Consider the following 72,089-nt stretch of genomic DNA (forward strand, 5'->3'; position numbering starts at 1 on the left):
ATATGTGGGTGGACCGGTGCTTGGGTACTGCCCTTCCTTGGACAAGCATCCCACTTATGATTAACCCCCCTCACAAGCATCCACAACTACGAAACAAGAATTAAGGTAAACCTAACCATAGCATGAAACATATGGATCCAAATCAGCCCCTTACGAAGCAACGCATAAACTAGGGTTTAAGCTTCTGTCACTCTAGCAACCCATCATCTACTTATTACTTTGCAATGCCTTCCCCTAGGCCTAAAAAATGGTGAAGTGTCATGTAGTCAACGTTCACATAACACCACTAGAGGAAAGACAACATACATCTCATCAAAATATCGAACGAATACCAAATTCACATGACTACTTATAACAAGACTTCTCCCATGTCCTTAGGAACAAACGTAACTACTCACAAATCATATTCATGTTCATAATCAGAGGGATATTAATGTGCATAAAGGATCTGAACATATAATCTTCCACCGAATAAACCAACTAGCATCAACTACAAGGAGTAATCAACACTACTAGCAACCCATAGGTACCAATCTGAGGTTTTGAGACAAAGATCGAATACAAGAGATCAACTGGGTTTGAGAGGAGATGGTGCTGGTGAAGATGTTGATGGAGATTGACCCCCTCCCGATGAGAGGATCGATGGTGATGACGATGGTGACGATTTCCCCCTCCTGGAGGGATGTTTCCCCGGCAGAACAGCTCCGCCGGAGCCCTAGATTGGTTCCGCCAAGGTTCTGCCTCAAGACAGCGGCGCTTCATCCCGAAAGCTTCCTTGTGATTTTTTCCAGGGCAAAAGACACCTTATACCAGAAGATGGGCATCGGGGGGCTTCCAGGTGGCCCACGAAGCAGGGGGGCGTGCCCAGGGGGTAGGGCGCGCCCTCCACCCTCGTGGACAGTGGGTGGCCCCCCTCTAGTGCTTTCTTTGTCCAATATTTTTAATATATTCCAAAACTGACTTTCGTGGAGTTTCAGGACTTTTGGAATTGTGCAGAATAGGTCTCTAATATTTGCTCCTTTTCCAGCCCAGAATTCCAGCTGTCGGCACTCTCCCTATTCATGTAAACCTTGTAAAATAAGAGAGAAAAGGCATAAGTATTGTGACATAATGTGAAGTAATAGCCCATAATGCAATAAATATCGATATAAAAGCATGATGCAAAATGGACGTATCATTGCTCCTGCAGCGGGTCTTGCACCTAGCGGTGCTTCCAGGACGTAATTCTTCTGTGGAGCAATGAGGATAATCCTCAAGTTACGGACCCAGTCTGTGTAGTTGCACCATCATCTTTCAACTTAGCTTTCTCTAGGAACATATTAAAATTCAAGGGAACGGTAGCACGGGCCATTGATCTACAACAACATAGACATGCAAATACTATCAGGTACTAAGTTCATGATAAAATAAAGTTCAATTAATCATATTACTTAAGAACTCCCACTTAGATAGACATCCCTCTAGTCATCTAAATCATCATGTGATCCATATCAACTAAACCATGTCCGATCATCACGTGAGATGGAGTAGTTTTCAATGGTGAACATCACTATGTTGATCATATCTACTATATGATTCACGCTCGACCTTTCGGTCTCAGTGTTCCGAGGCCATATCTGCATATGCTAGGCTCGTCAAGTTTAACCCGAGTATTCTGCACGTGCAAAACTGGCTTGCACCCATTGTATGTGAACGTAGAGCTTATCACACCCGATCATCACATGGTGTCTCGGCACGACGAACTGTCGCAATGGTGCATACTCAGGGAGAACACTTATACCTTGAAATTTAGTGAGGGTCATCTTATAATGCTACCGCCGTGCTAAGCAAAATAAGATGCATAAAGGATAAACATCACATGCAATCAAAAATATGTGACATGATATGGCCATCATCATCTTGTGCCTTTGATTTTCATCTCCAAAGCACCGTCATGATCTCCATCGTCATCGGCTTGACACCTTGATCTCCATTGTAGCATCGTTGTCGTCTCGCCAACTATTGCTTCTACGACTATCCCTACTGCTTAGTGATAAAGTAAAGCAATTACATGGCGATTGTATTTCATACAATAAAGCGACAACCATATGGCTCCTACCAGTTGCCGAAAACTGTTACAAAACATGATCATCTCATACAACAATTTATATCTCATCACGTCTTGACCATATCACATCACAACATGCCCTACAAAAACAAGTTAGACGTCCTCTACTTTGTTGTTGCAAGTTTTACGTGGCTGCTACGGGCTTCTAGCAAGAACTATTCTTACATACGCATCAAAACCACAACGATTTTTCATCAAGTGTGATGTTTTAACCTTCAACAAGGACCGGCCATAGTCAAACTCGATTCAACTAAAGTTGGACAAACAGACACCCGCCAGCCACCTGTGTGCGAAGCACGTCGGTAGAACCAGTCTCATTAACGTGGTCATGTAATGTCGGTCCGGGCCGCTTCATCATCAAAGTAAGACATTAGTGGTAAGCAGTATGACTATTATCGCCCACAACTCATTGTGTTCTACTCGTGCATATCATCTACGCATAGACCTGGCTCGGATGCCACTGTAGGGGACGTAGCATGCAATTTCAAAAATTTCCTACGCTCACGCAAGATCTATCCAGGAGATGCTTAGCAACGAGAGGGGGAGAGCATCTTCATACCCTTGAAGATCGCAAAGCGGAAGCGTTTATCAACGCGGTTGATGTAGTCGTACACCTTCATGATCCGTACCGATCAAGTGTCGAACGTACGGCACCTCCGCGTTCAGCACACGTTCATCTCGATGACGTCCTCGCCTTCTTGATCCAGCAAGACGGATGAAGTAGTAGATGAGTTCCGGTAGCACGACGGTGTGGTGACGGTGTTGGTGAATAACAATCTCCACAGGGCTTCGCCTAAGTGCTACAGAAACTATGACGAAGGATAAACTACAGGGGACGGGGTTGCCGGCACATGGCTTGGTGATTCTTGATGTGTCTTGGGTGCTAGCCCTGCCCCTCTATTTCTATGTTGAGCCTTGGGGTCGAAACTTGGAGTAAAAGCCTCCACAAAGTCGGTTTCACCCGGAAGGCAAGAGTCCTTCTCGGACTCCAGGGCCAGACGCCAGGGTTCCCGGTGTCTGGCCCCTGGACTCCGCAAAACTTCCTTTTGCGCTTTCTGTCGTGGAATTGTCACGGCAGATGTCCTTAGTGTGAGGACTTAGTCGCGAGGCCAACGCATCTATGTGGTAGCTTGAGAGGGGTTGGGCGGAATCGAGAGACGCAACATAACACAAGGATTTAGACAGCTTCGGGCCCCGGGAAACATCATCCGGTAATAACCCTACATGTTGTTTGTGGCTAGGTCTCATTATGATCATGAGGGAGTCGCCGGTAAGCTGGCTCTTTGTGTCTAGCCCTAGAGATTGTTTCTTCTTGCTTGTCCTTCTTTGGGGAGCCCTGCCCCTCCTTATATAAGTTGAAGGGGCGGGTTACATGACTAGTCCTAGTAGGATTAGGATTACTCTATTACAAGTGGAGTCCTAGTCTTGCTTCCTTTGTAGGAGAATATTCCTTATGTCTTCCTCTTAAGCCGACCCACCATAACATGAGCCGGCCTTCTGGGCCTTGTCATCCATCTGAAACACCCGCCGGGTCACCAATGAGTCTTCAGGCTCGTGAGTCGTCACACTAGTGAACCGCCAGACACATGAATCGCCAATCTTCTGGGGGTTGCCAATGAAACACCAAGTCCGGCTGGGTAATATGTCCGGCCGGGTCATACCGCAGGGTATATCCCCGACACTTTCCAAAAATATTGTGGGCTTTCCCCTTTGGCCCAAATAAAGTGTTCTCGTACCCAAACATTTCGGGAAACATCCGGAACCCCTTCCGGTGAACTCCGGAACCCTTCCGGAGACCAAACACTATTATCCCATATATCAATCTTTACCTCCGGACAATTCCGGAGCTCCTCGTCATGTCCGTGATCACATCCGGGATTCTGAACAACATTCAGTTACCAACATGCATAACTCATATAGTACTATATCGTCAATGAATGTTAAGCGTGCGGACCCTACGGGTTCGAGAACTATGTAGACATGACCGAGACACTTCTCCGGTCAATAACCAATAGTGGAACCTGGATGCCCATATTGGCTCCTACATATTCGACGAAGATCTTTATCGGTCAAACCACATAACAACATACGTCATTCCCTTTGTCATCGGTATGTTACTTGCCCGAGATTCGACCGTCGATATCATCATACCTAGTTCAATCTCGTTACCGGCAAGTCTCTTTACTCGTTCCATAATGCATCATCCCGTAAGTAACTCATTCGTCACATTGCTTGCAAGGCTTATAGTGATGTGCATTACCGAGAGGGCCCAGAGATACCTCTCCGATACTCGGAGTGACAAATCCTAATCTTGATCTATGCCAACTCAACAAACACCATTGGAGACACCTGTAGAGCATCTTTATAATCACCCAGTTACGTTGTGATGTTTGATAGCACACAAAGTGTTCCTCTGGTATTCGAGAGTTGCATAATCTCATAGTCAGAGGAATATGTATAAGTCATAAAGAAAGCAATAGCAATAAAACTTAACGATCATTATGCTAAGCTAACGGAAGGGTCTTGTCCATCACATCATTCTCTAATGATGTGATCCCGTTCATCAAATGACAACACATGTCTATGGTCAGGAAACTTAACCATCTTTGATTAACGAGCTAGTCAAGTAGAGGCACACTAGGGACACTCTGTTTTGTCTATGTATTCACACATGTACTAAGTTTCCAGTTAATACAATTCTAGCATGAATAATAAACATTTATCATGATATAAGGAAATATAAATAACAACTTCATTATTGCCTCTAGGGCATATTTCCTTCAGTTATTTGCTCCAATAATTCTTAAATATTCCATAAAAAATCTTCGTGAAGTTTCAGCTCATTTGGAGATGTGCAGAATAGGTAACTCTGACGTAGCTTTTTCAGGTCCAGAACTCCAGCTGCTGGTATTCTCCTTCTTGTGTGAACCTTGCATATTATGAGAGAAAAGGCATTAGAATTACTCCATAAAGCATTATTATGCATAAAAACATAGTAAATAACAGTAGGAAAACATGATGCAAAATGGGCGTATCACTCGTCCAAACCCACTTTCATGAATATAACCATCATAAATAGGAGGCATGTTATCATCATAATAAATTTGCTCATCAAAACTTGGGGGACTAAAAATATCATCTTCGTCAAACATAGCATCCCCAAGCTTATGGATTTGCATATCATTAGCATCATGGATATTCAAAGAATTCATACCAACAACATTGCAACCATGCTAATCATTAAAACATTTTATGCCAAACATTTTATTAAATTCTTCTTCTATCAATTGAGCAAAAAATTTCCCTTCCATCATTTTCACGAAAGATGAATAATATGAGGCAACCTCAATTCAATTTTTTTGTAGTTTTCTTTTATAAACCAAACTAGTGATAAAACAAGAAACTAAAAGATTCAATTGCAAGATCTAAAGATATACCTTCAAGCACTCACCTCTCCAGCAACGGTGCCCAAAAAGAGCTTGATGTCTACTATACAACTTGTTCTTGTAGACTCGTGTTGGGCCTCCAAGCGTAGAGTTTTGTAGGACAGTGGCAAATTTCCCTCAAGTGGATGACCTAAGGTTTATCAATCCGTGGGAGGCGTAGGATGAAGACGGTCTCTGTCAAACAACCCTGCAACCAAATACAAGAAATCTCTTGTGTCCCCAACACACCCAATACAATGGTAACTTGTATAGGTGCACTAGTTCGGTGAAGAGATGGTGATACAAGTGTAGTATGGATAGTAGATATAGGTTTTTGTAATCTGAAAATATAAAAACAGCAAGGTAACTAGTAACAAAATTGAGCAAAAACGGTATTGCAATGCTTGAAAACAAGTCCTAGGGTTCATACTTTCACTAGTGCAAAATCTCTCAACAATGATAACGTAATTGGATCATATAATAATCCCTCAACGTGCAACAAAGAATCACTCCAAAGTTTCTATCGGAGAACGTAGGACAAAAACGTGCATCAACCCCTATCCATAGATTACCCAATGTCACCTCAGGAATATGCAAGGTGAGCACCAAAACATACATCAAGTGAATCAATATAATACCCCATTGTCACCACGGGTATCCATATGCAAGACATACATCAAGTGTTATCAAATCTAATATTCAATCCAACATAACAAAACCTCAAAGAGCAAGTCAATTCATCACAAGAAGGTAGAGAGGGAAGAACACCATAAGATCCAAATATATTGACAAAGCTCGTGGTACATCAAGATCGTGCCAAATCAAGAACACGAGAGAGGGAGATCAAACACATAGCTACTAGTATATACCCTCAGCTCGATGGTGAACTACTCCCTCCTCATCATGGTGGCTGTCAGGATGATGAAGATGGCCTCCGGTGATGATTTCCCCCTCCGGCAGGGTGCCGGAACGGGGTTCTGATTGGTTTTTCGTGGCTACAGAGGCTTGCGGCGGCGGAACTTCTCATCTAGGGTTCTTTTCAGGGGTTTTGGTATTTGTAGGAATTTTTAGCATTGGTCTCACGACAAGGGGGTGCCCGAGGGCCCCACAATCTCGGAGATAGCGCCCTGGGGGGTAGGGCGCGCCTTGCGAGCTTGTGGCCTCCTCGTCCACTTCCTGGCCTAGCTCCGGTGCTTCGGGGGTCTCTTTTGGTCCATAAAAAATCACCGTAAATTTTAAGCCCTTCTCCACAAGAAACGACACCACGGTAGTTCTGCTGAAAACAGCGTCAGTCCAGGTTAGTTCTAATCAAATCATACCAAAACCATATAAAATCGTTGTAAACATGGCATGAATACTTCATAAATTATAGATACATTGGAAAATTATCAGCCGCAGGCAAGGAAGTGCATCCTTATTACGCGCAAAATAATGATTCCTCCACCTAACAGTAGGGACCCACCGGAAGGGTCTCTGTATTTTGCAAAAAAAACATTCCCCCTAACAGCTGGGACCCACTAGCTACATCTTCACATGGAAGGAAGTGCCTCCTTACCCCCTGGCAGTTGGGACCCACCAGGTCGAAGCGTACGTAGCGTTATGTGTCTGGTCGCGAACCTGTACATACATAGTGGTAGATTGGTCTCTGTGCAGCTATGAACTGTGGACGGGTAAGGAGCGACACATGTCGTAGTAGAACCGCCGACGTAGCATGTCACGCGGCCCCATCTATATCATGTACACGTATGTACAGCCACGCTACAAGAAAGTAAATATGGCCACGTACGTACATACAGGAGGGGTCTCAAACGCGTACACCAATGGCGTCCTGTTCGTCTGCAGCCACAAAATTGGGTCGGAACGGAGGAAACAATGTCGTGTTCATCAATATGCAACTAACTGGGTCGGAATGCATCCTGTTCATAGGGAGTGAACCGGATTGGACGGAACAGCCGAAACGGGGTGTGTTCATCGACTCGGGGTCTGGCGTACTACAAAACGGAGGAAACAGACTTCTCTTCAACCGCCTATGGTCGAAATGGGGTCCTGTTCATCTGGAGGGATGTAGCGTACCGCAAAATGGAGGAAACAGACTTCTCTCCAACCACCTACAGTCGAAACGGGGTCCTGTTGATCGGGAGGGGTGTGGCGTATCGCAAAATGGAGGAAATAGACTTCTCTTCGAGCGTCTATGGTCGAAGCGGGGTCTTGTTCACCGGGAGGGGTGTGGCGTACCGCAAAACGGGACTCCGCGGGCTACTGTTCATCCACTGTCTACTGCCTCGCTCTAGCCTCCATGGGCTACTATTCATCCACCGTCGACTTCCTTCAACCTCCACCTGCTATTATTCATCCACCGTCAACTTCCTCCAACCTCCACCAGCCACTGTTCATCCACGGGCTACTGTTCATCTAGCCTCCACCGGCTACTATTGAACCAGCCTCCACGGGGGTCCTGTTCATCCACCTACAACCGGCTGGGGTGTGTGGCGGCCTCCTCAGGGTCTTGTTTGTCCAGCGGCAACCGCCTACTACCACGGGGTTCTGTTCATCCAGCGGCAACCGCCTACACACGGCCGGGGTCCTGTTCATCCAACCCCCACCGGGAACTATTCATTCACAACCAACCAATCGGCTGGACTCACCACGTCTTGACTTGTTCTACGTATTGCGCGCACCAACAACGGGCACTGTTCATCCCGAAGCAACCCAACCGGCTAGCTACATCTCGCACGGGGGTTCGATCGGCTTCAGTAAGCAGCAGCAGTGATCGATCGGGTTCAGTTTGTAGCGAAGGACTCGGTCGGGTTTAGTTAGCAGCGAAGGGATTGATTGATCGGCTTCAGTACGTAGCAATGCGATCGCTCGGGTTCAGTAAGTGAATGCCTCTCGCTCGGGTTCAGTTATAGCGACACGGCTCGCACCACGCGCGCGTACGAGACAGAAAAACGCAAACCACACTGCATCGCTCGGCCTCGACCACCCGCCGTAACCGGGAACTCCACGAAAATTTCCTCGCCCTTACTTCTACCATGATTTTTTATGTCACGGACGACCCAAAGAATGTCATGCAGGTGCTTCCTCGGCCCGCCCAGGATGAAAAGCCCATTTTATGTCATGATTTTTTGTCATAGAAGTAGGAGCCCACCACATCTATGATGATACATGTTTTTGTCACAATTATCGTCATAGAAGTGTCATAACCATGACCGAATTTTTTTCATTCGGGCCATAATGTAATGGATGTGTCTTTTTTTGTAGTGAAACAAATTTCGATTTAAATGATTTATGGTGGCACAGTAAATTGGAATTGGTCCAAGAAAGTTATTGTGGTGAATTCTATAACAGAAAGTTAAGTATATTCTAGCGTGAGAAGCAACGATAGAGGGTGATGAATAAAAGGTTCACTTATGAACTTGGTATGGTTTATAAATAATTGTGCAAAAAGAGCATTGTTCTCAGATAGTGGTTCTATAGCTCAATCTAAGGAATCAAAAGTCTTACCGGTGATTCAATATATACTAAGCTTGTTTCACACAAATTATTAATTTGTGTGAAAACATGACAGATGCATTGAAATGCAATTGATACACAACGGATCTGAAGTTGTCAGATTCGATAGGACGAAGTCTATACCACAAGCAAAGCATAGAATGACACTGGATTGCCATTGGTGTAAAAGTTAAAAGTGTTAACTAGATTATTGACTCTAGTCTTGGTGGGAGACTATTGGAAATATGCCCTAGAGGCAATAATATTTGTATTATTATATATATTTCATGTTCATATTTAAGAGTTAATATTTCATGCTATAGCTGCTATGATCCTGGAATATGTGATTCGGTGGAAAACTCATATGCACGTGTGAAATGATAAACGGTTAACAATAGGTTCCCGGTCCAGCCTCTAAGACTGGATCAAGTGTTGTTGGTGATCACGTTTTCCGAATCTTAGGATATTGTTAAGTGTAACGATAGTCCTAGAACAATATTGAGGGTATGACGTTGGAAGAACGATCATATTGAATCGACCCAATACTTGTCTGTTATACTGTGTGATTATATCGTCTGAAATCATCTGTTATAGCATGGAGTGTTATCATGTATTTTAGTTCCTCGGGCCATGAGAGTATCTCATTCATTTCCTACCAGAAGGTGGGCTTCGGGGTTGCTCAAATATCATCTGTAACAAGGTGATCATAACGATAACTTTCAGGCTCACCGGAAAGTTTGACAAGTGACCGAATAGCTCAAGAGTGGGATTTGCTCCTCCGACGAGGGAGAGATATTCTTAGTGCCCTCTCGGTGCGATGGCATCCATCATCGTGTGGCCAGGCATGGGTGACTATGTCACGGGGATGCCGAAACACATCACATTAGACTCCTCCTCCCCTTAGATTGCGCACCAAGGGGGACTCCTTCCCCTTGGTGGCAGCCCTCCCTCTCCCCTCCAGCCTATATATACTAGGGGATTTTGCTCTTTTGGATACACAAGTTTTGCAGCCTCCTCTAGTTGATCTAGTTATAGTTCTAGTTGGTCCTAGTTGACTAATTAGAGCTAGCCCTAGCCACCTAATACTCATAATTAGAAGCCTCGTGTGGTTCTAACCTCCTCCCTCTAATTCTCCGGTGATGATTAGCTCTGGAAGGCGAAGCGCTGCCGGATCGTGAAGACCGTACGCTTGCAACCAAGTAGAGAGGTTGTGCTTTCGGTCTTCCGTTCGAGGGATCATTTGAGGACGGTTTGCGGGATCGGCATCTACGCTCGAGGGACTCCAAGTACGATCTACACCGACTCATCTACTTCCGCTGCACTCCTGGAGTCGGTAAGGATCGTTGATCCAAACCCGTTATGCATCTTCATATTGTTCCTGGGTGCTCGTAGGGCGAAAATTTTATTTTCTACTACGTTTCCCAACACTTGCTACCTCCAACACCATCACGAGGCATACTTTGATGCCCAATTCAGGCGATGAGAGGATGATTTGTGGTCACTCCATCAACATTCTACATCATATTAACCAACATGAGAAATTCAAGGTCGTGGATCTCATAGTGGAAAAACCCTCAAGAGGACAGCTGCTGACCAGAAAAGATCTGGTGGTTTTGCCCCGCACATTCAGATGCTTATCAACTTGAAGGGTGCAAACAAGTCTTTTCTGCTGGATCATGAGCATTTGCCGCTTCGGCCTGAGTTTGAGGATAACACGGTGATGATGGATCCATCCCATCTTACCTTGGCCATAGCATAGGCAAGCGCAGAGGCTGCAAGGACTAAAGTACCTAGTGCTCCCTCGGCTCTAGTGCTCAAAACCAAGACCGACCAGATGAAATATCTCATTCAATCTACTCGGAGGGTCAAGCGAAGTTTGGCCAACCTCGTAGAGAACCAGAAGAGTCTTGAGAGGATAGTTGAGACTAAGATTCATGATCTGGATCTCAAGGTGACAAAAGTTCATACCACTATTGAGAGCCTGAAGCATGAAGTGGATGAAGCTAGAGCACAGCCGTCCAGTGATGATGAGGAACACCCAGGTGATGGCATTCCAATGACTACTCAGTTCCGGACTATTCCCAGATCAGCCGCAGTACCAGTCACTTCCAGAGCTACAATTTTAGCTCTAGCTGCTGCACCCTCGGTTGCCCCCTCAGTGCCTCCTGTTGTCTCCACTCCTCCAGTTCAGCAGACATCGTCCGAAGCTTTTGTAGATGCACTTCTCTCTACTCAGACATCGTCGCACACAGCAGCTGCAAGTCAGAGGACTTCACCACCAGGAGCTGCCGGAGATCAAGCCTAGAGCTCTGTACTTATTTAAACTTTTTGGTACTTGTTGCCAAAGGGGGAGAATTGTTGGGGAACGTAGTATTTAATTTTTTTGCCTACGATCACGCAAGATCTATCTAGGAGAAGCATAGAAATGAGCGGGAAGAGTATGTCCACATACCCTCGTAGACCAAAAGTGGAAGCATTTAGTAACGCGGTTGATGTAGTCGAACGTCTTCGCGACCCAACCGATCCAAGTACCGAACGCACGGCACCTCCGCGATCTGCACACGTTCAGCTCGGTGATGTCCCTCGAACTCTTTATCTAGTTGAGGCCGAGGGAGAGTTTCGTCAGCACGACGGCGTGGTGACGGTGATGATGAAGTTACCGACGCAGGGCTTCGCCTAAGCACTACGCCGATATGACCGAGGTGTGTTTCTGTGGAGGGGGCATCGCACACGGCTAAAAGATCAACTTGTGTGCTCTAGGGTGCCCCCTCCCCCCGTATATAAAGGAGGGAAGGAGGAGGAGGTCAGCCATGGGTGGTGCGCCCAAGGGGGAGTCCTACTCCAAGTAGGATTCGGCCCCCTCTTCCTATTCCTACAAGGAGAAGGGGGAAAGAGGAGAAGGAGAGAAAGGAAAGGGAGGCCCCCCCAACCCCTAGTCCAATTCGATTTGGGCTTGGGGGGCGCGCGCCTCCTCCTGGCTGCTGCCTCCTCTATTCCACTAAGGCCCATGAAGGCCCATTAACCCCCCGGGGGGTTCCGGTAACCCCCGGTACTCCGGAAAATACCCGATACACTTCGGAACCATTCCGGTGTCCGAATATAACCTTCCAATATATCAATCTTTATGTCTCGACCATTTCGAGACTCCTCGTCATGTCCGTGATCTCATCCGGGACTCCGAACAACCTTCGGTACATCAAATCACATAACTCATAATACAAATCATCATCGAACGTTAAGCGTGCGGACCCTACGGGTTCGAGAACTATGTAGAACGTTACGCTCTCCTGGTTGATTTCTTGACGTAGACTCCAAGTCCTTTGGATCACGTTTGTTCCGAAAATCACGTTCCCGAAGGTTTCATTCCGTTTGGACTCCGTTTGATATTCTTTTTCTGTGAAACTCTGAAATAGGCAAAAACAGCAATTTGGGCTGGGCCTCTGGTTAATAGGTTAGTCCCAAAAATAATATAAACGTGTATAACAAAGCCCATTAATCATCCAAAACAGAATATAATATAGCATGAATCAATCAAAACTTATAGATACGATGGAGACGTATCATGCATCATCTCACAACTAACTCATTAGTTACATTGCTTGCAAGGCTTTATAGTGATGAGCATTACCGAGAGGGCCCAGAGATACCTCTCCGACAATCGGAGTGGCAAATCCTAATCTCGATCTATGCCCACCCAACAAACACCATCGGAGACACCTATAGAGCATCTTTATAATCACCCAGTTAGGTTGTGACGTTTGATAGCACACACTAAGTATTCCTCCGGTATTTGGGAGTTGCATAATCTCATAGTCATAGGGACATGTATAAGTCATGAAGAAAGCAATAGCAATAAACTAAGTGATCATAGTGCTAAGCTAACGGATGGGTCTTGTCCATCACATCATTCTCTAATGATGTGATCCCGTTTATCAAATGACAACACATGTCTATGGCTAGGAAACTGAACCATGTTTGATTAACGAGCTAGTCTAGTAGAGGCATACTAGGGACACTTTTTTTGTCTATGTATTCACACGTGTACTAAGTTTCTGGTTGATACAATTCTAGCATGAATAATAAACATTTATCATGATATAAGGAAATATAAATAACAACTTTATTATTGCCTCTAGGGCATATTTCCTTCAGTCTCCCACTTACACTAGAGTCAATAATCTAGATTACATAGTAATGATTCTAACACCCATGGAGTCTTGGTGGTGATCATGTTTTGCTTGTGAGAGAGGCTTAGTCAACGGGTCTACAACATTCAGATCCGTATGTATCTTGCAAATCTCTATGTCTCCCTCCTCGACTTGATCGCGGATGGAATTGAAGTGTCTCTTGATGTGCTTGGTTCTCTTGTGAAATCTGGATTCCTTTGCCAAGCCAATTGCACCAGTATTGTCACAAAAGATTTTCATTGGATCTGATGCACTAGGTATGACACCTAGATCGGATATGAACTCCTTCATCCAGACTCCTTCATTTGCTGCTTCCAAAGCAGCTATGTACTCCGCTTCACACATAGATCCCGCCACGACGCTTTGCTTGGAACTGCACCAATTGACAGCTCCACCATTCAATATAAATACGTATCCGGTTTGAGACTTAGAGTCATCCGGATCAGTGTCAAAGCTTGCATCAACGTAACCATTTACGGCGAGCTCTTTGTCACCTCCATAAACGAGAAACATATCGTTAGCCTTTTCAGGTATTTCAGGATGTCCTTGACCGTTGTCCAATGATCCACTCCTGGATTACTTTGGTACCTCCCTGCTAAACTAATAGCAAGGCACACATCAGGTCTGGTACATAGCATTGCATACATGATAGAACCTATGGCTGAGGCATAGGGAATGACTTTCATTTTCTCTCTATCTTCTGCAGTGGTCGGGCATTGAGTCTGACTCAACTTCACACCTTGTAACACACGCAAGAACCCTTTCTTTGCCTGATCCATTTTGAACTTCTTCAAAACTTTATCAAGGTATGTGCTTTGTGAAAGTCCAATTAAGCGTCTTGATCTATCTCTATAGATCTTGGTGCCAATATATAAGTAGCTTCACTAAGGTCTTTCATTGAAAAATTCTTATTTAAGTATCCTTTTATGCTATTCAGAAATTCAGTATCATGTCCGATCAACAATATGTCATCCACATATAATATCAGAAATGCTACGGAGCTCAACTCACTTTCTTGTAAATACAGGCTTCTCCAAAAGTCTGTATAAAACCATATGCTTTAATCACACTATCAAAGCGTATATTCCAACTCCGAGAGGCTTGCACCAGTCCATAAATGGATCGCTGGAGCTTGCACACTTTGTTAGCACCTTTTGGATCGACAAAACCTTCTGGTTGCATCATATACAACTCTTCTTTAAGATATTCATTAAGGAATGCAGTTTTGACATCCATTTGCCAAATTTCATAATCATAAAATGCGGCAATTGCTAACATGATTCGGACTGACTTAAGCATCGCTACGGGTGAGAAGGTCTCATCGTAGTCAACTCCTTGAACTTGTCGAAAACCTTTCGCAACAAGTCGAGATTTGTAGACAGTAACATTACCGTCAGCGTCAGTCTTCTTCTTGAAGATCCATTTATTCTCTATGGCTTGCCGATCATCGGACAAGTCAACCAAAGTCCATACTTTGTTCTCATATATGGATCCCATCTCAGATTTCATGGCCTCAAGCCATTTCGCGGAATCTGGGCTCATCATCGCTTCCTCATAGTTCGTAGGTTCGTCATGGTCAAGCAACATGACTTCCAGAACAGGATTACCGTACCACTCTGGTGCGGATCTTACTCTGGCTGACCTACGAGGTTTAGTAGTAACTTGATCAGAAGTTTCATGATCATCATCATTAGCTTCCTCACTAATTGGTTTCGGAATCACAGGAACTAATTTATGTGATGAACTACTTTCCAATAAAGGAGCAGGTACAATTACCTCATCAAGTTCTACTTTCCTCCCACTCACTTCTTTCGAGAGAAACTCCTTTTCTAGAAAGGATCCATTCTTAGCAACGAATATCTTGCCTTCGGATTTGTGATAGAAGGTGTACCCAACAGTCTCCTTTGGGTACCCTATGAAGACACATTTCTCCGATCTGGGTTCGAGCTTTGAAGCTTTTTCACATAAGCATCGCAGCCCCAAACTTTAAGAAACGACAATTTGGGTTTCTTGCCAAACCACAGCTCATATGGTGTCATCTCAACGGATTTAGATGGTGCCATATTTAACGTGAATGTAGCCATCTCTAAAGCATAACCCCAAAATGATAGTGGTAAATCAGTAAGAGACATCATAGATCGCGCCATATCTAATAAAGTACGATTACGACGTTCGGACACACCATTACGCTGTGGTGTTCCACGTGGCGTAAGTTGTGAAACTATTCCACATTGTTTCAAATAAAGACCAAACTCGTAACTCAAATATTCACCTCCACGATCAGATCGTAGAAACTTTATTTTCTTGTTACGATGATTTTCCACTTCACTCTGAAATTCTTTGAACTTTTCAAATGTTTCAGATTATGTTTCATCAAGTAGATATGCCCATATCTGTGCAAATCATCTGTGAAGGTCGGAAAATAACGATACCTGCCGCGAGCATCAACACTCATCGGACCGCATACATCAGTATGTATTATTTCCAATAAGTCTGTTGCTCGCTCCATTGTTCCGGAGAACGGAGTCTTAGTCATCTTGCCCATGATGCATGATTCGCAAGCATCAAGTGATTCATAATCAGGTGATTCCAAAAGCCCATCAGCATGGAGTTTCTTCATGTGCTTTACACCAATATGACCTAAACGGCAGTGCCACAAATAATTTGCACTATCATTATTAAAATTGTATCTTTTGGCTTAAATACTATGAATATGTGTATCACTACTATCGAGATTCAATAAAAATAGACCACTCATCAAGGGTGCATGACCATAAAAGATATTACTCATATAAATAGAACAACCATTATTCTCTGATTTAAATGAATAACCATCTCACATCAAACAAGATTCAGATATAATGTTCATGCTTAACGCTGGCACCAAATAACAATTATTCAGGTCTAATACTAATCCCAAAGGTAGATGTAGAGGTAGCGTGCCGACTGCGATCACATCGACTTTGGAACCATTTCCCACGCACATCGTCACCTCGTCCTTAGCCAATCTTCGTTTAATCCGTAGCCCTTGTTTCGAGTTGCAAATATGAGCAACAGAACCAGTACAAATACCCAGGCGCTACTACGAGCATTAGTAAGGTACACATCAATAACATGTATATCAAATATACCTTTCACTTTGCCATCCTTCTTATCCACCAAACACTTGGGGTAGTTCCGCTTCCAGTGACCAGTCCCTTTGTAGTAGAAGCACTCAGTCTCAGGCTTAGGTCCAGACTTGGGCTTCTTCACTTGAGCAGCAACTTGCTTGCTGTTCTTCTTGAAGTTCCCCTTCTTCCCTTTGCCCTTTTTCTTGAAACTATTGGTCTTGTTAACCATCAACACTTGATGCTCCTTCTTGATTTCTACCTCCGCAGCCTTTAGCATCACGAGGAGCTCGGGAATTGTCTTATCCATCCCTTGCATATTATAGTTCATCACGAAGCTTTTGTAGCTTGGTGGCAGTGATTGAAGAACTCTGTCAATGACACTATCAACCGGAAGATTAACTCCCAGCTGAGTCAAGTGATTGTGGTACCCAAACATTCTGAGTATATGCTCACTGACGGAACTATTCTCCTCCATTTTGCAGCTGTAGAACTTATTGGAGACTTCATATCTCTCAATCCGAGCATTTTCTTGCAATATTAACTTCAACTCCTGGAACATCTCATATGCTCCATGACGTTCAAAACGTCGTTGAAGTCCCGGTTCTAAGCCGTAAAGCATGGCACACTAAACTATCGAGTAGTCATCAGCTTATCTCTGCCAGGCGTTCACAACGTCTGGTGTTGCTCCTGCAGCGGGTCTTGCACCTAGCGGTGCTTCCAGGACGTAATTCTTCTGTGCAGCAATGAGGATAATCCTCAAGTTACGGACCCAGTCCGTGTAGTTGCTACCATCATCTTTCAACTTAGCTTTCTCTAGGAACGCATTAAAATTCGAAGGAATAGTAGCGCGGGCCATTTATCTACAACAATATAGACATGCAAAATACTATAAGGTACTAAGTTCATGATAAGTTAAAGTTCAATTAATCATATTACTTAAGAACTCCCACTTAGATAGACATCCCTCTAATCATCTAAGTGATCACGTGATCCATATCAACTAAACCATGTCCGATCATCATCTGAGATGGAGTAGTTTTCAATGGTGAACATCACTATGTTGATCATATCTACTATATGATTCACGCTCGACCTTTCGGTCTCAGTGTTCCGAGGCCATATCTGCATATGCTAGGCTCGTCAAGTTTAACCCGAGTATTCTGCGTGTGCCAAACTGGCTTGCACCCGTTGTATGTGAACGTAGAGCTTATCACACCCGATCATCACGTGGTGTCTCGGCACGACGAACTGTAGCAACGGTGCATACTCAGGGAGAACACTTATACCTTGAAATTTAGTGAGAGATCATCTTATAATGCTACCGCCGAACTAAGAAAAATAAGATGCATAAAAGATAAACATCACATGCAATCAAATAAGTGATATGATATGGCCATCATCATCTTGTGCCTTTGATCTCCATCTCCAAAGCACCGTCATGATCACCATCGTCACCGGCTTGACACCTTGATCTCCATCATAGCATCGTTGTCGTCTTGCCAACTATTGCTTCTATGACTATCGCTACCGCTTGGTGATAAAGTAAAGCAATTACCTGGCGATTGCATTTCATACAATAAAGCGACAACCATAAGGCTCCTGCCAGTTGCCGATAACTTACAAAACATGATCATCTCATACAACAAATTATATATCATCACGTCTTGACCATATCACATCACAGCAAGCCCTGCAAAAACAAGTTAGATGTCCTCTACTTTGTTGTTACAAGTTTTACGTGGCTGCTACAAGCTTAGTAAGAACCGTTCTTACTTACGCATTAAAACCACAACGATTTTTCGTCAAATGTGATGTTTTAACCTTCAACAAGGACCGGGCGTAGTCAAACTCGATTCAACTAAAGTTGGAGAAACAGACACCCACTAGCCACCTGTGTGCGAAGCACGGCGGTAGAACCAGTCTCATGAACGCGGTCATGTAATGTCGGTCTGGGCCGCTTCATCCAACAATACCGCCGAATCAAAGTATGACATGCTGGTAAGCAGTATGACTATTATCGCCCACAACTCTTTGTGTTCTACTCGTGCATATAACATCTACGCATAGACCTGGCTCGGATGCCACTGTTGGGGAACGTAGTATTTCAAAAAAATTGCCTACGATCATGCAAGATCTATCTAGGAGAAGCATAGCAACGAGCGGGAAGAGTATGTCCACGTACCCTCATAGACCGAAAGCGGAAGCGTTTAGTAACGCGGTTGATGTAGTCGAACGTCTTCGCGATCCAACAGATCCAAGTACTAAACGCACGGCACCTCCGCGATCTGCACACGTTCAGCTCGGTGACGTCCCTCGAACTCTTGATCTAGTTGAGGCCGAGGGAGAGTTTCGTCAGCACGACGGCGTGGTGACGGTGATGATGAAGTTACCGGCGCAGGGCTTCGCCTAAGCACTATGACGATATGACCGAGGTGTGTTCCTGTGGAGGGGGGCACCGCACACGGCTAAAAGATCAACTTGTGTGTTCTAGGGTGCCCCCTCCCCACATATATAAAGGAGGGAGGGAGGAGGAGGCCGGCCAAGGGTGGCGTGCCCAAGGGGGGGAGTCCTACTCCAATTAGGATTCGCCCCCCCCCCCTTCCTATTCCTACAAGGAGAAGGGGGGAAAGAGGAGGAGGAGAGAAAGGAAAGGGGGGCCGCCCCACGCCCCCCAACCCCTAGTCCAATTCGATTTGGGCTTGGGGGGCGCGCGCCTCCTCCTGGCTGTTGCCTCCTCTCTTCCACTAAGGCCCATGAAGGCCCATTAACCCCCCGGGGGGTTCCGGTAACCCCCGGTACTCCGGATCCGAATATAACCTTCCAATATATCAATCTTTATGTCTCGACCATTTCGAGACTCCTCATCATGTCCGTGATCTCATCCGGGACTCCGAACAGCCTTCAGTACATCAAATCACATAACTCATAATACAAATCGTCATCGAACGTTAAGCGTGCGGACCCTACGGGTTTGAGGACTATGTAGACATGACAGAGACACATCTCCGGTAAATAACCAATAGCGGAACCTAGGTGCTCATATTGGCTCCTACATATTCTACGAAGATCTTTATCGGTCAAACCGCATAACAACATACGTTGTTCCCTTTGCCATCGGTATGTTACTTGCCCGAGATTCGATCATCGGTATCATCATACCTAGTTCAATCTCGTTACCGGCAAGTCTCTTTACTCGTTCCGTAATGCATCATCCCGCAACTAACTCATTAGTTACATTGCTTGCAAGGCTTTATAGTGATGAGCATTACCGAGAGGGCCCAGAAATACCTCTCCGACAATCGGAGTGACAAATCCTAATCTCGATCTATGCCAACTCAACAAACACCATCGGAGACACCTGTAGAGCATCTTTATAATCACCCAGTTACGTTGTGACGTTTGATAGCACACTAAGTGTTCCTCCGATATTCGGGAGTTGCATAATCTCATAGTCATAGTAACATGTATAAGTCATGAAGAAAGCAATAGCAATAAACTAAACGATCATAGTGCTAAGATAACGGATGGGTCTTGTCCATCACATCATTCTCTAATGATGTGATCCCGTTTATCAAATGACAACACATGTCTATGGCTAGGAAACTTAACCATCTTTGATTAACGAGCTAATCTAGTAGAGGCATACTAGGGACACTCTGTTTGTCTATGTATTCACACATGTACTAAGTTTCCGGTTGATACAATTCTAGCATGAATAATAAACATTTATCATTATATAAGGAAATATAAATAAAAACTTTATTATTGCCTCTAGGGCATATTTCCTTCAAGAATAGTATAGATCATTAGGCTTCGAGAGAGTGCTTTGCCTTTTGTTCGTTTTCATTTGGTTTCTTTGAGAGATTCTTGCTACTTCGAGTTACGTTTGCTTGATGCATGTATGAGGCTATGTTACATTGCATGCTTGATCATACAGTACTTTAATACTATGCTTTTGATTCTTGCTACTTTGAGTTACGTTTTCTTGATGCATGTATGAGACTATGTTACATTACGTGCTTGATCATATTGTACTTTAATACTCTGCTTGCTTGATATTCATTCATATGCACTTTGTATGATCATTCACTTGTTTGTTTGGTGATGAGTGCTAATTACTTTACAATCATATCATTTTAAGCGCTCCACCAAGATGTATATGACATGGAAGAGTAACCCATGAGCCTAATCGATTGTGCATTTTCATTCAAACGCAAATTTTTAATAATGCACAAATTTAGGAGGAGCTCTTGCTTATCACATAGTTCTCAAAGCGATGATGTATTTCATTCACTCTATCATTGGTCGAAGCTTTGATCTATATGTTGTCATCAATTACCAAAAAGGGAGATATTGAAAGTGTAACTAATCCCCGTGTGGTTTTGGTAATTAATAACAACATATATGTCATTGATCTAATACTCATTGCTAATAGGATTTCAGAAAAGACCAATGATTGGCATGGCAAGGACTAATGGATGTGGACCCCTCAAAATGCTAAGGACAGGAATTGGCAACTCCAAGACTCTACATTTTTTGGTTTAATGATCCAAGATCACATTGAGTCCCTTGGGAAAGCCAATACTATTAAAAGGGGATGAGGTATTGATGATGAGGTTGTTGCTCAAGTGCTCAGTGATATTTTTGCAAAAACCCTCAGTCATTCTCTCAAACACATCTATCCAAATCCTAATTCCACATCTCGGTCCCACTGATATCATCTACTCCAGACTCACCGACATGAACCTACACCTTGCCACAGCCAAAACCCTAGCAATTTGGTTTGACCAAAAATGGATCTCGGTCCCAACAAGATGGCATTGCCAAGTTTCTGTATTGACATTGTTTCACTTCGGAACCACCGAGTTGAAACAATCGGAAATTCCAAGTTTTGCCCTAGCCATTGCACTTCGGTCCCACTGAGTTGTTCCACTTTGGTCCCACAAAAAACCCCAACAATTCATATCTTTTACACAGATCGGTCTCACCGAGTTTATGTTCGGTCTCACTGATTTGGGCAAAAGTGTGTAACGATTGGATTTTGGGTGAAGGCTTTTTATACCCCTCCACCCCACTTACTCTATAAGAGAGCCATCAGAACGGAACACTACTTCCACCATTCATTTTCTCAGAGAGAACCACCTACTCATGTGTTGAGATCAAGAGATTCCAACCCTACCATTTGAACCTTTATTTCTAGCCTCTTCAAATTGCTTTCCACTCTAATCCTTCTCCTACCCAAGCCAAATCTGTGAGAGATAGATTGAGTGTTGAGGAGACTATCATTTGAAACACAAGTGCAAGGAGTTCATCACTAACACAACATCTATTACCTTTTGAAGAGTGGTGTCTTCTAGATTGGTTAGGTGTCACTTGAGAGCCTCCAATATCATGTGGAGTTGAACCAAGGAGTTTGTAAGGGCAAGGAGATCGCCTACTTTGTGAAGATCTACGCAACTGAGGCTAGTCCTTCGTGGACGTAAGCCATGGTGGAATAGACAAGGTTGCTTCTTCGTGGACCCTTCATGGGTGGAGCCCTCCGTGGACTCACGCAACTGTTACCCTCCGTGGGTTGAAGTCTCCGTCAACGTCGACGTACGATAGCATCATCTATCGGAACCACGCCAAAAATCATCGTGTCTTCATTGCGTTTGAAATCTCCAATCCCTCCTTTATGTTCATATGCAAAGTCTTTACTTTCACTGCACACCTCTTAGACTTGCATGTGTAGGGTGTATTTGACTTGGTATAGTTGCTAAAACTTGACCACAACTAAAATTGAGAAAATGGAAAGTTTTTATTTGATCAAGTAGTCTAATCACCCCCTCTCGACATACTTTCGATCCTACAACGCAGTCGGCAGCCCGCAAAATTCCCGGAGCGCCAGAGGACGCCGCGTGATATTTGTGGGAGATCGAGATGCCATGCTTTTTTGTTTTAAAGGAGAGACTGTTCGCTCTTATGGTTGAAAACGGAATATATATTAATTAATTGAAAATAAGAGCGAGGCTGCTCGGTTCCTACATTGAAAACTAAACCACTAATGAAAAATAAAGCTGCTAGTACTCCATTGGAAGTAGTATTGCTTGTGCGTTTCATTAGCCAGCTGCAGCTAACTCAAAAATAAGAGATCTATTTAGTGGTTAAACAGAAAAATAAAAACTATGATGTGGCATGCTGCATGTGTTTGTGTGTCATTGTGGGGCATGTGTGATTAGGTGGATAGACTGCATGTTAAGAAAAATAAGATAATGGGGTGAACTATTTAGGTGTTATAGATAGGTTAGTTCTCAAAAATGATATAAAATTGTATATAAAGTATATAAGATTGATAATATAATAGCATGAAATCATAAAAAATTATAGATATTTTGAAGACGTATCATCATCCCAAGCTTAATTTCTGTTCGTCCTCGATTAGATAAATAATAAAAACAGTAATTTTTATGTTGAATGCTACTCCTACTCCCTCCGTTCCTAAATATTTGTCTTTTTAGAGATTTTAAATGGACTGCCACATACGGATGTATATAGACGTATTTTAGAGTGTACATTCACTTATTGCTCTGTATGTAGTCACTTGTTCAAATTTTTAAAAAGACAAATATTTAGGAATGGAGGGAGTACCTAGCATGTTTATCATGTAATCTTTTTACGGTATGAACATTGAGAAACGATGAAGTAATTGGCATCAACATAATAATATCCATGAATACTCGTAGAATGGTTTGACCTGCCACATAGACGCAAAAATCTGAAAATTCAACAACGTTGTTTGTTATTTTTGTAGTGATACAAACGTGTAGAACATGTCAATCAAATATACAATTGCACTAATCACCCCACTAATCATGGTGGACTTGGCTAGCTGTGGCCTAACTCGTTTATCCACAGTGCATTCTCATCCTTCCATCGGCCATGCGCCGATCCCTTCTTCTTCCCTCTGCTTCACATTCTCTTATTGTGTGTTTTAAATAGTCTACGAGTTCTGAACCAACTTTCGCCAAGCCGTGGTCGGAAGTACTATTTTTCGAGCTCGAATCTAGCATAACAAAGCCAGCGCTTGGTCTCAGTCACTCATCCAAGCACCTAATCCAAAGCAGCTAAGTAAAAAAAATAACTTAATCACCCCCCTGTAACAAACCCGGCAGAATCTACCGCACCCATCGGCGAGTAGAAAGCATAGATCCGTCACTCTCATCCACTCGTGGACAAAAAATATCTCGCCAGCGCATCTCCATTCCAGCCATCATCCTCCTCGTCGTCTTGCTCGCTCGCGGTGCCACTGCCACCGGCCAGTCGCCCACCCGCACGCCTCGCCGTTTTTTGTCATCTCGCCGACGCCGCGGATAAGGAATGGCGAGGCAGCAAGCAACCGGCCAAAGACTAAACTAATCTGGCAAGTAAGAGGAAGCAAAGATCGACTGCGGAAGGCAAGGCAGGGACGCAATCCGGAGGGAATTAATTGCTTTCCTTCCTCCCTTTCCGTGGAAAGGGACCGGCGCTCGCGGCGACCAGGAAGGCAAGGAACGCGTCCGGTTCTTGGATAAGCGGAGGCGCGGCACCGCACCGCACGCGGCATTCGCCTATATAACAAGGCCGCCGTGGGTGGGAGGCGGAGGGACAACTCCGTCTACACGCGCGCGCACCCGCCAAAGTCTTCTCCCGCGATTTTCTTCGTCTCCGCTCTCTTCGTGTTCGGGTTGTTGGCCGAGCGACTGTTGGGATTCTCTAGAGGTATGAGATTGACATGCTACTCTCTGGCGCTTGTTTTTCTTTCCATGGTGGTAGGATTGGGTTAGCTTCGTCTGGGGTTTTGTCCCCATTCGAGTTGTCTGATCTGATTGGGATATGCCCTGGAGAAGTTTGTCTTGGATTTGGGCGAAATTCCAAGATTTAGACGTTGCGCTGAATGTTTGTCCATTCTTGTAACCAACATCTTATAATAATTGAATAAGGAATGATACTGCATGTGTTCTACCGGAAATGACGCTTTGCTTTATCTGGTTTCCTTTCTTGGTTGTCATCAAGTTAAGATTCTGTGCATCATGTCCAAGTGTCTGTCAAATATAGTTAGTTGTAACTTGAAAGCTTTGTTCTTTCCTGAATAATCACCATCACCATTTCCCCAAGATAAATGAAACTCGGATTCTGCTTTCTTGATTCATGACAAGGTAGATACCTCTACAGATGATGGATTGGAAAATGTAATCGAAAGACGGGAATTCAGATTTAAGTTCTTTTTTGAAATGGTCACTGGGGAGAAAAGACACCCCCACCTGAAGTATATTTCAAAAGAAATTCAGATTCAAGATGAAATCTGTCTGTTGTCCTAATTGAAATTTGCACATACAGGAGGTTGAAAGTACTTGAAACAAATGGGGATTGGGGATGCATCACCTAGTGAAAACCAGTCTGCACACAAGGAAAAGAGGGATGAGACCACGCCACTTCTCCCGCTCAAGGCGGAAGAGGAAGATGGGATCCATGAGTTCAATGGAGCGTCTTTCTCGGGTGCAGTTTTCAATCTGTCGACAACCATTGTGGGGGCTGGAATTATGGCCCTGCCTGCAAGTATCAAGATGCTAGGCATTATCCCTGGTATTTTGATGATCATCCTTGTGGCATTGCTCACTGAGGCATCAATTGACATGATGGTCAGGTGCAGCCACCAGGCCAAGATTACATCCTATGGCTGGCTGATGGGTGACTCTTTTGGTCAATGGGGGAGGATTGCGCTGCAAGCATCTGTGGTCATAAACAACATTGGCGTCATGATTGTATACATGATTATCATCAGTATGCCTGCGACACGACCCTTTTCTGTTATGCCTACTTATCATCAAGAGTTGTAATGTAATTGGCAGTATACGTTCAGGTGCTATATTTGTAGTTGCTAAATTGCATAATATGGAATCCTTGGAAGCTAAGTAATAACTTATAAATTAATTACTCATAGTGAACACTGATACATGTCTTTGTTACAACACTTATTTGGTTCACTGCGGCTGGATTATTAACATAGGTCTTTTCATTGATGTTGGGTTTCCGTTTCCCATAATACTCAAGTCTGATCGACCTCCCTAAAAAAATCTCCACTAACCTATATGCTCCTATGTCTTTCCAAGTGATGTATTAGATGGCGCATCGAAATAAATGCAAAAAATGCTCTCTCTTGTTTTAGGAAATAGTTGGGTCCTTATTTGGACCATGCAATTCGCCTCAAACTATTGTTCATACTGCCTGTTCATCTTTTTCCAGGTGATGTGCTATCAGGAACATCTACAACTGGTGTTCATCACCGGGGTATCTTTGAGGGGTGGTTTGGTCCTCATTTGTGGAATTCTCGTCCAGTTGTTCTCCTTGCCACAACTATTTTTGTGTTTGCTCCATTGGTGAGCTTTAAGCGATTGGGTAAGTTTGTTTTGCATTGAAGAAAGAGGTCCATTTTGCTATTTCTTTTATGGTATCTGAACTTAAATACTAACGGGGCATCTTTGGCCGCAGATTCATTGAGATACACATCTGCTCTTTCAGTTGCCCTTGCTGTGGTTTTTGTTGTCATCACTGCTGGAATTGCTATTCTCAGACTGATAGAAGGGACCGCGGAGATTCCCAAACTCTTCCCTGAGATACATGAAATCAATTCCATCTGGGAACTCTTTACAGCTGTGCCGGTTCTTGTCACTGCCTACATTTGCCACTACAATGGTGTGTCTCCTACTTCATACTTGGTTTGCTCTTGCTGTTGTTCATTTCAATGAGATCTAAAACATCTGTTTTTCATGATTGGACAGTTCACAGCATTGATAACGAGCTGGAAGATAGAAGTCAGACTAAGCCAATTGTGCGAACTTCACTGGCTCTCTGTTCAAGTGTTTATGTTGCAACAAGCTTCTTTGCATATCTCCTCTTTGGCGAGGGTACCCTCTCCGATGTGCTCGCCAATTTTGACTCCGACCTTCATATTCCATTCAGCTCTGTCTTCAATGATATAGTTAGAGTGAGCTATGTAGTCCATGTCATGCTCGTTTTCCCTATAGTCTTCTTTGCCCTTAGGCTCAACCTGGATGGACTCCTCTTCCCCACCTCAAGGCACATTTCTCATGACAACCGAAGGTTTACCATTATCACCGTCTCACTCCTTGTTGTGATTTATCTTGCTGCCAACTTCATACCAAGCATCTGGGATGCGTTCCAGTTCACTGGTGCTACAGCTGCTGTCCTGATTGGTTTCATCTTTCCTGCCATGATCATACTCAGGTAATCAGCATTCTGTTTGCGTGATGCGTGCCCGATGTTTGTAGGTATCCTTTTGGTTTATGTGTTCGATAACTTTATTCTGCTCGTTGTTTCTTCAGGGATTCTTATGGGATTGCAACCAAGCGCGACAAGGTTTTAGCTGTAACCATGATTGTGCTTGCTGTGCTCTCCAATTCAGTGGCCCTGTACAGCGATGCGATGAGCATCTTCTACAGGAAGGTGGAGGCCTAGTCTGCTCCATGCCTCCATACTCCAAGGGAATAAGTCCAATACACATGCACAATTCGGAGTGATTATTGAGCTTTAGTTAGTATATTGCGCAGTCAAGCAATGTGATTTCATGGTGGCCACTAATTTTTGTTTTGGACACTTGAGAGGATTTTGTTTGCTGCATTTGTCTAGTTTCTTGAACATGTAATCCGGCTCAGCATCTAGATGAGCAATTTGTGATCTGGTCGCAGGTGTTTGTATTTATTGGCAAGAACAAGATTTTTATTTACCTTTTGGGGTTATGTACATGTTAATATTCGATCATCTTGAAATGGATGTTTGAGAAAGCTCTTTATATGCAATGAACTTAACCATATTCTAGGGGGAGACATTGTTGTGGATATATCATGTACAATCATGTACATTTGCACCGATGTTTTTCTCACCCGTGAAAAAGGCGAACATCGAGCTGCAAACCTAGGCACGACTATCGTGGTTGTGTCTTCTCTTGTGGCCACAAGTAGGGGTCAGGATCTTCTACAGTCCCATTAGGTAGAGAAACTTTGACTTACCCTTTTTATTGTTTTTTCTCATGTTTTGAAAATGTGACATGTAGTGTGTTGCGTGCTATCAATGGTGTCCAATCACCACACTTCACACCCTTAATTTTATAGAAAATGAAAAATGATACATAGTCTGAATGTGCAATCCTAGAAGGCACCGTTTACCATAGCGCACAATCAGACAATTCACATTAGTAGAAACATAATGCCAAAAAGTTTACCCCAATAACATATAAAAATAGGTTGTCGTGCTCACCGCACAATTAAAATAGGTTGTGTATTGAAGATACTAAAAATCATAACTGTCAACATTTTTCTTTGAGGAATATTGTGAAACAGTTTGTGATGTGGCCTCTAAACAGCAATTCGGTCAATAAAAACGCTTAGGTCTCCTTTGGTTTGCAGGAATTTTATAGTAATGCTATAGGATAAGATTTTTACAGGAGAATGTATTTTTTTAGGACCCTTTGGTTTCAAGAATGGATTGCTATTCCTATCTAGAATTGGTTTCTACCATTCCAGTTCAAGGAAAGAAATGTTTAGCTCAGACCTAATATAACAAATCTCATGTTATGAATCAAACGACATCTCTATAGCCTATAGGTATTGTCATACATGTCATCTGATTTCCAAATTTTCTTATTCTATCCAAGCAAAGGAGGCCTTCCTTTTGATATTGGGCCCCATCATGACAGCCCAGCAAACTGCAAACAGAGAAGTTCTCAGCAGAGAGCAGACAGGCGAACGAGCCCAAGCCCGATTCCTACTCCGAGACAGGTGTACGGCGGGAGCGGGAGGAAGCGCCGGCGATGGCGACTCCAGCGAAGGAGGAGGCGGCGGCAGGGCAGAGAGACGAGCTCGCCGACTCGCTGTCCGAGCTCTTCACCAACGTCTCCCTCATGGTCCGCGGCGAGCTCCAGGTTCGTGCGCCACACTCGAGCCCCCCCTCACAACCCCCGCGGCATCTCCAAGCTTTAGACGGCAAATCACGGCCTTCTCGAGGTCCCCCGATCTCAGCTGTCGTGTGCAAACGGACGAAAAGAAGAGCGATTTGATTCCGCACCCAACTGTTTGGTGTTGATTTGATGATTAGCTAACGCGATAAAAAAATCGTGCCATAACCCTAGCGCCGCAGAGCCCGTGGTCGTTCGTTCAGATTTCGTAGCTTGGACTGGTGCACGGATTGTCTAGGTATTTTCTGGATCTGGTTTGCTCACGGGGGCTTCGTTAACATTTGCCCCCATTTGGTTTCCGATGCCTCGGTTCGAAGGACTGGTAATAGCAGAGGAAAGCAATCACTGATCATGTAGTGTTAAAGTGGATTTTCTACCATTGAGTTGGTACGCCAAAATGAATACCTGTCCGTTGCATTATCTGGACACCAGTAATTGCTACGCAATGTGCTTTAGTGCATCCATTTCCAGGTTATTTCTCATTTATGCTTGAAGGCGCAAAACTCGGTTGGCTTTATTGTGATCTGAAATGGCTCTGTGTTCAGAATTTGTAGCCTAGGCTATGCGGTCTGTGCTCGGTTCTTTGTTTCTTGAGGGATTGAGTACTTCTTCAGGGGCCAAAAATGCATCACAATTTAGACACTACACTTTTGTAGCTCACAGATGACACATTTGTATAGGCATTGCTTCGTCTAACATGATAAGGCATCGCTGAAGTGCATGAATTCAGATTGGCAGCATAAGTCACAGAACATTGATTTGCTTACTTAATCAAAAGGAGAGAAGTAGATAAATGGTATTGACATTGACAGGCCTTTGCACAAATAGAGGCCATCCACTTGGTTTTGTGTTTGTGCTATGCCGTGTACCAAACAGCTTTCCGGTACTGTACTACTACTCATACAGTGAGATTATTTTCATGTTTGCCAACAAAGCGTTATTTTGATTTGAGCAATAAATGGTGTACTTCTAGTCTAGTTTTGACGGAAAGTGCTTTGGTAGCTAAGGGTAATTAAATGTATTGTAAATAACCTCACCAAACCATGTAGATTCATTGAAGGTTAAGAGATGGTTAATATTTTCTTAATCTGAATCTTCAGTGAAATGTGACAGATTTAATACAACTTTAGATTTGGTTTTCTAGGTTGTATTTCAAAAAACAAAAATGGTTAACTGTCCGTTGCTAATCTTTATCGGCAGGGTTACTGGCATTTGTTGTTATCAACATTTGTGATTCGTCAGCATTTATTTTTCCCTTAAGATGTCACATCCTTTTCAGGGAACCAACAACCAGCTCTCGCTGCTTGAAAAGATGAACCAACGCGTGACAGAGGAGTACAGTAACCACGGAGATGTTGCATCCGGTCTGCGGGTCTTTGTAGAACAGCTGAACGAGAAAAACCAACGGTTTGACGAGTACACAACACAGATTGACGCGATAGACCAGCAGGTGAGTGAGTTTGAGGCAGTGGTGTCCATGCTTGATAAGCATGTCTCCCTCTTGGAGAAGAAAGTGAAGTCCGCATATCACATTGCTCCCACACAATGATTCGTCTCCCAAGCATGTTGTATATCACCCCTATCATCTTCTGTATTCTCTACAATAATTGAGCATATCTCTAGTAGCCAAACACGTTTGGATGGGAAACTTAACACTCTAGTCCTAATGTTTCCACCATTGTTGTACTTGTAGTGTCACTGAATGGCCAAGTCGTGGTGTTACTTCCAGGTACTTGTTGATACAGTACTATCTTTGCTATAATGCACAGCGCTGTAAGATTGTCCCCACTTTCCGTTCATGCCATGAAACGAATGAGATCATAGCCGCGGAGCTTCATCATGCAGCAGTTTTACCTCAAGTATTTGTGCAATGAACCTGCCTCTGCCGTGCAGCTCTGATGGCTGGATTGGCATTCTCCTCTGCACGTTAGTGTTACAAAGATTCCCGCGAATTTTCAATTCATGGAACCGATCTCGTAAGGACTGGTCAATGACAGATGACATGTGGTGACAGAGGAGTTGAAGCCTCTGCCACTGAATTTCTTGGTCTGTAACGTTTTCACATGCGACTTGGCATCATGCATGCCTCTTATCATTGCAGCTGCGATCATGGACTTGACTGACACCAAATTTCTTACACAGGTTCATATGTATAATCTTTTCAAAAAATAAATGAATCATGACAATTTGGTACCCAAACCGTAGTACTCACTCTCCGGTCCTTTTTAGTCTGCACATAAGTTTTCTTCAAAGTTAAAGTATCTCTACTTTAACCAAACTTTCATATAGAAACAAGTATCAACATTCAAAATGCCAAATCAATGTTTTATGAAATATAGTTTCGTAGTATATAATTTTTTAAATATAAATTTAGTCAAACTTTGCAAAAAAATTCTAGAATACGCACGAGCATGCGTATCAACATTTGACTTGACACAAATCTAATACACGGTGTGAAAAGGACCAGAGGGAGTACTATATGTCTGTAGATGCAGCTTTGAATAAAGAGCTTCATTGGATAAAACATTTGGAAGGTGATGCAGAAAATAAAAATGGTTGGAAGTGAAGATATGCTACTATCGTACTATAGCATAGTACTCCCTCCGTTTCTAAATATAAGTCTTTTTAGACATCCCAACAAATGACTGCATACGGAGCAAAATGAGTGAATATATATTCTAAAATATGTCTACATACATCCGTATGTTGTAGTCCATTTGAAATGTTTAAAAAGACTTATATTTAGAAACGGAGGGAGTACTTGGCGTTGGGTAGAGTCAGATTGTGATTTTTCAATGTGTGGTGATGACGTTAAATTGTGCCGGTCAACGCCTTGAGCCATTGAAACGAGGTAACCTGGCCGCCCAGCTAGCTGTCGGGTGGAGTTTCCTACACTCCACTGTCACCGAGTTTATTAATCGCAAAGCTGATGCCAAGGTTTGGATGGAATAGCACAGCATGTTTACGCCATGAACAACACCAAAATCCCCACATCAGCAGCACCTACCCCGAAGGGCAAAAGTCCACCATGAAATATAACTACTACAGTACAAGGTTCCATCTTGGACAAGAAAAAGTTTTCCTCTATCATTCACACCGGTAACCCCTTGATCGTGGGCTCGCGTCACTGCATCTGATCTGCCAGAATGTCAAAGACGAAGTATAGTATAGTAAATAAATAAATTACTCTAAAGCAGGTTTAGTTTCTCCTTCACAAACAGACGAGACCTTTTCTCCTTGTAAAACGACATTTGCCCGCCGGAGAAGTTATTAATAACAAGGTAAAGTTAGGAAAACGATTGACGTGAGTTCCCGTCAAATAAAACCAAAGAAAATCGAGGGTAGCCAAGTCAACACTCGACGAGTTCGTTCATTCAAAAAGAAAAGGTCAGTACTCGAGAGAGCCTTTTACTTACTAACGCTTACGGTGGGCCCATGCGCAGCCGTGGCCCGCTGGTCAGGGGAAGGGTGGGAATCCAGTTAATGGTGGGCTAGGCGGCTAGCCGTGAGCGAAAGATAAGCATATCTCCTCCTCTCGCCGGAAATAATGGCGTCCCCACCACCGGCCACGGGCCATGGCCCGGAGCTGCCTTCCCATCCTATCCAGCGCACTCCTCCGGGTTTGTTGCTGGATTGGCCCCTCGACCTTTGCATAATTGCGTTATTGATCAGAGTGTCAGGCCATGACTAATTTGCTTTTCTTTTCTTTTCCTAGTGGAAGAAAGAGAGATGTCTGGCCTTCTTATGGTCCGTGGGAGCAACGGTGGTTGATACGGACACATGTGAACCTTGATCTTCATCATCATTGTTATAGCTGGTACTAGGAAGAAGAGGCGATCTCACCAACGAACCATAACAAAAAATAGTTCAACACTCCCTCCGTTCCAAAACAACCCAAGTTCTAATTTTGTCCCAAGTCAAACTAGCTCAAGACTAACTATGTGACCAAATACACACAGTATGAAAAATGTGCCAAGATCTACAGAAGGCATTCTTCTGCCTCTGCTTCTGTTACTCAAGATTTAGTTCTTTTTGAAGATTAAGAAAGATCCGAAATAAACCAAATACACATGGTATGAAAAATATATTTTTATAAAGAATCTCATGAGACCAATGTGATGTTTTTTTATGTTAAAATGTTTTTTTAGATTCACTAATTAAAATTATCATCTAGTAGATGAGAACTAACAAAATCTCATCCAACTCCTACACTACTTGATTAACCAAAGGGAAAAAAATTCATATGAATCTTCGTGTAAAATCGAACGGCGTAGGAGTTAGATGAGACATATTTGTTTTTCATCTAGACGAGAGCTAGATACATTTTTTTATACACTTGATCAAAGTTAAACAAGTTTGACACATGGCAAACCAAGAACTTCAATTATCTTGGAACAGAGGCAGTATGATGTGGTCTCCCAGCATAACTGATACAATGAATGTGTTTAAAACTAAACTACAAATATATACACTGTATATGTGATAGAAGGTAGTAAAAATAGTTCAAATATGCTCACAACTTCGCTATATCTAACTGTATATATGTGATAAAAGGAAGTAAAAGTAGTTCAAATATGCTCTCAGTTTTGATCTTACGCTATTTTTCTAGGTTGAGTTTAGTCTCGCATCGATTGCGGAAGAAAAGAGAGCACGAGTCATGAAAGGGGGCAGTGGGCCCTTCCAGTAGGCTCGTCTTTTACGGAGAGGGCGTCTATAGTGTGGTGCCTTATGATTAAGGCTTCAAGAGCTGAGACTGAGACGCTACTGTACCAATCGTTTTTGGTGGACTGTAATGCTAGTGCTGAATTTTCCACCATTTGTGCCAAATAGTTATTTTATAGCTCAGACAAAAATGTCTTGTGAATCTCAATGTATATAAGTGGTATGTGAATATTGTCTGAGGTTGCTCATCGTATTTTCAATCATTTACACCGACAACTTTTCTTTTAGGCTTAGACCTCCCACAGTGGAGTATTATATCTAGTACCATGCATGCAAGCTAAGGCTGATCACGATAGGAAGCATCATATTCTAGTATCATATGATACTAATGTCATGATACTATCTTCACAGTGCATAGTATCATAACCTGATAGTATTACAGTGACTTAATTTATTATGATGCATGACACATACTAGTACATCATCTAATATGACACACTATCATATCATGACACTCAATCCTCTCTTTTCTCATTTTATTGTGTGCCGCCTCAGCAAAATGCCTAGTTGCCATGCATGATACTACATATGACACTTCCATTGTGACCAACCTAAGCATTTCTATAAGATATCACATAACTAAATAAAAAAAGAGTTGGGTATATATTACGATACCGTATCATAATAAATAATATGGTATTACTTGTCATGTATGACAATACTATAATACTATTAACTTATGATACTACCCAGAGCGGGGAAGTCTAATTAGTGTGTGGCTACTAAACCACACTGTGCTGAACTTCTTATTTTAAAGTCAACCGTGAAAGAATAGCCAAAACCGTGGAAAATAATCTTAGCATTTTCAGTTTTGTAACACTCTTTTTTTAGTAAGGATTTGTTGGAAATCTGTTCCAGTAGTAACTTTCAGCAACTACCACAGTCTACTCAACTCAGGCCGGTAATCCCTGTTGTGCAAAACCACAAGAGCTTAACCACCCAGACCACAAATCCCTCCTCACTCTTCCAGCTCCTCCTCCCCCTTTCCCTTCCAGCGCAACGGAAACGCCTGACCCGACGCGCTCCTCTTCCTCCTCCTCTACTCATCGTCGTCCCCCTTCCCCTCTCGCCGTCTCCCCCCTCGCCCTCACCCGAGCCATAGCCCTAGACCTCCCCGCGGGGATGGGCGGCGTCACCTCGACGGTCGCGGCCCGCTTCGCCTTCTTCCCGCCCAGCCCGCCGTCCTACGGCATCGAGCCCCTGCCGCCGCCCGATGCCGCCGGGGCGGCGGCCGGGGAGGCCAAGGGGAAGGAGGGGAGCGTGGTGGTGGAGCTCACGGGGGTGCCGCGGAGGGCCAACGTGGAGGCGCGGCGGCTGCGGACCAAGCGGGGCACGGACGTGGTCGCCATGTACGCGCGCCAGACCGGCGCCAAGCTCACGCTGCTCTACTCCCACGGCAACGCCGCCGACCTGGGCCAGATGTACGAGCTCTTCGTCGAGCTCAGCGCGCACCTCAACGTCAACCTCATGGGGTACGCACGCACGCTGGATCGGGTTGGGTTAGACTTTAGATTGGGGGCGCCGTGGTTCTGGATTCGGGCACTAACCCTGGATCTCCCAGGCCGCGTTTCTCTGGATCAAAGCTACGCTTTTTACCGGGCTTTAAGAACGCAAGTGGTATTCCCCGGTGGAAATATTCGGATTGCGTGTCAGTAGGATGGTCGCTTCTTGGATTGGACGAAAAATGCCAACTTCTCTTCTGGTATTGCGTGATTGGGTTCAGGTTTTGGTACTGGGGCCGTGCTCTCTGGTGTTGGATTTGCTAGCTGTAGTCTAAATTAAACCAATTAGTACTAATCTGTGCGTTCATTCTCATGTATGCTGGTGCTTGGCTTCATCTTGGCTTGTGATGCGGCATTTGTCACTGATACGTCTGCTAATGGGTGTCTAGTTATTTTGTTCTTCCTCATATTCTTATCACAGAATAAACTACTACCAAATTGTGAGTTATTTTGTGGTTTTTGTAGATTGTTGGAATGCTTGCTTTAGGTGGCCGTGAGAAGTATCTGGAGGTTGTTCAGTCTTGGGTAGTAAGGGGGATATTTGGATTAAAAGCGCCTTTCCGTGATTGGATAATCCATGATTCATGTGATTTTATGAGGTGGCCCAAGACCTGATTTTTATTAGTTACTATTTTTGGCCAAAATTTGATGGATTTGTTCAGATTAGGTGTTACATGCTACCACTTTTAGAACATTTCACTAATAGAGTCTAGTAAGGAAAAAGCGGGAAATCAATACTTAATGAAGCTTTCCAGAACATTATTATGCAAGCACACGTGTCCGGTCCACAGCCCTCATAAAAGCGTAAATACCAAAATAAGCGATCAATGTTGTCATCTTCCTAACTGTTGTTTAAATATATCCATTTTTTGGGTTCAATTTCTTCTTTCGTTGGAGTTTTAGCCCGTTGATTCCTATGCATTGGATGGAGAATATTAGCTAGGTAGGTTTAGTATAATGAATCTGTTGATGAAGAGAGGTTTGAGTTTCTGATGAGAGAACCGTTGATTCATTCAGTTGATGTAGAAACTCTAGCAAATTTAAAAATTCTTTGGTGGAGTGATTGTCTTGTCCTTCATTGCTTTTATTAAATCAAGATTTTTGTTCTTTACCTAGCATGGTTATAACATTATCATATTTAGTTAATCTTTGTGTTATATGTCTGTTCTCTGAACGCACTTTTGTCCTTTATGGGGCCACTAGTTTTGGCGCAAGGCATTTTAAAAATGTTGAGCGTTTACATTATTACTAATATAACTTCAACATCACAGATGACTCCAGACATGACCCCTGTGGTTTCAATGCCCAGATTAGATACAGTGAACACTACTGTTCCATTTACTCTATATGCCTAAATACCCTTGCTTTATTACGGTTTAAAAAAAATATACCCCCCCCCTTCCCCAGCACGTGGAACTTGTGTTGTCGTGCTTAGCTTTCTTTGCCCTCTTGGCTATGCTGCTGCGCTCAGCCAAGCTTTGCGCAGGACGGCGCCATGCCTCCATGTTTGTGCTCGGCTGCAGCCCTATACAGTTCCCTTGGTTCCATAGCCTTGCCGGGCCAAGCTTCTTTTGTGACCTCTATTCGAGCTAGAGATTTTGTGATGGAGGTTAGTTTCAAAGGAAGATCTTCATCGTATTGAAGTTGAACTGTCGGGATTGTTCATTGTAATTAAGTTAGTCTAATTGCTGTTTCTGTTAGAGCGTTCCTGGAAATGTGTAAGAGGGAGGTGGAAAGTGTGGATGAACCATGATCGCTACAAACTCAGCGTTCTATAATTGCAAAGGTCATAAATAAGCTATGAGGCTACGCCTCAGCTGCCCTCCATGCTAATTAGTAGTGATACAAGGCCTTCTATAAATGCAACATAGCAAACTGATCCTCCGATTGCTTATTTAGTTATGCTATCTTCTTCCTTTCAAATTTTCCACGAAAGTGAAAATATATATTGAGATGACTAAAAAACGGAAAGTGTCTAGAAGGAAAGGAAACTTTCAACACCAATACAAGCCACTATATTGATTAGTTTCCCAATTAATATGTCACTTTTTTATAGCATTTTCAGTCGCGTTCCTTGCCAGTTTACATGGTTGCATGTTGCCGCCACTCTTTCATCATCCTGTGATATAGTACCTTGGAAGATAGTGGTCGGACCCTTCCCCGGACCCTGCGCAAGCGGGAGCTACGTGCACCGGGCTGCCCCCCAATTAACAGGATGCATCCGATGAAGAAACCTATTTTCACAATGGGAATCGCTGGATGAACCTCTCTTATGTCTCTTGGGATTATTTTGGCGAAACACTAACATATTTTTGTTCTTTCTTTCCTTTGCAGCTATGACTACTCTGGTTATGGACAATCTTCTGGAAAGGTATACATATTTTCTCTTTTTCTTTTTTTGGCTTCTGTTCTCCTCAGTGTGCATAATACTAATCATTTATTCTTATCTATTATGGCAGCCCAGTGAGCAAAACACATATGCTGATATAGAGGCCGTTTACAGATGTCTCATAGAAACCTATGCAGCCTCTGAGGAAAATATCATTCTTTATGGCCAATCAGTGGGGAGTGGTCCTACTTTGGATTTGGCTTCACGTTTGCCTCGTTTGAGAGCAGTTGTTGTACATAGTCCAATTTTGTCTGGCTTAAGAGTGATGTATCCTGTAAAACATACATACTGGTTTGACATATATAAGGTAACTAATTTACATTTCTTCAGTCCTTTTTTGTACTTACCTGCATCTGATTTGTCTTGTATCTGCAGAACATCGACAAAATTCCACAAGTCAGTTGCCCTGTTCTAGTGATTCATGTGAGTGTCCTTTCCTCCTTAATCTTATACACAGTTTTGACTTTATGTTCAGGGCATATGTGTTATCCGCCTAGACATTTTCTTTAGCATTCTCATGCCCCTGTCTGCCCATTCATGCACGGGAACACATTTGCATTCTAGTAATGTTACATAGGTGAACTTGTACATGAGGACATGTTGATTAGTAACTAGTGGAGAAAATATCAAGCAGGTTTAATTATTTAAGATGTCTACAAATGGCTATTTGGTTGTTTATTAATCACATAATAGGATTACGGCAAAGTACAGTATCAATCATCCAACTGTTGCCTTTGGGAATGGCTAGAATTTTGACTTTTGAGAACCTGCTAGCACATGTGAATATGAGCATAGGGCCATCACTGTATTTCTTGCCAAAGTCTCTATAATGGTAATGCAATCAAAAGTCTCCAGGTTCACTGAGAAAGAGAAATGGTAATCGATATAGCATACTATGTAAACACGTGACAATTATTCCATTAGCTGGCATAGCTTTACCATGAGTTGATTTTGTATACTATTGCCGTGGCATTGTTGCTTTAACAAATTATTCATAAATTTTGCTATTAATTCTAGTCAAGATGTAGAACAAGAAAGATGATACAGAAGTATTCTTTTGTAGAAGACCGAAAGCTGACTGAGTAACCGCAACACCTCTTTTCACATTTTTGTGATACTAATACAATCTCTTCTTTCAGGGTACAGCTGATGAAGTCGTCGACTGTTCTCATGGGAGGGCATTGTGGGAACTCGCTAAAGTAAAGTACGAGCCTCTGTGGGTCAAAGGAGGAAACCACTGTAATTTGGAACTCTATCCAGAATACATTAAACATCTAAAGAAGTTTGTTGGAGCCATAGAGAAACTGCCAGCCCCAAGTGATGAATCCCCAGAGAGCTCAGGTGCATCAGATCGTACCCAAACAGAGCCTGAAGGTACAGAGGAGCCAAGGAAAAGCGTAGACCATAGGGAGAAAACAAGGCCAAGCATCGATCATAGAAAGAGCACAGATCGTAGAGATAAACCGAGGGGCAGTACAGATAGGAGGGACAAAAGCAGAAAGAGTGTAGATAATCCTGACAGACCACGAGCCAGTGTTGATCAGCCCGATAGGCCAAGGAAAAGCGTCGACCGGTACGTTTACCCTTCACGATGTACCAGATAGTTCCTTTTCAAGACATGCTGTATATGTGTTGACTAATATGATCAAATGGTTGTTTGTTTACAGCTTTGGAGGGATGATGAAGGCTGTGAGGTTGCGCAACATCGACTGTTTCAAGGTACCGACAACGTCCTCCGGGAGCTGAATATAGATACCAGAAAAGGTCAGTGGTGTTTTGGAGGGCGCCTCGTCTGTATGTATTCCATCTGTGTAAGTTAATTCATTTGGGTGATTGGTTCGGCTGTAGGCGGTATATCTCAACACAGTGGGGGATTTGTAATGTTTCTGGTTTTGTGTTCCTTGTGAGATGAAATAATAACTTAACTTGTTTATAACATGCTCCTCAATTTTCTTCCTACTTAGATGAGGTTCAGATTCTTTTAGATGGATTTAGTTGTGGACTGTGATAGGCCTGGCTCGGTTCAAGCTCGAGCTCGAGCTCGATCTGATGTTATTCCAAGCACGGATTTTGCAATTTGGTCTCTCCGGTTGTAGCTCGGACGCATAGGCGATCGTAGTAGAGCAGAGCTGACGTTTGCGGACCAGCGTGTAAACAACATTGTATCCTTTGGCAGCAGTTGAGGAAGGTGGTGTGGTGGGGAGCCTGTGCGGCTTCTTCAGATAATTTTGGGCAGGTGTTGTATCCATGAATGCTCTTACAGGAGGACTCAAATCGTAGTGAAGCGAAATTGGTCAGCTGGGAGTTCTGTCTAGTTTGTTCAAGGAAAATGCCTTGCATCTGTTTCTTTTTCTTTTGAGTCTTATGCCTTGCATCTGTCGGGGTGATGTTTTCATTGCATTGCATTGCATGGGAAGAAGTTCTCATCGCACAAACTTGCTCACTCAACATCAACGTAGTAAATCAATAAATTCTATCCATGAATGTTTTCAGTCAGTCTACGTTTGGTCAGCTCAGTTTGTTTGGGGTTTTTGGACAAAAAAAATATACTCTGATGTGTTTGACATCAATAAATAAATAAATAAATACGTCGGCTTCGTAAACCATAATACCTCCGATACACTTTTTATTTTATTTTGTGGAGTATTTTGAAAAGGAGGCCCTCGTTTTTCTAAGGAGGCCCTCGTTTTTCAACCCCACGTGCACACTGCTCGTGGCCTCACTGTGAAGTCACGCCGTGTGGATACCCCTAGTGCCAGTGGATATGCCAACGACTCCATCGCGCCATGGGCCGCCAGAGTCGGAGGAGAATCTGCCGGCGGAGGCCAGCAAGGCGGTGAGAAGGGACCAAGCCTGGATCGCGGCCTCGTGTCCCCCCAAACCCAAAGCCGTTTGGCGGTGGCCGAGCGGAGCCGTGTGCTCGGTCGGTGGCGCCACGTTCCTTCACCCAGAGGTTTGGCCTCGGCAAGGCCGTGCAACGTGTTGCGGCGTTCCCATACCAGCATTACCATTACCAACCCCCGGGGTCTGCTGGATCTGCCGGCGTGGGAGTATGGGAACGGCGCCGGACTCCACCCAGTTGGTCGGGCCGGTGCCTCCTCCTCCTCCTCCTCTCCTAGTCGTGCCCGTAGCCGTACGTACGTACGTGGAGTTGTGTCGCGCACGCACGTAGCTGTGTCTCTCGCGGCACGCACGTACGTACGGCGCCACGACGTGGGTCGTGTGCAGGCGGACCCGTCTGCACTAATGCATCTTCCGGTCCACAACACTCAGCGCATGTTGTATCACGCGGTTTATCACATGTTGTAACTACACATTTTCAACGAACTTGAGACATATACCATCATTAGCCAAAAAAATATCAAGTTTAACCGTTTAAAGTTAAGAGCGCCTACAATGAAACCTAACTGTAAGAGGAACACAAAGGAAGATTGGCGTAATGCGATGGATGTTGTATTGAGCCTCTCACACGGTTTGTATAGAGTACAAGGCTTGAAGTGTAAAAAACCTCTTCTAGAGATAAGGCAGGAGATAATGGCTACAAATCATAGTCTACCAAATGATGGCCAATATCCGGCCATCATTTCCTGGAAGCTCATCAATGATGGCCAATATTCGGCGGCGACGCCGTACCGTGCACAATTTCTTGGCCTTATCGACTCAGATATGCCTCTTTTGGTGTGAAAGAATTGGGCTCCTCCCAAATGCATTTTTTTGCTTGGTTGGCCATCAACAATAGAATTTGGACGGCTGACCGGCTTCAGCGCAGGGGTTGGCCAAACTATAACCTTTGCCCGCTATGCAAACAAACGCCAGAATCAGCAGCTCACCTTCTCTTCCAATGTGGTTACACGGTTAGAGTCTGGGGAATGATCAAAAGATGGCTCGATTTACATGATGTCCATCCTACGTATTAGGGAGTGGCACAACATTGCTTCCGGGAGGTCACAATCTCGAAGGGCGCTTCTTCCCCTTATGCTTCTATCTCTTGGGAAATCTGGAAAGAGCGAAATGCGCGTGCGTTCCGCAGCACGGCGATTCCGGTCGGGGTGTTTGTGACTCGCGTCAAAGCGAAAACTTTGTTGTGATGCCTTGCCGGGGCGAAATATTTGTGTAATATAATACCGCAAGAGTGATGCTTGTAACCTAGTCTTTTGGCCAAGACTCTTAAACCTTCTTCTTATTCAATGAAAATGGCAAGTCTTTTGCCTTGTTAAAAAAAATAGTCTACTAAATATAGATATATGTCACCTCGCAAAAAAAAAAAGAGATATGTCTATACTCTTCTAACACTAACAGTGCAGTTCTTCTCCTAATAAAAAAAATGCAAAGATACGTAGTTCCAGTTTCGTGTACTAGTTTTTTCTGACTAAGCGTACTAATTATTATTTTTTTCGGGCAAATCACAGAGCTTTATTCAACAAAAGTGTTCTCCCGGCAATCAGCTAAGAGGCTGGTCACCAAGAAGCTAGGGGTTTCCTCGAGCCAGCAATCGGTCGCATTCAGAGTGCATGCACGTTTTGCACAGAGATGCCGGTAAATTTGCTGCCCTATTTACATGTTGAATCTCAAAAACTGAAACATCAAAAACTAGCTCTCCTATTTCATCTAGGATAGGAGCCATAATCGAGCGTGAATTGTGGCGAGAATTCCAGAGTTGCACTAACTCCTGACAGTCGGTCTCCATTATCACATGCGATATGCCTCGAAGTTTTGCAAAAAGCGCTCCTTCTCGCAATGATAAAGCTTCCATAATCAACGGATCTGAAATGTCACCGAACGGCTTGCACCAAGCTCCCAGTAGCGCTGACGCGGAGTGAGCAACACCACCCGCGCCTCCTCGGCCATCCGCCACATTGAGTGCACCATCTTCATACCTGGTTCGGGTGGCCGCCATCCGAAGCCTGGTAGAAGTGTAGTTTCTTTCCGCGGTAATTCTAGCAGTGCTAGGGCCTCCTTCGTCGATCTGATGGCCGCTGTTGGGTCTCTCCCCTCTTCCCCATGCTTGATCTGATTGCGAGAATGCCAGATCGTCCACATGATGGTAATAATCTTTGCTCGATCTTCATCTTTGATCTGGTCTCCACATAGGATGTCTCTGGCCCACGAGCGTGGGTGTAGCCGAGGAAGCCTCAAATCAAACAAGGCACAAGCTTCATTCCAGAAACGTTGAATGAGTGCATGCATGAGATCCTCCTCCCTTGCCAGACAAACTTTAAAAGTATCTAAGACTGCAATATGGTGATACTTTAGAGTACTTTCGTCCTGTAGGATCCCTCTCAGTACCCTCCACCAGAACACTCGAACTTTTGGGATCACTTTGAGTTTCCACAATGCCGTCCACATCTGTTTATCATCTCGAGAAGCACCGGTAGCCGTCCCTTCCTCTAGAGCAAAGCGCTCGTTCTGAGTCATTAGAGCGCGGTACGCCGATTTAACAGTGTAGTTGCCTGATCGTTCAAAAGCCCAAGCATAGAAATCCTCTCCTCCTCCCCTTCTGATTGGGATGTTAAGAATGGCATCAGCATCCGGGGCGATGAAGGTTGTCCTAATCAGATCCTGCCTCCACGTCCAGTTATCGGTATCAATGAGGTCGGAAACTGTCTGAATCGGCGTGGTTGGAGGTTTTAGCAAAGGTGACATAGATATGGTTCCCGGAATCCATTTGTCCCGCCATACATCAATGGATCTCCCATCTCCAACTCTCTTGATAAGGCCCGCTTGCAATGCTTCCCTGCCAGCAATGATGGCTCGCCAAGTCGCTGACGCTGACTTTGGAACAGAAGCATGCAAGAAATCCGTGTCAGGAAAGTATCGACCTTTCATTACTCTTGCGCAAAGAGAATTAGGGTTAGTCATAAAGCGCCAACCATGCTTCCCGAGCAGCGCAAGATTGAACTGATGGGGGTCACGAAACCCCATACCACCTTGGCACTTTGGTGTAGCTAAATTCTTCCAGGAAACCCAATGCAACACATTTTTGTCAATAGAGCTGCTCCAGAAATATTTGGCCATTGGTGAAGTCAAACTCTTGCACACCTTCTTTGTCAATAAGAATGTACTCATGGAGTACGTGGGAATCGCCTGAACAACTGATTCCAGCAATGTTTCACGACCTGCGCATGCAAGTAGTTTCTCAGACCATCCCTGTATCTTCACGCGAGCTCTCTCCCCGATGTGGTCGAAAGTAACGCTTGTGATGCGGCCAACCTCCGTGGGCAGCCCCAGGTAACGCTCGCTAAAGGCCTCGACGTCGATGTTGAGAACCGATTTTAGCTGCTGCTTGAGCTGGGCCGGCGTGTTGGAGCTGAAATAAATAGCACTCTTAGTACGATTAACACACTGACCCGATGCTTCCCCGTAAATTCCGAGGATGTCATTCAATCTCTCTGCACTTTGGGTGGTTGCACTAACGAAGATCAAGCTGTCGTCAGCGAAAAGCAAGTGTGACACCCATGTCGATCTGTAGCTCACTCTTATACCTCTGTCAATGTGCCCATTATTTTAAAACTTCAGCAAAGAGGAGAAACCCTCCGCACAGAGCAGAAAAAGGAAAGGTGACGCCGGGTCCTTGTCTCAACCCACGTGAGGGTGTAAAGAAGGGCAGCAGCTCACCGTTTACCCGGACTGAGAAGCGCACCGAAGATACACACTTCATGATTAGCCGGACAAAGACCATGTTGAAGCCCAACTTTGTGAGAATAGCCTCAAGAAAATGCCATTCGACACGGTCGTAGGCTTTCATCATGTCTAGTTTAATTGCACAAGCATAGTTCTTCCCTTTTTTCTGCCTTCTCATTGTGTGCACACTCTCATATGCAACTAGGACATTATCAGTTATGAGCCGTCCAGGGACGAACGCGCTTTGTTCTTCACTGATTATCACATCCATATATGCTCTCATTCGGTTCGTCACACACTCTGAAGCAATCTTGTATAGAACCGAGCAGAGTGCAATGGGTCTATACTGCGATATAAACTGGGGGTGCCGTACCTTGGGAATCAAAGTGATGGAAGTGTCGTTCAAACCCACTGGTAGTTCTCCTCCGTTAAGAAAATCCAACACTGCCGCAGTTACTGCCTACCTACTAAGCTCCAGTGACGCTGATAAAACCCCGTAGTGAAGCCGTCTACCCCCGGCGCTTTGGAGGGAGCCATTTGAAACAAGGCTGCCCTGACTTCCGCCGCCATATAGGGTTTTGTTAATTCCACGTTCATGTAATCCGTGACCTTAACTGGAACATGAGTGAGCAGCTCGGTTGAATCCATAAAACCTTGGGATTCATATAAATTCTTATAGAATGTTTGAACCTTGCTCTTATCTTCCTCTTCATTTGCGCAAACCGAGTCATCCGCTCAACATAAACCTTGTATTCTGTTAATACGTTTCCTTTGAGCTGCTTGAGCTTGAAAATATGCAGTGTTACGATCGCCTTCTCTCAGCCAAGGAACACGAGATCGCTGCCGTAGCCAGATCTCCTCCTGGTGAAGGGCCTCGCGCAGCTGTCGAACCACAGTTTTTTCCTCCTCTGTTGGCCCTCGTCCCACCGAACGACACTGAAGATTGTCGAGTCTTTTCTGCAACTGTCTGACTCGGCGAGTTAAGCAACCAAACTCGCGAGACCCCCAAGGTTCAAGCGTTGCCTTCAGATGATGCAATGAGTCCGCAATACCTTGGAGGCGCGGACCTCTGTTTGCCTCTTGCACTACAAAAAATACACTTCCATGATGATACGTGTTTGTCAAAGTAGGTCACGTTTTCTGTCATGCATGTACATCCATGACAAATTTATGACAGAATCAAGATAGTCATACTTGTGCTGTCGTAGAAGTGTTCCATGACATTACCAAAATTATCATCACAGAAGTGTCCACTTCCATGACGATAAATCGCGCATCACAGAAGTGCTTTCGTCAAGGGTGACCGACACGTGGCATCCACCATAACGGAATGCCGTTAAGCTATTGGGTCCGGTTTTGGATCCGATAACCCGTTAACAGCCCCGACCAATGGGGATTTTCTACGTGTAAAATCATCATTGGCTGGAGGAAACACGTGTCGGCTCACCGTTGGGACAGATGTCATCCACTCATTGGACCCAAAGCGCCTATGATACGCCGACACGTGGCACGGCCCAACAGAGGCCCATTCCTGTGAAAAGGCCGGCCCGTTTGACTTGGTCAAAAGGTGGCGGGACGGCCCACGGCAAGCCTGTTAACGGCCTGTTCGCATATAGCCCATTTATAGCCCGCTATCCCAGGGCCCATTTACGGCCTATCCGAATTAGGCCCAGTAGCGTCATCTGGGCCGTCCAATATAATTCCAGCCCATTTTAACTTTCGGCCCATATATGGCCCATGACGTCTTTCGGCCCATATGAGGCCCTTAGTAACCCTCGGCCCCTTAACGGCCCGTGGTAAAACTGGCCCGTAATGAACAGTGTATCACTTTATACCCATTAACGGCCCATTATTCCGTTGGGCCGTTTCCAGCCCATGATATCTTTCGGCCTTCTCAGGGCCCATTTATTCTTGGGCTCATTTCTAGCATTCGGTTACTTACGGCCCGTTACTGTCATTTTCTGCTTGTGGGCCAAATTCAGCCCGTGGTTACAGTCGGCCCGTTTGTGGCCCGTTAATACGTTGGGCCGTTTTCATGTCAAAAAAACCCGTTGGGTTGTTTTCATAGAGTTATCAAATACGACCAATAAACGACCCGTTATTGTCCACGAATAGTACGGCCCATGATTGGCGAAATGACGATACACCCCATAGAAGGCCCATGGATCCTACGGCCCGTAAAAGGCCCATGGATCGTACGGCCCGTAGAAGGCCCATGGATCCTACGGCCCATATAGAAGGCCAATGGATCCTATGGCCCGTAGAAGGCCCATGGATCATACGGCCCGCAGGAGGGCCATGGTTACAACAGTCAGTGTGTTGCCATGATTATTTTGGCCTAGTTTCCAAAAATAGGTTATTGTGGCCACTAGAAAAACACAGAAAAAGAACTGCAGTGACTACAAGCAAACAACTAAACAAGACAATAAGGAAATAAATAAGCAAGCAATTAACGCTAACCTATTACCGCTATTACACATATTACATCCACTGGGTATCAAAGTTCGCCACCAGTGCAAATAGAGGGAACAAAGCAGCATATTACATACACTGGCCGTCAAAATTGGCCACCAGTGCAAATAAACGCGGCAGCAAAACAAGAGCATAACTGAAACAACTTCATAAGAGCTCAAGAAACGTGGTATCCACCATGCTGGCAATAATCTTAGCAAGCTTATTAGCTTTGTCCTGTTTGGCGCTAAAATCCTCCAACGCTTGCTGTTGCATCAGAAAGTATGCATCTGAATCCTCCAGGGACTTCCGCAGTCCTTCCGCTTCTTGTCGCAGCACAACTGATCGATGTCTTTCAGCTTGTAGTTTAGACTCAAGAAACCGAACTGATTCAGACAGTGAGTTTGAATAGTTTGTGCAAGTGGTAGTGGCCAGTAATTCCAACACTAAACCAAGACAGGACTTTGGGGTTGTCTCACTGTCTTCGAGATAGTCTTCCTTAACTGTTTTATCAGCTTTGTTGGAGACCAACAAGGATGTGTCATTATCCTGAACCTTATCTGCATTACCTCCTTTACCATTGCTTAATAAGGCACTCTTCCCCAATATTCCGTCAGCATTCTAAAAGAAGAAACAAGCAGACACATAACAGTTTAGCATGTACTAGTATATGAAACTCATTTCGGTGAACCGGTTCATTAGTAAGGTGGACAGGATTAAACTACCAAGTCTTCTATTGCCAAGTACTAGTACATAATAAAAGCATCAAACAAACATATATCTATGTCCTATGGTCACTGCATTATCTTGCCAAATCAAAATAGAGACACGGTTCAAATCATATCAGTTCAAGACAAAGCAGCAGTGAAAGAATACAAAGCGTGGGAAACTACACGGCACAACAAGATTTCAGATGGGTACCACGGGTCTACATGTACAACAACACTATTGGCTCTGTTGTGATGCTAGTAATGTGCATGATATGAGAAGTCAACTGTATACACAATTGAAATTGAAATCAGCAGAGCTATTGATAAGAGCAAGCCTATTAAAGAAACATGCGTGAACATACCTGCTATGCCATTGAAGTTTCGATTGGATCATTCAATTTAAAAATAAGTTTGTATGAGTAAATACAGTGATACAAGAGCAAAGCAGTATGCACGATAGCAATCATAGTTAAAAAAGGCGCGCCTAGGCTCTAGGCATTGGCGAAACGCATTGCGCATAACTACGCTTAATCTATGCATAACTGCGCATAAGCATGCGCTTTGGTCAGTAAAGCGCAAGGCGGTGGCAAAACACACAACTAACGCCTAGCGCTTTTTTGAACTATGATAGCAATGGAATCTTAAATTAGAATAGTTGTTCTTCAGGTTTAGGCACTTGTTCTACATGAACAGAGTACAATAAGACGCAAGAATGTAGTACTTAAAAATAGAAAATGAGCTCATAGACCTTACCACATTCTTGGTTTGGGACCAGTACAGAACAATGCGTTCCCAGTCATCGTCCAGTAAATGTGTCTCAGGAGAACGTAAGGGAATTTGATGAGTTTCTTTGCCGGTGAAGTACGTTTTCTTCAGGTATTCCGATACTGCCACCAAGCATTCTTGAAGATAGCAGAGGTATTAGCACAGGTTACCTCATCCTGAGTTTCCAAATCGGTCCTTCTCTATAGAGAAAAATGGAAAAATTTGCTGTATTATAACCATCATGGAGGTAGGATGTATGGGACAAAGCAAAGTAATTGCCATGAATAACATTACTTACACATAACTCCTGGACAAACACCTGCAACTGGCATTTTCCTTCATCTTCAGTATAATATTTCCAAGATGGGAAGATACGCACATACGATTTAACAACATCAAATGCGATAGATGCTAAACTACGACTAGCTGGTTGTGCTTCCTCCACAGGAATAGGCGTACTAACTGGTGGAGTTGGGGTTCGCCGTGGTAGTACTGGCCCTTTGGGCACTGGAGCTGCCTTACTAACTGCTCTTGTTTGGGAGCTCTGTGGTGGAGATGGTGCTGTGTCAACAGGAACTTGGTTACTATCTGCTGGGGTTGGGGTTAGATTGGGTGAAGCTGGTTCTCTGCCCATCGCAGTAGGGGTACAATCTGCGAGAGTTTGGGTTATGTGTGGTAGGGCTGGTTCTCGTGCATGTACAACCGGGGTGCTATCTCCACCAAGAGGTAGCACTATTTTATTTGAAGACCGTGTTTTTAGTCCGCTAGATGCTGCCATCACCCGCTCTAATTCAAATGGCTGATAAACAGGAAACAAAGTTGAATGTACAGACATTGTATGAGAGACAGATGCAATAGATAGTGTGGAAAAAAGAGGGCATGAAATAGTTGACATGTATATTGTTTAACTAAAACGGATAGCATGACATAATTTCACATATATGATGTCTATCTAAACTGGATAGCATAGCATAACATAATTCAAAAATATGATGAATAACTAAATAGGATCGCATGACATAATTCACCTACATGTTATCTAAGTAATCAGGATCGCATCATTTAATTCACATATGTGATTTATGTGCTTAGCAGAGGGCATTAGATATGATGTCTGAACTAAGAACATGGTGTTGAATATTGTGTATATGATGTCTAATCTATGCAATGCAAGACACCATATGCATGATATGAGCAGTATAACCGTGCCAAGTTAGAGCATACACCTCGGTGGGGGAATAGGACTGGTCATCTGTCTCTGAATCCATCTCTGAGGAGCTATCGAGACCCAACAAGAGATCTGCTTCGACAGGTAGCACTGTCTGCGCTGAAGGCCTTGTTTTCACTCCAAATTTTTCAATCTCCCACCTAAATGGCTGATTCACAGGAAGAGTAGTTTAATGTACAAACATTGTCGACAAATGGAAATGTAATGAAGAAAAGGATGGGCAAGATATCATTCAAATATATGATGCCTGGTTAAACAAGATGGCATTGCACATTTCACGTATATTATGGCTGGCTAAAAGACATGAGATTGCACAATTCCCATATATGATATAGAAACTAAACAGGTGGCATTACAGAACATGTCTAAACTAAGCAGATGACATATATGATGTCAAAAGTAGGCACTGCAAGGCAACATATGCATGATATGACTAACATCATCATGCCAAGGTAGAGCAAACACCTTGGGGGGTAAATAGGAGTGGTCAGCGGCGTCTGAATCCGCCTCAGAACAGATATCTTCCTCTGGATTACAATCTGGAGGGGGGTGGGGAGGGTTTGCCATTGAACCCACCATGGAGCGATGTCTGCATGAAATTGTATTGCCGTGCAAAACTCTTCTCTTTTTCTCTACATGTTCAGCATGACTGTGTACAATATCTGACATGCATATGAAAAAATATGGTGAGATTATGTAAGGAGAGCATGCAGAAATTTAGAGTGATGGTAACAACCAGTGGATGGATCCAAAATAATGATAGCAGGCTGATGATTGCTTTAATTTAATAAAAAGACAGATGATGATTGCTTTAATATTTGTTTCCCACCCAAGATGAACAACATAGGCATACCCTAGGTGAACAAGATATTAGACAGAGATACTATTCATTGCTTCCTCGATATGTGCCGTAAGACGTCAAGGCTGAAGTAGCCCCGGTGAGCCGTAAGACGTCAAGGCTGAAGCAGCACAAGACAGACATCGTCAATCTCAAGTGGGATTCTAATAGCATCTCCAATAGATGATGTAAAATAGATGTAAAATTTACATCACCAAAAACCACCTGACTACAACAGATGAGGTAAATGAAGGAAATATGCCCTAGAGGCAATAATAAAGTTATTATTTATTTCCTTATTTCATGATAAATGTTTATTATTCATGCTAGAATTGTATTAACCGGAAACTTGATACATGTGTGAATACATAGACAAACATAGTGTCACTAGTATGCCTCTACTTGACTAGCTCGTTAATCAAAGATGGTTGAGTTTCCTAGCCATAGACATGAGTTGTCATTTTATTAACGGGATCACATCATTAGGAGAATGATATGATTGACTTAACCCATTCCCTTAGCTTAGCACTTGATCGTTTAGTATGTTGCTATTGCTTTCTTCATGACTTATACATGTTCCTATGACTATGAGATTATGCAACTCCCGTTACCGGAGGAACACTTTGTGTGCTACCAAACATCACAATGTAACTGGGTCATTATAAAGGTGCTCTACAGGTGTCTCTGAAGGTACTTGTTGGGTTGGCATATTTCGAGATTAGGATTTGTCACTCCGATTGTCGGAGAGGTATCTCTGGGCCCTCTCGGTAATGCACATCACTTAAGCCTTGCAAGCATTGCAACTAATGAGTTTGTTACGGGATGATGTATTACGGAACGAGTAAAGAGACTTGCCGGTAACGAGATTGAACTAGGTATTGAGATACCGACGATCGAATCTCGGGCAAGTAACATACCGATGACAAAGGGAACAACGTATGTTGTTATGCGGTCTGACCGACAAAGATCTTCGTAGAATATGTGGGAGCCAATATGAGCATCCAGGTTCCCCTATTGGTTATTGACCGGAGACGTGTCTCGGTCATGTCTACATAGTTCTCGAACCCGTAGGGTCCGCATGCTTAAAGTTTCGATGACAGTTATATTATGAGTTTATATGTTTTGATGTACCGAAGGTTGTTCGGAGTCCCGGATGTGATCACGGACATGACGAGGAGTCTCGAAATGGTCGAGACATGAAGATTGATATATTGGAAGCCTATGTTTGGATATCGGAAGTGTTCCGGGTGAAATCGGAATTTTACCGGAGTACCGGGAGGTTACCGGAACCCCCCGGGGGCTTAATGGGCCATAGTGGGCCTTAGTGGAAGAGAGGAGAGGCGGCCAGGGCAGGGCCGCGCGCCCCTCCCCCCTAGTCCGAATAGGACAAGGAGAGGGGGGCGGCGCCCCCCCTTTCCTTCCTCTCTCCCTCTTCTTTCCCCCTCCACTCCTAGTCCAACAAGGAAAAGGGAGGGAGTCCTACTCCCGGTGGGAGTAGGACTCCTCCTGGCGCGCCCCTCCTGGCCGGCCGCACCTCTCCCCCTTGCTCCTTTATATACGGGGGGCAGGGGGCACCCTAGAGACACAACAATTGATCGTTTGATCTTTTAGCCGTGTGTGGTGCCCCCCTCCACCATAGTCCACCTCGATAATACTGTAGCGGTGCTTAGGCGAAGCCCTGCATCGGTAGAACATCATCATCGTCACCACACCGTCGTGCTGACGAAACTCTCCCTCAACACTCGGCTGGATCGGAGTTCGAGGGACGTCATCGGGCTGAACGTGTGCTGAACTCGGAGGTGCCGTGCGTTCGGTACTTGATCGGTCGGATCGTGAAGACGTACGACTACATAAACCACATTGTGCTAACGCTTTCGCTTTCGGTCTACGAGGGTACGTGGACAACACTCTCCCCTCTCGTTGTTATGCATCACCATGATCTTGCGTGTGCGTAGGATTTTTTTTGAAATTACTACGTTCCCCAACAGTGGCATCCGAGCCTGGTTTTATGCGTTGATGTTATATGCACGAGTAGAACACAAGTGAGTTGTGGGCGATATAAGTCATACTGCTTACTAGCATGTCATACTTTGGTTCGGCGGTATTGTTGGATGAAGCGGCCCGGACCGACATTACGCGTACGCTTACGCGAGACTGGTTCTTCCGACGTGCTTTGCACAGAGGTGGCTGGCGGGTGTCAGTTTCTCCAACTTTAGTTGAACCGAGTGTGGCTACGCCCGGTCCTTGCGAAGGTTAAAACAGCACCAACTTGACAAACTATAGTTGTGGTTTTGATGCGTAGGTGAGAACGGTTCTTCCTAAGCCGGTAGCAGCCACGTAAAACTTGCAACAACAAAGTAGAGGACGTCTAACTTGTTTTTGCAGGGCATGTTGTGATGTGATATGGTCAAGACATGATGCTAAATTTTATTGTATGAGATGAGCATGTTTTGTAACCGAGTTATCGGCAACTGGCAGGAGCCATATGGTTGTCGCTTTATTGTATGCAATGCAATCGCCCTGTAATGCTTTACTTTATCACTAAGCGGTAGTGATAGTCGTAGAAGCATAAGATTGGCGAGACGACAACGATGCTACGATGGAGATCAAGGTGTCACGCCGGTGACGATGGTGATCATGACGGTGCTTCGGAGATGGAGATCACAAGCACAAGATGATGATGGCCATATCATATCACTTATATTGATTGCATGTGATGTTAATCCTTTATGCATCTTATCTTGCATTGTTTGACGGTAGCATTATAAGATGATCCTTCACTAAATTATCAAAGTATAAGTGTTCTCCCTGAGTATGCACCGTTGCGAAAGTTCTTCGTGCTGAGACACCACGTGATGATCGGGTGTGATAGGCTCTACGTTCAAATACAACGGGTGCAAAACAGTTGCACATGCGGAATACTCAGGTTAAACTTGACGAGCCTAGCATATAACAGATATGGCCTCGGAACACGGAGACCGAAAGGTCGAGCGTGAATCATATAGTAGATATGATCAACATAGTGATGTTCACCGTTGAAACTACTCCATCTCACGTGATGATCGGACATGGTTTAGTTGATAGGGATCACGTGATCACTTAGAGGATTAGAGGGATGTCTATCTAAGTGGGAATTCTTAAGTAATATGATTAATCGAACTTAAATTTATCATGAACTTAGTCCTGGTAGTATTAGCATATCTATGTTGTAGATCAATAGCTCACGTTTAGCTCCCCTGTTTTATTTTTGGTATGTTCCTAGAGAAAACTAAGTTGAAAGATGTTAGTAGCAATGATGCGGACTGGATCCGTGATCTGAGGTTTATCCTCATTGCTGCACAGAAGAATTATGTCCTTGATGCACCGCTAGGTGACAAACCTATTGCAGGAGCAGATACAGATGTTATGAATGTTTGGCTAGCTCAATATGATGACTACTTGATAGTTTAGTGCACCATGCTTAAACGGCTTAGAATCGGGACTTCAAAGACGTTTTGAACGTCATGGACCATATGAGATGTTCCAGGAGTTGAAGTTAATATTTCAAGCAAATACCCGAGTTGAGAGATATGAAGTCTCCAACAAGTTCTATAGCTAAAAGATGGAGGAGAATAGCTCAAGCAGTGAGCATGTGCTCAGATTGTCTGGGTACTACAATCGCTTGAATCAAGTGGGAGTTAATCTTCCAGATAAAATAGTGATTGACAGAATTCTCTAGTCACCATCACCAAGTTAGTAGAACTTCGTGATGAACTATAATATGCAAGGGATAACGGAAACGATTCCCAAGCTCTTCGTGATGCTGAAATCGACAAAGGTAGAAATCAAGAAAAGCATCAAGTGTTGATGGTAAACAAAAACCACTAGTTTCAAGTAAAGGGACAAAGGGAAGAAAGGGGAACTTCAAGAAGAACGGCAAGCAAGTTGCCGCTCAAGTGAAAAAGCCCAAGTATAGATCTAAGCCTGAAACTGAGTGCTTCTACTGCAAAGGGACTGGTCACTGGAAGCGGAACTGCCCCAAGTATTTGGCGGATACGAAGGATGGCAAAGTGAACAAAGGTATATTTGATATACAGATTATTGATGTGTATTTTACTAGTGTTCGTAGCAACCCCTCGGTATTTGATACTGGTTCAGTTACTAAGAGTAGTAACTCGAAACATGAGTTGCAGAATGAACAGAGACTAGTTAAGGGTGAAGTGACGATGTGTGTTGGAAGTGGTTCCAAGATTGATATGATCATCATCGCACGCTCCCTACACTTTCGGGATTAGTGTTGAACCTAAATAAGTGTTATTTGGTGTTTGCGTTGAGCATGATTATGATTTGATCATGTTTATTGCAATACGGTTATTCATTTAAGTTAGAGAATAATGGTTGTTCTATTTACATGAATAAAACCTTCTATGGTCATACACCCAATGAAAATGGTTTGTTGGATCTCGATCGTAGTGATACACATATTCATAATATTGAAGCCAAAAGATGCAAAGTTAATAATGATAGTGCAACTTATTTGTGGCACTGTCGTTTAGGTCATATTGGTGTAAAGCGCATGAAGAAACTCCATACTGATGGACTTTTGGAACCACTTGATTATGAATCACTTGGTACTTGCGAACCGTGCCTCATGGGCAAGATGACTAAAACGCCGTTCTCCGAAACTACGGAGAGAGCAACAGATTTGTTGTCATACATATAGATGTATGTGGTCCGATGAATGTTGAGGCTCGTGGCGGATATCATTATTTTCTCACCTTCACAGATGATTTAAGCAGATATGGGTATATCTACTTAATGAAACATAAGTCTGAAACATTTGAAAAGTTCAAAGAATTTCAGTGTGAAGTTGAAAATCATCGTAACAAGAAAATAAAGTTTCTACGATCTGATCGTGGAGGAGAATATTTGAGTTATGAGTTTGGTCTTCATTTGAAACAATGCGGAATAGTTTCGCAACTCACGCCACCCGGAACACCATAGCGTAATGGTGTGTCCGAACGTCGTAATCGTACTTTACTAGATATGGTGCGATCTATGATGTCTCTTACTGATTTACCGCTATCGTTTTGGGGTTATGCTTTAGAGACGGCCGCATTCACGTTAAATAGGGCACCATCAAAATCCGTTGAGACGACGCCTTATGAACTGTGGTTTGGCAAGAAACCAAAGTTGTCGTTTCTTAAAGTTTGGGGCTGCGATGCTTATGTGAAAAAGCTTCAACCTGGTAAGCTCGAACCCAAATCAGAGAAATGTGTCTTCATAGGATACCCAAAGGAGACTGTTGGGTACACCTTCTATCACAGATCCGAAGGCAAGACTTTTGTTGCTAAATTCGGAATTTTTCTGGAGAAGGAGTTTCTCTCGAAAGAAGTGAGTGGGAGGAAAGTAGAACTTGATGAGGTAATTGTACCTGCTCCCTTATTGGAAAGTAGTTCATCGCAGAAACCAGTTTCTACGACGCCTATACCAATTAGTGAGGAAGTTAATGATGATGATCATGGAACTTCAGATCAAGTTATTACTGAACCTCGTAGGTCAACGAGAGTAAGATCCGCACCAGAGTGGTACGGTAATCCTGTTCTGGAGGTTATGTTACTAGACCATGATGAACCTACGAACTATGAAGAAGCGATGGTGAGCCCAGATTCCGCAAAATGGCTTGAAGCCATGAAATCTGAGATGGGATCCATGTATGAGAACAAAGTGTGGACTTTGGTTGACTTGCCCGATGATTGGCAAGCAATTGAGAATAAATGGATCTTCAAGAAGAAGACTGACACTGACGGTAATGTTACTGTCTATAAAGCTCGACTTGTTGAAAAAGGTTTTCGACAAGTTCAAGGGATTGACTACGATGAGACCTTCTCACCCGTAGCGATGCTTAAGTCTGTCCGAATCATGTTAGCAATTGCCGCATTTTATGATTATGAAAATTGGCAAATGGATGTCAAAACTGCATTCCTGAATGGATTTCTGGAAGAAGAGTTGTATATGATGCAACCGGAAGGTTTTGTCAATCCTAAAGGTGCTAACAAAATATGCAAGCTCCAGCGATCCATCTATGGACTGGTGCAAGCATCTCGGAGTTGGAATATACGCTTTCATAAGTTGATCAAAGCATATAGTTTTATACAGACTTGCGGTGAAACCTGTATTTACAAGAAAGTGAGTGGGAGCACTACAGCATTTCTGATAAGTATATGTGAATGACAAATTGTTGATCGGAAATAATGTAGAATTATTCTGCAAAGCATAAAGGAGTATTTGAAAGGAGTTTTTCAAAGAAGGACCTCGGTGAAGCTGCTTACATATTGAGCATCAAGATCTATAGAGATAGATCAAGACGCTTGATAAGTTTTTTCAATGAGTACATACCTTGAAAAGATTTTGAAGTAGTTCAAAATGGAACAGTCAAAGAAAGAGTTTCTTTCCTGTGTTACAAGGTGTGAAATTGAGTAAGACTCAAAGCCCGACCACGGCAGAAGATAGAAAGAGAATGAAAGTCATTCCCTATGCCTCGGCCATAGGTTCTATAAAGTATGCCATGCTATGTACCAGATCTATTGTATACCCTACACTAATTTTGGCAAGGGAGTACAATAGTGATCTAGGAGTAGATCACTGGACAACGGTCAAAATTATCCTTAGTGGAATAAGGATATGTTTCTCGATTATGGAAGTGACAAAAGGTTCGTCGTAAAGGGCTACGTCGATGCAAGTTTTGACACTAATCTAGATGACTCTAAGTTTTGGTCTAGATACATATTGAAAGTGGGAGCAATTAGCTAGAGTAGCTCCGTGCAGAGCATTGTAGACATAGAAATTTGCAAAATACTTACAGATCTGAATGTGACAGACCCGTTGACTAAAATTATCTCACAAGCAAAACATGATCACACCTTAGTACTCTTTGGGTGTTAATCACATAGCGATGTGAACTAGATTATTGACTCTAGTAAACCCTTTGGGTGTTGTTCACATGACGATGTGAACTATGGGTATTAATCACAAGGTGATGTGAACTATTGATGTTAAATCACATGGCGATGTGAACTAGATTATTGACTCTAGTGCAAGTGGGAGACTGAAGCAAATGTGCCCTAGAGGCAATAATAAAGTTATTATTTATTTCCTTATTTCATGATAAATGTTTATTATTCATGCTAGAATTGTATTAACCGGAAACTTGATACATGTGTGAATACATAGACAAACATAGTGTCACTAGTATGCCTCTACTTGACTAGCTCGTTAATCAAAGATGGTTGAGCTTCCTAGCCATAGACATGAGTTGTCATTTGATTAACGGGATCACATCATTAGGAGAATGATATGATTGACTTTACCCATTCCGTTAGCTTAGCACTTGATCATTTAGTATGTTGCTATTGCTTTCTTCATGACTTATACATGTTCCTATGACTATGAGATTATGCAACTCCCGTTTACCGGAGGAACACTTTGTGTGCTACCAAACATCACAACGTAACTAGGTGATTATAAAGGTGCTCTATAGGTGTCTCCGAAGGTACTTGTTGGGTTGGCGTATTTCGAGATTAGGATTTGTCACTCCGATTGTCGGAGAGGTATCTCTGGGCCCTCTCGGTAATGCACATCACTTAAGCCTTGCAAGCATTACAACTAATGAGTTTGTTGCGGGATGATGTATTACGAAACGAGTAAAGAGACTTTCCGGTAACGAGAATGAACTAGGTATTGAGATATCGACGATCGAATCTCGGGCAAGTAGCTAACCGATGACAAAGGGAACAACGTATGTTGTTATGCGGTCTGACCGATAAAGATCTTCGTAGAATATGTGGGAGCCAATATGAGCATCCAGGTTCCGCTATTGGTTATTGACCAGAGACGTGTCTTGGTCATGTCTACATAGTTCTCGAACCCGTAGGGTCCGCACGCTTAAAGTTTCGATGACAGTTATATTATGAGTTTATATGTTTTGATGTACCGAAGGTTGTTCGGAGTCCCGGATGTGATCACGGACATGACGAGGAGTCTCGAAATGGTCGAGACATGAAGATTGATATATTGGAAGCCTATGTTTGGATATTGGAAGTGTTCTGGGTGAAATCGGAATTTTACCGGAGTACGGGGTGGTTACCGGAACCCCCCGGGGGCTTAATGGGCCATAGTGGGCCTTAGTGGAAGAGAGGAGAGGCGGCCAGGGTAGGGCCGCGCGCCCCTCCCCCCTAGTCCGGATAGGACAAGGAGAGGGGGGCGGCGCCCCCCCTTTCCTTCCTCTCTCCCTCCTCTTTCCCCCTCCACTCCTAGTCCAACAAGGAAAAGGGAGGGAGTCCTACTCCCGGGAGTAGGACTCCTCCTGGCGCGCCCCTCCTGGCCGGCCGCACCTCTCCCCCTTGCTCCTTTATATACGGGGGCAGGGGGGCACCCTAGAGACACAACAATTGATCGTTTGATCTTTTAGCCGTGTGCGGTGCCCCCCTCCACCATAGTCCACCTCGATAATACTATAGCGGTGCTTAGGCGAAGCCCTGCGTCGGTAGAACATCATCATCATCACCACGCCGTCGTGCTGACGAAACTCTACCTCAACACTCGGCTGGATCGGAGTTCGAGGGACGTCATCGGGCTGAACGTGTGCTGAACTCGGAGGTGCCGTGCGTTCGGTACTTGATCGGTCGGATCGTGAAGACGTACGACTACATCAACCGCGTTGTGCTAACGCTTCCGCTTTCGGTCTACGAGGGTACGTGGACAACACTCTCCCCTATCGTTGCTATGCATCACCATGATCTTGCGTGTGCGTAGGAATTTTTTTGAAATTACTACGTTCCCCAACAGTAAAAACTGTTGACTCTGAACTTAACTGTCGAAACTGAAATTTACTGTGGAATCTGAATGTTACTATTGGAACTGAACGCAATGGTAGCAGAGAGGCACTTGACATGTAGTTTAGGGAGGGCATGCAGTTCATCTTCAACCTGCACCCCCCTGAGCCGCCAGCCACCACCGGCCGAACTGCCGGCCCCAGCGCCGCCTCGCCGCCCCGAAACAACTCCCCACCGCCGCCCCGGCCAGCCCTATAGGCCCCCCGCCCCCACCCTGAAACCTAAGATATATAGTGGGGTACCTCTCCGGCGAGCCCCTGTCCCTGCTGCGGGTGGTTCTTCCTTAACTCCGGCGAGCCCCCCCACCCCCTGAAAATCGACTGACCCAAAAGTCGATTCAGTCGACTGAAGTGTAGCTAAATCAGAGCAGAGCAGCAGCACGAGCGAGGGGGAGAGAAGCAGCAGCAGCACGAGCGAGCGAGAGCCGAAGCAGCAGCAGCAGCGCGAGCGAGAGCCGGAGCAGCAGCAGCAGATCCGGCTGGTATGGACGCCGCCGCCGAAGGGGCCTCGCACTGGGGGAGAGCCGCCGTGGAGATTTTTCCCGCGGCACCGGCTTCAAGGTAGCCGCTCCATGGGGGTGCGGGATGGAGCACCGTCGGCGCCGGGAGGTCGAGCTAAGGAGAAGGTGCGATGCGATGAGTGTACAACCTCTTTGGTGGCGCCGAGTAGGCCTCGGCTTCGTCCGAGGAGTCAGTGAGGATGTTGCGGTTCCGGTGGAGCAGGTTAAGACAACGCTGTGGGGATGGAGCAGCCGCGATAGACGAGGCGATCGTCGGAGTAGCTCCTTGGAGGTGGAGGACAGGGCGGCTGAACCGGCGGGACGACGAGATGGACGATGAATCCTCATCCGGGGAGGTGGACGAGGGACGTCGAGCTGTTGCGGTGGACGACGTCGTCGGGGAAGAGGCTCCGGCTGGGCAGCGGTGAGGTGGCGGACGGAGGAGGGTGGGGTTTTGCGGCTGGAGCGGAGAGGTTATGGCGGCCCGGGATTTTGAATGGCAAAAAGGAGGCGATGGGAGGGGGTGAACCATGAGTTAGGGACGCGCTTGTCCAAAATGTAGGGTGTGTTACAAAAGTACCCCCCCACTGATTTGAACTAGCGGCCCTTTCGGCTCAGGGTTAGAAGGGGGATTTCGCGTGTCGGGATTTGGCAGCTGGAGGGAGTTTTCGCGCCGTTGTAATTTCGGGATAGCAAGGCGCCAGTTTTGGGAGCACGATATCTGAATTTTCGGGATATAACAAGGCGCGGGTTGAATTTTAGGGACAAGCCTAACGTGTAATATTGTACTTGTACGTACCAAATCAATTCGCACTTTCCTCAACCAAAAAGAAAACGAAAAAAATAAAACTATTCACACCACACAAAGAGAGAGTCTTGCCCCGTTTTACTATAAAAATGCTATTTAAAGCTACTCATACCAACAATTTAGTGCAATGAAATGCTATTCGGTAGTATGAATCCATGTTATGTCCAATTAATTTTTTTTGCTTTCTGTATAATGCATGTAACCTACTCATACCAATATTTTAGTGCATTCCAAATGTCTATACTACCGCTGCAATTCGAACTGAATTTGAATTCGTTTCTCTATTTCAATAACAAATCTACAATCATGATTGTTGCCAACTTCAACCATCATTCGTGTATTACCTTAATAACACACCACATGATTACTATAGAGATAGATATGAACTATGTGTACTACATGAACTCGAATTCTATTTTTTGAATACACTTGATGTTGATTCCAAATAATAGTACATTTGATGTACTAACTATATATTCATAATCTAAACCATGTTCCATACGTGTACACCGTGTTTATCACACATAGTATAGTGCCCCGCCCCCTACATTATGACAAGTATTTAGACCTGAGCTGCAAAAGCCACACATTAGCCCAAATTATGATCAATGTTCTATATGTTACACGTAGTACTAGCAAGATGCCCATGCGTTCCGCAGAACATCAACATGATCAAGGGGAGGCCTAATTTGCAAATACGGAGAGGGGTGTGGGTATCTTTTTTCAAAATTGCCATTGTTTCCTTCATATCCGTCAGATATAAATCGGACGGCCTATATTGCAGGATGGCACCATCATCAACAACTCAGTTTTTTTATAAGAGTAGAGATAAAATATATTATATGTAGTATAACATGTTCATAACCACACCATGTGTATCACCGTTATATATATTCACACATGCGTTGGTTTAAAACACTATGATAAATTCTTAAAATATCCGAATTCGCTTTTTATAATGAAGTATGATCTCTGTTCGTCTTTTACACCCACACAATCCTCTTATCTTTGTAGCTAGCTAGCGCTAACTTTCTCTCGTGCATGCAGACGCCCGCATCCCTATAACCCTCCCTCGGCATTCTCTAGCTCCATCGCGCAAATTCGTCTTTTCACTTTAGGTCGTTCACCCACGGTGTGTGTAGGCCCCCTAGCTCCTTCTTTACGGCAGACATCGATCGATATGCCTCTCTAGCCAGGTGTGCCTAGCACAAAACACAAGCTTCCCCTCTTCTCTTATCACCGTCCATGCCTCACTCCCACCACTCTTTTCATCGATCTCGTACTCGCACACTTCTCCCCCCTCGATATAGTATGACTCTCGCACCACCTCCTAGATGCATCCCTCTCTCTCTATCCTTCTCCCCGTGCCTCATTTGCTTCTAGCACACACATGCATGTATACCGATCGATCTCCCAACATATACCTAGGTCGACTTTAACTATCCCCCCCATCGATCGACGTACCTCACAAGTTATGTCTCTCCTTTCTTTGACAAAGGACGATTGATCTTCCTATGTAGTTATGTCTGCTTACCACATCCATATCGCCCCCCTCATCATTCGTGCATACCTCCTGACCCGTCTCTCACACACACGTGCACAGACAGGCAGCCATCCCCTCTCTTATTGATATTGCAGGCGTGCCCTCCGGTTGTCTGGCAAGCCTATCCCACCATTTGTTAGAAGCAACTCCACTACCACCCCCTCCAACACTCTAGCTCTGTCTCTCTCCCAACCTCATTCCTCTCCTACACATATGCATGGATGCCGATCGATCTCCCTTAATACATGAGGTAGATCGATCTCCCTTAATACATGAGGTAGGCCTCTCTCCTCCTCCACACATATACCAGTCATTGCACCTCTATAGTTAATTAGGCCTCCCTCCCCCCCACCACACACCAATAGTCGAGCGCTGTAGGTAGGTATCCATGCCACAGAGACAAACTGCACCTGTCCCCTCTCACGTTCCAGTAGGCCAGCCACTCTATATCTTTGACGTGGGCACACACAAATTCGATGGCACTCTTATCGATCGGGCGCGCGCACACACACATCATCCCTCTCTTCGATTCTATGGACACCTCAAGCCGATGATACCTCCACTCTCTTCTCGTGGATCGCCCCCTCTATATATATGATATATCCAGGACTCTATTTCACACACATTGCATATGTTACATTTTTTGATTGACCCCCCCCCCCCAAAAAACTCTCACGAACCCACAAACTATATCTCTGTACGTTGTATCTCCCTCACACAACCCCATGTAGATGGTGTATGTATACAAGAAGAGAATAGGTGCACCGTGCACGTACTCACGCTTCGTGCCCAGCCACACCCGCGCGGGTACACGGTGGAGCTCATTTCTGTACGAAATGGCAGCCCACGTGCTAATTTGAATGCGTGTAGGGGTTGTTTACCTACGGAGGTCGTGTACCACGCGTGCACGAAACAAAGTTCGACTTGATGCGTTGGCGCGTTATTTTTAAATAAAGTTATACCGCTCAATGGCACGTACACAGAATATAAAATGATTTTTATGGAGAAAAAGGTAGTCCGCTCCACTATATACAATGGAGCATGCCTACCTGGTTTGTCTCTCTTCAGAGTATCTCACACAAGGCTGCGGCGGCCTCTCTCTCTCACCGTTGATCACTGATCCGGCCGTATCCTGTCCGCCGGTGGAAAGGGAGGACGTGCATCGTTTCTCCGTTCGACGGCGCCGAGGCAGCACGTCCCGATCTGCGGTACACGCCGTTCTCTCTGACCAAGCTCCGGCGTGGTAGGGCCTACGCCACCTGCTCGCTGCTGCAGTATGGGCAGTTTCCGCCCGCTGCCGCTCACCTAGTTACATCCCGACGACCTCCAGGTATCCCCTCCGGCCTTGCTCCACTGCCCGTCTTCCCACGTCGCTGCATGTGGATCTTCCATAGTTCTTTGCCCAAAACGTAGCTCGTCCGGCGTACTTTCCATATTGCAATCTCGTCCTCACACCGTTTTAGACAAACACAACCGTGTTGTTATCTTCCCTTAGGACAAGGAATATGCTTCTTTTTTGTCGTCGCATGTGTCATCAACTGTTATTGGCCAGTAATTATTTCCTTTCTACCTCTTTTTTGCAAACAGGGCTATCCATTTCACCTCGTTGCTATTGCGACCTTTTGGTGAACTACACAAATCACTTTTTTCTTAAGAGTGTTTTGTGCAGTTCTGCCAAAATGTCACACGAGCAACGTCTCTACATTTCATTGCGACTGCACAAAGGGAGATTGGTTTTGCTCTATCCTCCTCATCCAACTCCGAGCCTAATCTTCTCCAACTAGTTAGTCTTAAGAGAGACTGCAAAGGTGACCGGCTTCTATTTGTGTGTTTATTGTTTCTTCAGCAGTCCTCTATTATTGTAATCACACTTAATATCTTTGGAACAGGGATGCTCAACTCTATTTTAGTGGAACTGCACAAAATGATCAGAATGTTGCATGCTCCAGACAGCTACTTTTTTTCACAACATGCCTTGTTGATTTAGATAGAGCTGGGGGGACATTGCTGCCAATGAAAGCATGGATCAATTTTAATTTAACACCTTCTCACAACTTTGTCTTCAGTTGTGATGTAAATATTAGCTCTGATTAGCAAGGAAGTTAGTTTTTTATTGTTTCCGAAAGAGCATCGATGGCAAGACACACGAAACAAAAGCTGAAAGCTCACACCATTGTACAATTTCATGTCCCTAGAAAATTATTTGTATAGTACGTCAATTATGTAAACAAATGCTGGAAGCTTGATAGCATTGCCAGAAGCCTCTTCGGCATCCGGGTCCATGTGCCATGCACAAAATTATACTCCTTCGTTCCTAAATATTTGTCTTCTTACAAATTTCAAATGGGCATATTTTAGAGTGTAGATTCACTCATTTTGCTTCGTATGTGTACTCCATCCGTTCCTATATATTTGTCTTTCTAGAGATTTTAACAAGTGACTACATACGGAGCAAAATGAGTGAATTTACACTCTAAAATATGTCTATATACATCCGTATGTAGTAGTCCATTTGAATCTCTAAAAAGACAAATATTTGAGTAGTCACTCGTTGAAATCTCTAGAAAGACAAATACTCCGGAGTATATTTAAGAACCGAGGGGGTAGTGCACTGCCGCATGGGAGACTTAGACCGGTCGTTGCGCCGCATTAATAGTGAGTAATGAGCAGTCAAATCATAAGCCCCACCTTTCCCACTGTAAGTTGCTCGGAAGAAGCAACCATCAATACGCTCTTCTTTGAATCCGCTCATACTACTCCATCCGTCACTGTTTATAAGGCACGCTTCAGAAAAAGAGAAAATCCCTGGGACCAAGGCGACTAGCGATCGGCCTGAAAAATAGCATTCATAGTTATAGCACGACGTCTATTACTAGAGGAAATAATGCGTACACACATGCATGCAGTGCTTCCACCCCGGGTAGACACATGCATGCACTTACTCCACTCTGTAGTACTACATCGAGAGAAAATTGCGGTTACCACGCCCTAATTAATTGAGCATTAAACCAAACGCGTCTAAAGTCTCTCTGGTGGTGGAAATGCATTGAGAGAAATGCATCATAATGAAGCGCGCCCTGTAAACTGTGACGGAGGAAGGAGTAGTATGAAGGTGCAAAACCAAGTACGCGTATGGCCAGTCGGTCAAGGCACCTCCTCTTGGCATAGCACTGACATGTGGGACCGGAGTGTGAGCAAACCGATCTCAATTGACGGCAAAATGGCCAACCCGCCGTTCCTTGAGAGAGATGAGGAGCGAGAACACACAGACGGGCTCGCACGGAGGCCAAGATATATTCGAGCATGGTTGATCGATATCATCATTACATGTTGGGCTGCCGTTTTGCGCCCTTCTCCTGAATAAATGTGTACTTTATCAAAGATTAAGAAAAATAAGATTACAGAGGCTCCACCATGTGGTTCTAGTAGTAGTACTACTACTCGTACTACTAAACCTTGCGCTTGGCTGTTCGCCTCTTCGTGAAGTCGAACAATGATGGTACTCCGCATGTTTGGTACTACAGTGTATGCCTCTGGCAATCTGACACCGAATGAACTGATGCATGTCCACCGCCTGGGCGAGGGTACGTTGCATTAGTCAAAAGGCGTAAGCGAGCTTCACCTTGTCCTGCAAGCTTCTCCTCGTTCTGCGAGTTGACGGGACACGCCAACAAGTAGTGCTAGTCCATACTCCCTCATTTCCGGTTAATATGGCTTAATCTTTTTTGCGGGTAAATGAGAGAGCTTTATTCATATATAAGAATTCTTAGGACGATCAACCAAGACACTTGTCACTAGAAAGCGAGGTACCCCGCAAAAAAAGAAGTAGGAAGCAAGGTGTTTCATCAAGCCAGCTCTCGGCCACATTCAAAGTGCAGCAAGCACGGTTCGCACAAAGATGCGCCGCAAGGTTTGCTGACCTGTTTACATGCTGAATAACAAAAAAAGAGGAAACATTACCGAGCGCTCCTATTTGTAACAGGATATGAGCCAGAATTAAGCAAGAATTGTGGTGAGTGTTCCATGCAATCAACTTCCATTATCACATGCGAGAACCCTCGAAGAGAACCAAATGTGTTGAAGATTGCTTTATCACATTTTAAAAATATAATAAGAGTGCAGACGCTCCTCCATCCGGTTCCTAGTACTAGTATAGTACCTCTATAGACTATAGTAGTAGTACTAGTAAACTTTGCGCTTGGCTGTTCGCCTCTTCGGGAAGTGCAACAATAATAGTACTAGTATAGTGTATGCTTCTGGCAATCCGACACCGAAATAACTGTTGCACGTCCACTGCCTGAGCGAAGGACAGCTTGCATTAGTCAAAAGTTTCTCCTTGTCCTGCGAGCCACCGCGCGCAAGCTTCTCCCATCCTGCAAGCTTCTCCTCGTTCGGCAACTTGACGGGACACAACAAAGTAATGCTAGTCCATACTGCCTCCTCTCCGGTTAATATGGCTTAATTTCAAACGAGATAAATACACTGTCTGTCACTGTATATTTGTAAAAATACGGTCAATGGACTTCATAATACGCTCATTGCGCTCAATATATAAATTTTCCGGTGTTTATACGGTCACTAGCTCACCCTGGCTGAGTATGTGTGTGCATGCACGTGTAGGTTGAGCACTTGAGCGTGACCGTGTGTGTTCCGTCGTGTGCTCGGACATGCATGCATTAGGGTGTCGCGCGCGTTTTTGCGTCCATGTGTACGTGTGACTGTTGCATACACGCAGGGGGAGTACGTGTAGGGGCCACTAAAGGAGCAGTCAAATCACACAGTAAGTTAGTCGGAAGAAGCAACCATCATTTCACTCTTCAATGACACGTACGCAATATAAAATGGTTGATATGGAGAGAAAAAGAAAACCACTATATATACACTAGCAAGATCCTAAGCTACAAGCCTGCTTGCTTGGGTTGCTCTCTTCACAAGCATAGAACGACGGTGGACACACCGCTGGTCACATATCCGGCCTGATCCCGCAGCTGGGGGAAGGGAACAATGTTCTGCGTAGACACGGTCGACATCGGCGAGGGAGAAAATCCACAGTCGGTGCGTCCCAATCAGGGGTCACCGCGGTATGGGCCGATGCCGCGTCCCAACCGCCCTTCTAGCTACAGCCCGACGTCCCAGGTAGTCCATCTTCCTTTTGGAGCCGGCTTGCTCCACTGCCGCAGCTCCCCACGTAGCTCCATCTCCATGTCGATCTTTCTCTACTTCTACCGGCTTCTACTTGTGATGAGTTTATGTGTCATGGACTAGTGCCAGTACTATTACTCTAATCACACTTCTTAATTATCTTTGCCATCAGGGATGCTCAGCTCGATTTTAGTGGAACTGCACAAAAGCATCGTATGATCCGAGGGTGCCAGCCGTCTTTCCTTCGACAGGTTCTACCTGGCCAGGAAATTAAATCCTGTTTAGAGTTTAGGGTTTAAGTCGTAGTGATCCCATCAATAGTTTTTCTTTCGGACACGCTCTCACACTTTTGTCTTCAGTTGTGAAGTAAATATTGGCTATGATCTGTGAATCATTGAGATGCATCAGCATGCGTGTTAGTTTTCTTTTGTATTTGATGGAATGTTGTAACGGGGCAACCTTGGAGTAGGAATGAAAATGGAGTGGAAAGTTTCCGTTTTTCCGGAGAAAAAATGGAAACGGAGAGAAACCAACGTTTCGTTACGTTGGATCGCGCCATCGAGCAAAACCAAAGTTTAAATCACGTCTGTCGCGTTCGTGTCTCACCCTCCTCCACGGCTTGACCCTACATGGTCGCTCGGCATGCCACTTACCGCAAACCGAGTATACGATAACTTTCCCGCCTGCTTGTCGATGGATCGCGCCATGGAGTACTAGTACTACTGGAAGAGATTGACGAGTTGGGAGGACAGCTAGCTGTAGCACGGACTCCCAAGAACTTTTTACATGCATGTTGTGGCCGGCTATTGCGACCTTTGAACGCGGAGCGGTCGCGTGCACCAAGAAGCGGCGCGGGCGATGCTCTCTCGGCCGGTGCGCCGCTTCAATGCCGGCGCCAGTGAGAGGTCGCGTCCGCTCTGGCCGGGCATGAATGCGGCACTGACCGTTTTGGGCGGGAAGCACGCGCAGGTGATGAAGAGGGTTCGGGTTGGTCAGGAGCGGCCGTGGCAGCGGTCCGGACGCCCGCAAACAAGAGATGCTGTACGTTAATATTGCCGCGTATATAATAACAATGTAAATAATATGTCAGTTGGACAAATATGATTGGAGATGGAAATGGAATTTTACGTAAACACGGATATGCATGTCTATGTCTATGTGTGTGTGCGCGACGACTCTCGCGACCTGGAAGCGGGGGCGTGTTTTTGATCGAGTTTTCTTTCTTGGTACATTAAAAAATTGTCCGCCAGTTTTCATTTCTTTTTTCCGGGAATGCGCGTATTCTATTTAAAACCACTGATACGAAGAGATTGTTTTACTCCATTATAGCCTCTTGTTTGATAGAGTTTCTCGCGTCTCGCTCTCTCACCCTCTCCATATCAAAACAAGATGACAGTGTCCACACTATCTCTCTCCTCACCGGTGGTCACAGATCCGGCCGAATCCCGTCTGCTGCGGGAGGTGAGGAGGTGCAGCGTTGACGTTGTCGCCGTCGGCGATGGAGGAAGCCGATGCGCACCGTCCTCTCGGAGCCGGAGCTGGCGCGGACGAAGGTCCTCCCCGCCCTTGTTCACTGCCATCGTGTGGGCAGATCCTGCCCGCCGCCTAAGCGACATCTGACCCACTTGAGGTATAACTTCTTGTACTGGTCCAGCTCCCCAGGTCGCTGCATGCGGGTTTTCTTCTATGCGACTACTCCCCAGCTCCCCATGTATAGTAGCTAGGGTTCGTCGGCTGGTCCAACATCACCTACTATTATAGAGGAAATTCCACTCGAAAAGTTGTCCTGATTTATGCCTCGGTGGAGGTACACATTTTGTTTCGACAAAAAGTACATGGTGGTTATGCGGTCATTGTCCATATGCTCCTATTGCTGCTGCTAATCTAATACTATCACTGGTTAAATGAAGAAATGCTTTTTTTCTCGGGTATCCTGGTTTAGTTCCCATCAAGATAATCATGATGCTTCTGTTTGTTGGTGTACTTTTCATAATTCTTATTGACAATTGAGATGTCGTTGTTAATCTTGTAAAACAAAGTAACAACACTATATCCCTTTTTTATATTTTTGGAAACAGCGATGCGTATCTTCATACCCGGGCATGTCTTCCTCAATTTTAGTGGAACTGCACAAAATTGGATGGCCATTGTTGTTCCGCCTCACTGTCCTCTGCCACGTGGTTCTTCCTTCCTCGAGCTTGACTACTGAGAAGAAACAGACCACAGTGAGGATTTGTCGAACTTCATAGGTGCCTCACCAAAACTTGATGCCAAATGGATGATGCATCACCACGATGACCTATCGATGCTCATGGTTGCACCTCATGGTTGCGTCGGCTGGTGAAGCTGATCGATTTTCAATGAAAAACAAGCTGTCTTCCATCAGTGCTCTTTGCTTGTTACACACAAAGATGATATCCTTCGTCAGTTCATCTTGGTTGCGTTGGAGACGCAGTCGTCTTTCACGTTGGTGCAACTTTATCACACAATTGGCTATGAACCAAGTGTTTCCTCGAAGAAGGATCGACGTTGGTACTAAGAGCATAAGTTTTGTATTGATTGCTAAGCCTTGTCACAACTTTGTCTCCAGCTCCCCTGTAATTTTATTTGTCCAGCTATTAACTTTGATTAAAAAAATGGTGTGGACTAAAACCCGGATGGACGTAGTAGCCCTCCATTTTTATTTACTCCGCATATTAGATTTGACTCAAGTCAAACTTTGTAAAGTTTGACCAAGTTTAGGCCGATCACAACAAACCATAATTATTAGAGGGCAAACTGTACATACTCTCAAACCTTTCCGATAATTGAAATTAAAATTCTTTATTTGTACACACTCTCACACGTTTCCGATAATTTGGCGCATGTGTGGTTGTTCACTTAAGGGAGGGTAGTGTACCGCACGTGAAGGACAGGAAGTGCGACCAGGACGCGTGGATCGCTAGTTCATCGGAAGTACGCCCTCCGTTCCTAAATATTTGTCTTTCAAGTGGTTTGCAATGGACTACCACATACGGATGTATATAGACATTTTTTACAGTGTAGATTCACTCATTTTGCTTCGTATATAGTCATTTGTTGAAATCTCTAGATAGACAAATATTTAGGAACAGAGGGAGTAGTAGTTTTCTTCATTGGTACGTTAAATAAAGAGTTTCGTTTCGTACTTACACAATTTAAAACGATTGTTATGGAGAGAATAAGAAAACCACTCCACTATATATTAGTCGTATACACGAGTACTATATGGACGCAGCTTCATTGACTTTAGTGCACCTGCCTTTGGGTTTATGACAGGTGGGCCCAAAATGTGGCTGGCCCACCTGTCATACAGCCAAAAGCAGGTGCAGTTAAGCCACCGGAGCTCAGTCCGTACTACAGTATATATATAAGCTGGAGCCTCATCGCTTGTTCGCTAGGGTTTGCACTCTCCACACTCTCGCCGCACTACATATATATATACACGCTGGAGGCTCAGCGTTCCTTTGCTAGGGTTTGCTATATTCACTGTCTCTCACCCTCTTCACCAGATCTAAACAAGACTGCGTTGTGGCCTCTGTCTCTCTCACCCCCTCATAGACAGCTGGCGAAGGAGGCGTCCGGATCCCGTCGCACCAGGAAGGGGAGGAGGTGCAACGTTCACTTATCGCCTTCGGCAAGGGAGGCAATCCACTGCCGGCTGCGCTTTTCTCTTTCACCCAGCGCCTGTGCGGGAGGGCCACCGACCCTTTCTTCCTCGCTGCCGTACATAGTGTGGGCAGATCTGACCTCCCTCCGCACGCCTTGCCACATCCCGACGACCCTAAGGTATAAGTTTCTTTGAAACCGTCATTGGTCTAGCTGCATGCTGATCTTTTTCGATTCTGTAGTCGAATCTAGGTCTTGGTTCAAAGAGGAAAGAAGGGTGCGGTGGGGTGGAGCATGAATCTAGGACATGGTTCAATGAGGAAAGGAGGGAGGGAAAGTAGTATAGACTAGTTATCCAGCCGCTTTGTTGGTCTAAAAGGGAAAAAGGGGGTAACCCAGTACACACATCTGTAAGGAACCCAACTCTTTGTTGAAAAGGGAAAGAAACTGGGGGGTCGGGTAGTTTGTGCAGGACTAGATTTGCTGCCCTCACATCGGAAAAAGTTTCAAAGAGAACAAATATGGGACCAATGCAGATATGCTGCTTGGCTACATACTCTGCATCACCCATTTATACGTGTGGACGCACATGGTGCTGGCATGTCCCATGTCCCATCCACATGATCGTGCATTGTGTTTTGAGATGTTGTGCTACTTGTATTGGTACTGTTTTAAATAAATGTTGAATTGAAGCTATTGTATTTTAAGCAATGCCACTCTCAGAATTAACTACTGAACTATTTTAAGAGAATTTCTCTGTTAATATGAATCAATGCAACTGTTTTAGAAATGCTACTGTCCTATACTTTGTTTTCCATCAAGATAAGGTAGATGCTTCTTTTTGTGGCCGCATGTTTCATCCTCCTTTATTGGCAGTAATTGTTTCCTTTTTTGCCTCTGTTAAATCAGGGATATCTATTCAACTTGTTGCTATAGCAAACTTAAATCTCTCACCGGCGACTTTACTTGATTTCAGAGTAACTGCACAAAACAAGATTGGATTTCCTATTCGTGTTGGCAGATTCGTACGTGATCTTGTGTGCGTCATGACAGGTTGGTACTTGCCTTCATCCACATGATCATGCAGTGTGTTTTAAGATGTTGTGCTACTTGTATTGGTATTGTTTTAAATAAATGTTGAATTGAAGCTATTGTATTGCTGTCTTTTCCCATTAAGTAGTGAACAAAAATGGGACCAACCCAGACATTATGCTTGTTGCTTTGTTACAACAAACTCTGCATCACCCCTTTATAAGTAGATGGAAGCACATGTTGTTGTTGCGCCCACTCTCCCCTGGAACTGTTTATGCTTTTTGTTAATCTAATGCCGCTGGTAAAATTAAGCAATGCCACTCTCAGAATTAACTACTGAATCTTATTTCAAAACTGCAACACTTGTTAGGGATTGGCGGGATTACCATTTTTGTGGCCGCATGTTTCATCCTCCTTTATTCGCCAGTAATTGATTCCTTTTTTGCCTCTGTTAAAACAGGGATATCTATTCAACTTGTTTCTATTGCGACATTTTGCTTCGCTTAATTTTGGTGGAACTGCACAAAATGAGACCAGATTTCCATATATGTGTTGAGATCTCTTTTAGATCCACCTCAGGCGTTGTTTCAAATCTTGGTCTTGAAAGGTCAGTACCTACTTTCCTCAGAATTAACTACTGAATCTTAGCTCAAAACTGCAACACTTGTTAGGGATCGGCGGGAGTACCATTTCTGTTAGGGATCGGCCGGAGTACATGTTTAAGAAATGTATTGTTCAGGTAATGTCTCTATTATTATATATCAGTTACAGTGTTTTACAAATGGTACTATCCTGCTTTGTAGTTCTTTCTACATGTTTAACCAAGGTATTGTTAAGATAATGTCTCTGTTAAAATGAATCAGTCGCATTGTTTTAGGAATGATACTTTTCTGCTTTGTCGTTCTTTATACATGTTGAAACATGTTGGGAATCGTAGCATAATTTTAAAATTTTCTTACGCTCACCAAGATGCATCTATGGAGTATACTAGCAACGAGGGGAAAGGAGTGCATCTACATACCCTTGTAG

At 44.3% G+C, this 72,089-nt stretch overlaps 3 protein-coding genes across 3 annotated transcripts; all 3 read left to right on the plus strand.

Moving 5' to 3' along the window:
• Nucleotides 1–23,528: 23,528 nt before the first annotated feature.
• On the plus strand, nucleotides 23,529–27,149 carry LOC109734692 (amino acid transporter AVT6A). Its single transcript, XM_020293887.4, has 6 exons — nucleotides 23,529–24,058; nucleotides 24,677–25,120; nucleotides 25,583–25,735; nucleotides 25,829–26,032; nucleotides 26,119–26,584; nucleotides 26,683–27,149. The coding sequence occupies exons 2-6, from the start codon at nucleotides 24,700–24,702 to the stop codon at nucleotides 26,813–26,815; spliced, it is 1,377 nt and encodes a 458-aa protein (XP_020149476.1). The 5' UTR covers nucleotides 23,529–24,058; nucleotides 24,677–24,699; the 3' UTR covers nucleotides 26,816–27,149.
• Nucleotides 27,150–28,046: 897 nt separating this feature from the next.
• On the plus strand, nucleotides 28,047–30,098 carry LOC109734693 (biogenesis of lysosome-related organelles complex 1 subunit 2). The gene is made up of 2 exons (XM_020293888.2): nucleotides 28,047–28,277; nucleotides 29,590–30,098. Exons 1-2 carry the CDS (start codon nucleotides 28,167–28,169, stop codon nucleotides 29,857–29,859), a joined length of 381 nt encoding a protein of 126 aa, XP_020149477.1. The 5' UTR covers nucleotides 28,047–28,166; the 3' UTR covers nucleotides 29,860–30,098.
• Nucleotides 30,099–33,948: 3,850 nt separating this feature from the next.
• Nucleotides 33,949–38,882, plus strand: LOC109739826 (uncharacterized). Its single transcript, XM_020298859.4, has 6 exons — nucleotides 33,949–34,504; nucleotides 36,869–36,905; nucleotides 36,994–37,230; nucleotides 37,299–37,346; nucleotides 38,063–38,496; nucleotides 38,591–38,882. The coding sequence occupies exons 1-6, from the start codon at nucleotides 34,155–34,157 to the stop codon at nucleotides 38,667–38,669; spliced, it is 1,185 nt and encodes a 394-aa protein (XP_020154448.1). The 5' UTR covers nucleotides 33,949–34,154; the 3' UTR covers nucleotides 38,670–38,882.
• The last annotated feature ends 33,207 nt before the right edge of the window (nucleotides 38,883–72,089 follow it).

Source organism: Aegilops tauschii, chromosome 6 (assembly GCF_002575655.3).
Source record: "Aegilops tauschii subsp. strangulata cultivar AL8/78 chromosome 6, Aet v6.0, whole genome shotgun sequence".
In the NCBI taxonomy this organism is placed as follows: Eukaryota; Viridiplantae; Streptophyta; class Magnoliopsida; order Poales; family Poaceae; genus Aegilops; species Aegilops tauschii.

What these genes read in the sequence shown, in the direction of transcription:
- LOC109734693 (XM_020293888.2), top strand. Translation starts at nt 28,167, where the DNA reads ATGGCGACTCCAGCGAAGGAGGAGGCGGCGGCAGGGCAGAGAGACGAG. An exon ending in TGGTCCGCGGCGAGCTCCAG is followed by an intron (nt 28,278 to 29,589) that starts GTTCGTGCGCCA and finishes CATCCTTTTCAG; the next exon opens with GGAACCAACAACCAGCTCTC.
- LOC109734692 (XM_020293887.4), top strand. Translation starts at nt 24,700, where the DNA reads ATGGGGATTGGGGATGCATCACCTAGTGAAAACCAGTCTGCACACAAG. An exon ending in GGTGAGCTTTAAGCGATTGG is followed by an intron (nt 25,736 to 25,828) that starts GTAAGTTTGTTT and finishes CTTTGGCCGCAG; the next exon opens with ATTCATTGAGATACACATCT. An exon ending in CTACATTTGCCACTACAATG is followed by an intron (nt 26,033 to 26,118) that starts GTGTGTCTCCTA and finishes ATGATTGGACAG; the next exon opens with TTCACAGCATTGATAACGAG.
- LOC109739826 (XM_020298859.4), top strand. Translation starts at nt 34,155, where the DNA reads ATGGGCGGCGTCACCTCGACGGTCGCGGCCCGCTTCGCCTTCTTCCCG. An exon ending in CTCAACGTCAACCTCATGGG is followed by an intron (nt 34,505 to 36,868) that starts GTACGCACGCAC and finishes TTTCCTTTGCAG; the next exon opens with CTATGACTACTCTGGTTATG. An exon ending in ACTGGTTTGACATATATAAG is followed by an intron (nt 37,231 to 37,298) that starts GTAACTAATTTA and finishes TTGTATCTGCAG; the next exon opens with AACATCGACAAAATTCCACA.